The sequence below is a fragment of the Erinaceus europaeus genome, chromosome 6 (genome assembly GCF_950295315.1).
Source record: "Erinaceus europaeus chromosome 6, mEriEur2.1, whole genome shotgun sequence".
NCBI classification, from domain to species: Eukaryota; Metazoa; Chordata; class Mammalia; order Eulipotyphla; family Erinaceidae; genus Erinaceus; species Erinaceus europaeus.
Window position 1 is genome coordinate 66,102,043 of NC_080167.1, and position 72,089 is coordinate 66,174,131.

Here is a 72,089-nt window from a genome sequence, read left to right on the forward strand (position 1 = left end):
TCTCAATTTCTCCCTGTCCTATACAACAACAATGACAGCAATAACAATAATAATAACAGCAAAGATAAACAAGAGCAACAAAAGGGCAAAAAATGGCCTCCAGGAGCAGTGGATTTGCAGTGCAGGCACCGAACCCCAGTGATAACCCTGGCGGCAAAGCAAACAAAAAAATAAAGTACCTTATTCTGGGGACAGAACATCTCCAATTCGACCTTTCTTCAAAGCCAAAATAAATTTCAAGATATACTCAAGTATGCATTTGCTCAGATGACTGGATAAAAGAGTTATGGGGCAGGTACTAGGGGGCAGGAGTTGGCATACCTGGTTAAGAGCTCACATTACAGTGAGCAAGGACCCGGGTTTAAGCCTCCGTCCCCACCTGCAGGGGGAAGCTTCATGAGTGGTGAAGCAGAGATGCAGGTGTTTCTTTGTCTCTCTCTCTCTCTCCCTCCCTCTCTATCTCCCCCTCCCTTCTCAGTTTCTTCATGTCTTTATCCAGTAATAAATAAATAAAAATATTTTTTTAAAAAGATATATACTCCATGGAATACTACTCTGCAGTTTAAAAAGAAGATAGTGTGTCCTTCAGAACAAGATGGATGGAACTGGAGGTAAAAGACAACTACCAGATGGTTTCATTCGTATGTGGAATATAGAGAATTGAAACACACGAATTTGAAAAGAAAAAAATAAATAAATAAGGAGCCAACCAGTCTCTAAGACTTGAGAAAACTATAATGTTTATCCTGGGGGCTGCGGAACAGAGAAATTTGGTGGTGGGTGTGGTGTGAAACTATATTCCTGTTATCTTGTAATCTTATAAATCATTATTAAATTACTAATAAAAAATTATGTGCCATGACATCAAGAAATCTGCAGAGACTGTTTAAGTTAGTGGCTGAGAAGTTTATCGCATAAGACTCCCTCTTGTCTCTGCACCCCTCTCCTTCCCAACAGAGAGCTACTTTCTGGGTTTTTTTTTTTTTTACATAATTGAACCTTCATGTTTGTGAAGGACACAGATTTATATGCATAAGCTTAGCAGTCACATAGTGGAAAACTTGGGAATGCACTGCTGAGCTGATCTGGCTTCCATAAGCAGTGCTAAGGCCTGAGTGCACACATTACAGTGCACAAGGACCCATGTTCACACCCCCCAGTCCCCACCTGCGGGGGCAAGCTTCACAAGTGGTGAAGCAGTGCAGCAGATGTCTCTCTGTCTGTCTGTCTGTCTCTCTTTCTCTCCCAATTGCTCTCTGCTTCTATACAAAATAAATAAATAAATAAAATCTTAAAGAAGGGGAGTCAGGCAGTAGCACAGTGGGTTAAGCGCATGTAGCGCAAAGCGCAAGAACCAGCGTAAAGATCCCGGTTCGAGCCCCTGCATCCCCACCTGCAGGGAAGTTGCTTCACAAGCAGTGAAGCAGTTCTACAGGTGTCTATCTTTCTCTCTCCCTCTCTGTCTTCCCCTCTTCTCTCCATTTCTCTCTGTCCTATCCAACAATGAAGACAGACAACAATAATAACTACAACAATAAAACAAGGGTAACAAAAAGGGAATAAATAAATCAATAAATATTTTTTTAAAATCTTAAAGAAGAAATTTTACATGAGGGTGACTTCTCAAATTGGAGTGCACATCAGGCTTCCAACAAAAACATGCTTTGAGCATCTTTGTAAAAGCCACCTCCTCTACTGTATTAGGAAGTGGATTCTGTCCAGACCTCTAACATAGAGCACAGTGGGTTCAAGTCATTTGCCTGAAGCAGGGGGTGACATGTGCTAACCTATATGAGCTGTTTCTGTGGGTGGCATTTCTGAGCTGTGAAGTCAAGTACATTTCCCAGCCTTGCATGCCATCACAGCCATCACACGGGTGGAGACAATTTTCCCAATTATCTCCTCTTTATTTTGTCCTCTTTGGGCTCTAAAATCCTATTGGATCTGCTGTCAACTTTCCCTTTCTATATGCTCCATAAAGTGGGAAGATAGAATCTAGGATAACAAGATAAACCCAAAATAAGGGGCTGAGTGGTGGCACACTTGGTTGAGCACACATGTTAGAATGCTCAAGGACCCGGGTTCAAGCCCCCGGTCCCCACCTGCAGAGGGAAAGCTTTGTGAGTGGTGAAGCAGGGCTGCAGGTGTCTCCTGTCTCTCTCCCTCTCTACCTTCCCCTTCCTCGCAATTTCTGGCTGTCTCTATCCAATAAGTAAATAAATAATAAAAAATGAGAACTTCCCTTTAAAATGCCAGCTAGTCTAGCTAAAACTGTCACTTTTCATTCATGTTCACAAGTATGCTTTTTTTTTCTTTATTGGGGGGATTAATGGTTTACAGTTGACGGTAAAATACAGTAGTTTGTACATGTGTAAAATTTCTCAATTTTCCATATAATAATTCAACTCCCTCTAGGTCCTCCTCTGCCATCATGTTCCAGGACCTGAACCCCCAGCCCCCACCCCCAGAGTCTTTTACTTTAGTGCCATACACCAAACCCAGTCCACATTCTCCTTTGTGTTTTCTTGTTTTTTAACTTCTTTTTTTTAAAAATAATGATTGACAAGATTATGGAATAAGAGAGCCACAAATCACACAACTGCCACCACCAGCATGCCATATCCCATCCCCTCCACTGGAAGCTTCCCCATTCTCTATTCCTCTGGGAGTATGGACCAAAGATCTCTATGGGGTGCAGAAGGTGAGGGGTCTGGCTTCTGTAGTTGCTTCTCCCCTGGACATGGGCATTGTCAGATTGATCTATACCCCTAGCCTGTCTCTATTGACACACTGGTGAAGTCGTCTGCCAAGGGAAACCAAGCTGAAAAATACATGGTAGTATTTTTCAACTTCCATCTATGACTTCTTCCCATATTCATCTTTTCTCTTTCTGACTTATCCACTTCAAGCTCCATCCAAGATGATGTTAAAGAAATGAAATCACCATTTTTAATTAGTAATATTCTACTGTGTATATAGACCACAGCTTTCTCAGCCACTCATCTGTTGTCGGACACCTGGCTTGCTTCCAGGTTTTGGCTATTACAAATTGTGCTTCGACGAACATAGGTAGACACAAATCTTTTTGGATGGGTATTTTTCACAAATATGTTTTAATCTTTGGCTTTTAAGCTAGCATAAATAGTTCATTATGTTGACATTTAAGTTACTTTTTTTTAACTATTCCCCAGATCTTAGGAAGCCAGAGTGGATTTTCAGAAGTGTCAAATTATTTTCAGGATTGACTCCAAAGCTATTAAGTAAGAGAAAATGAAAAATGTCAGAAACATAGTGCCGCTAGATATTGAAATAGATTTCTAAATCCCCAAACTCAGAAAATTACAGATTCACCCATCCTGATGCATTTGACCTTAAGGCTCGAATTTTGAGCTAGGTCTGAAAGGGGTGCAGAAGTTGTCACTCCCAATTTGTTGGAGATATTTATATCTTGCAGGCTTCCAGTGGGAGCAGTTTTAAAGTATAGATGCCAGCAGTTAAACACATGCTAGACATCGGAACTTTAGGTCTTTCAAGATACCTCCAAAGAGTTACACAGATTTGAGGTGAATCGTGGAACTAGAAGATGAGGAGTGTTGGGGGAGACTTGGAGAGTGGACTGTGATGGGCTGTAGACCCTTAAGGGCTACAGTCAATGACCACCTTCAGAGGCAGGACCAACGATCCTTTAGGTGAGGAGACGGGCTGTGTGCTCTCTGGGCTCAGGTGAGGTTCCCGCCAAGTCTGGTCTGGGCTCTGGAGCTCAGAACTACAGCCAGGCAGCCAAATCTACTCCTAGCTCCAAACAGAACTTCCTCCCCTTTCTCCACCCATAACTGAGCCCTAACCTGACCTCTGGACCTGAGCTTTCTTGTCTAGACAGTGAGATGCCACAGTACTGTCCCAGAAGTAGGTATTTACAGGCTAAAATCAAGTAGCACCTGACAACTACTGTGCAAGGCACACTTTTCATATTCAATGAAATATTTCTCCACAATTGCAATTATTCTGGAAAGTGCCATGCTCCTTCCCTCAGTTAGTGCTTGGGAAGCTGCAGAACAGTAAAAGAAAATAAAAAAAGGGGGAGGGATTTAGAGTGTTAAAAACTAAAACACTGGGGCTGGGTGGTGGCAGACCTGGTTGAGAGTACATGGTACAATGCACAAGGACCCAGGTTCGAGTTCCCAGCCCTCACCTGCAGGGGGAAAGCTTTGCAAGTGGTGAAGCAGTGCTGCAGGTGTCTCTCTGTCTCTCTTCCTCTCTATCCCCCGCTTCCCTCTCAATTTCTGGCTGTCTCTATCCAATAAATAAATAAAGGTAATAATAATAATAATAATAAAACTAAAACAACGTTGACTCTGTCTCCTTAGGCCTGTCCAGAAGTTTCTTCCTTCCTGTTTTCTCTCCCACAAGCAGATTTGGAGTCTGGGTTGGAAGACTATCTCTTCCTGATCCAAGAGGTATGAAAGGTAATACCTAGACTTAGCAGATTGTGAGGGAGTATGAGAACAGAAGGCTTGCTGACAAAGGGTTGGTGGAGGCAAAGGTGGAAGTGAGCATGAACCTGTCGTCCTGTCACCTCCTTGCTGAAACGTGGCCTTGGTCAAGGGAGACAGACGCTCTGAGACCGTGAGACACATGGCAGATTCATAGTCTGGAGGTCATAGCGGCGCTGGGCCCTGGGATGAAAGGATGTGGCCCAGCTCAGCTTCTGACCAGGGATTCCTGCTCCCTGCAGAGAAAGAAGCTTCTAGTGCCCTAGTGCCTCCCAGTTAGAGGAAGCAGCATCTGTTTTTCCCTGGAGCCTGTTTGCCAGAGTTTTCATTGAAAGATTTCCCCGTGGAGTCTTAATGCACTTCATTTTTGCTCATTCATGAGATTTTTCCCCCCACCTCCCAGCTGCAACTGTTTTAAGCAGCCTGCCCAGGCGTTGGACTGGATTGAGGCTGAGCTGAGCCCGGCAGGCAGCAGTACAACAGCTGGCCAGTCAACTCACCCAGTAACTGCTTCCTGGTCAGGGGTACAAAAGCCTTCTCCACGACTGTCCCAAAGTAGACTGGTGATTAAACCCTTTCTTCATTCACCCCATTGCCCCCCCCCCCCACCCTCCAGTCATCATTGCAAGGACAACCATCCCTAAGGACTAAGGAAATATCATCCCTTTGCTTCAACAGGAAATCAGATGGTGGTGCTGGGAGTTGCCATGGCAACAGCCTAAGGTGGCAAAGCTACTGCATCTGACAGAAGCTGCCTGGACAGAAAGGCCTCCTCATAGTCACTCACATGCATGTGGTTCAAGGGGCGAGAGCTCCCAGGGAACCATCTATAGCTGCTGCTTCTCCATCTTCTCCTTCTCTTCCTCCTCCTCTTCCTCCTTCTCCTTCACCTTCTCCTCTTCCTCCTCCTCCTCCTGCTTCTCCATCTTCTCCTCCTCCTCCTCCTTCTCCTTCACCTTCTCCTCTTCCTCCTCCTCCTCCTCCTGCTTCTCCATCTTCTCCTTCTCCTCCTCCTCCTTCTCCTTCACCTTCTCCTCTTCCTCCTCCTCCTCCTTCTCTTCCTCCTCCTCCTCCTCCTTCTCCATCTCTTCCTCCTCCTCCTCCTCCTCCTTTTCCATCTTCTCCTTCTCCTCCTTCTCCTTCACCTTCTCCTCTTCCTCCTCCTCCTCCTCCTTCTCCTCCTCCTCCTTCTCCTTCACCTTCTCCTCTTCCTCCTCCTCCTCCTCCTCCTCCTCCTCCTCCTCCTCCTCCTCCTCCTCCTTTTTTAAAGCTAAGGAATTCACAGTTCCATTTTCAGCACCCGATGACCTTTCTCTCTCTTGGGCTATCTACCAGGGTTAGTTGTAGGAGTGGGTTTGTTTTATTTTATTAATATTATTATCTAATGGTGAGCAGTCATATGATATGACCCTCAATTCCATTCCATGATAAAATAATCTATTGTTATTTCCTCTCCCTGTAGTAACGATGCGATGCTCTTTACAGTTGTTCGTTCTAATTTTGCCCACGTAGAATGAGCTTGAATCGTGTGCTGCTGAATGTCCTCCTGGATCCAATTTGTTTTATTGAGAAAGAGAGAGAGGGGAGATCACAGCACTGCCTCATCATCCACAGAGCTTCCTTGATGCAGTTCATGGCTTTCCCATGGGGAACCAGAGTTCAAACAGTGAAGAGAAGAGGAGAGGAGAGGAGAGGAGAGGAGAGGAGAGGAGAGGAGAGGAGAGGAGAGGAGAGGAGAGGAGAGGAGAGGAGAGGAGAGGAGAGGGGAGGGGAGGGGAGGGAAGGGGGAGGGGAGAGGGGAGTGGAGGAGAGGGGGGAGGAGAATAGGCGAGGGGAGTGGAGGGGAGGGGAAGGGAGGGGGGAGAAAGGGAGAAGAGTGGGAGGAGGAGAGGGGAAGGGAAAGGAGAGGAGGGAAGGGAAGGGAAGGGAAGGGAAGGGAAGGGAAGGGAAGGGAAGGGAAGGGAAGGGAAGGGAAGGGAAGGGAAGGGAAGGGAAGGGGAGAGGAGGAGAAAGGAGGGGATAGAAGGGGGAGAAGGGGAGACAAGGGGGAGGAGGAGAGGTGAGGGGAAAGGAGAGGAGGGAAGTGGAGGGAGAGGAGAGGAGTAAGGCATTCAACTGGGTAAGTTGTTTGCTTATTTGTTTGTCTGTTTGTTTTGGTATCATCATGATTAGACTTGTCTTTGGCTGCAATGAAGAATCACTTGGCTGTGAAATCAACAGACTTTAAACTCAATGATTTATGTAGCAGGAACAGAGCAAGAGAGTCAGAACAGAGCAATCTTAGTTTTGACATTTCTGAATCACCCTCATGGAGGTAGTATTCACTCAGATGGGAACATGAATACTGAAGGAAAATGAACTGCTGGACTATGCTCCACCCAACACTTTTTCCTACAGACTGTTGGGGACATGAATACCACACCTGCGAAACATTTTCTTAACATCTTCTTGAACTGCAGTTTACATTCCATCCACACTCATACACAGCTGTTACATTTTGTGTTGACAGATAGACCTCTGTTTCTTTTTTCTCTTAGATAAATACAAAGTTGATCCTACAAGAAAAAGAAAAGAATATATGCGGATATACCCAGTTAATGTATGACCAGTTTCAGTAATTGTATGCAGTGCCTGGATATATGCATATATACCCAGTTAACATATAACTAGTTTCAGTAATTGTATGTTGTGCCTGGTGTGTCACCTTAAGACTAGGTAGGTCATGGCTAAATGCGTTGACTGAAAAGCATAATCAATAAAAACTTTGGTTTGTGATCTCAAGTCTCGTGGTCTTTTAAATCAGTCTTAAACACTGATACTTCACTGATTCCAGACAAATCCATGTGAAATCTTTTTCCCCAATGTCATAGTATTCAAGATGCAGACATTTACAGCCTCAAAATAGTGCCCTAGAGAGAAATCTACCAAGAATTAATAATCGGGTTTTGTTATACAGTCTGCCAACTGTGTAATTTTTTTTTAGACAGAAAGTATAGTGAACAATGTTTCCTATTTCAGAATTATAATAGTAAATAATTCTGTTCACTCCATAGGACATTTTGAGGAAATCTACCCTTGAAAAAGATCTGTCGTGGTTCTGGAAAAGGATGACAGAGGACCTAGTGGGGGTTATATTGTTATGTGGAAAACTGAGAAATGGTATGCATGTACAAACTATTGTATTTACTGTCAAATATGAAACATTAACTCCCCCAATAAAAGAAATTTTTAAAAAAATGTCATGTCTTTTGGGACAAGATGGATGGAACTGGAGGTGATTATGCTTAGCAAGGTAAGAGCTGAAAGACAATTGCCTACTGGATGGTTTCACTCATAGGTAGAATCTAGAGAACTGAAACATATAAACTTGCAAAAAAAACCACCAATAATAATAACAACAACAGAAGTAAACAAACTGTCTTTAAGACTTTGTGAGAACAATGGTGGTTATCATTGGGGGAGCAAAGAACTTTGGTGGCAGGTGAGGTGTGAAATTATACCCTGTAATCTTATAATCTTGTAACCAATCCACAAAACACTAATAAAAAGTTAAAATAACTAAATAAATTAAAATATCTCACCTTATGTGTATTCTAAATCATGTTTAAATTCTGTTTTAAAGCATTGGAAAATATAATATAACAGAAAGTGATAGATCCTGTTAACCATATTATTACTCTTTTCTTTCTTTTTTTTTTTCTGTTACCAGAGTTCTGACTTATGGTGATACAGGGGAATTGAACCTAGGACTTCAGAGCCTCAGACATGAAAGTCTCTTTACGTAACCATTTTGCTATCTACTCATACCCTATATTGTTACTTTCTTCCTGTGGGAAATTATAAAAATGCAAAAGAATACATGGAAAATCACACATGTTGTTCATATCACTGATTAAAATAGTTGAAGCGCAGGAGTCAGGTGGTAGAGTAGCGGGTTAAGCGCAGGTGACACAAAACACAAGGACAGGTGTAAGGATCCTGGTTCAAGGCCCCGGCTCCCCACCAGCAGGGGAGTCACTTCACAAGCAGTGAAGCAGGTCTGCAGGTGTCTATCTTTTTCTTCCCCTCTCTGTCTTCCCCGCCTCTCTCCATTTCTCTCTGTCCTATCCAGCAACAATAACATCAATAATAACTACAACAATAAAACAACAAGGGCAACAATAAGTAATAAATAAATATTTAAAAAAATAGTTGAAGAGCAAGTTAATAAATGACTTTCATATTATAGAAATATCCATACATATCTTAAAGGCTTTATTTTATTGTGATGAGTCCAGGAAATCATTTTAGATACAATTGGTTCTGGATAGAGAGAAAACATTCTCAAATGCAATGTAGAAAAGAAAATTATTGAGAAGTGTTGAAATTAATTGAGGAAATCATAAACATCTGATTTCTAAAACAAAATGTATTTACTGATAAAGTCTTATTGTAGATGGGTGGATATATGGATGTATAGACAGATAGATCATGGACAGATACACAGATGGATAGACATAACAGAGAGTCATGCACTCAGAAATATCAAATCCTTGACCACCAACTTCATAAGTGCATGGCCAAAGATACTCAAGTCATTACCTGCCTTGTACATCCCATCTTCCACTTTTCCATATCTAGAGGTAGGGGATTCCATGACTACACTCTTTGGATGTTAACTCCTACATATCATGTGACATCCCAATGACCTCACCTTCCTGCTACAAGTCAGATTAAATTCAACCTAACATTTTTCAGGAGATGAAAACACTTTCCCTACGTGTTAAGGGGACTCCATGATCGACCTGTTCAAATGTGGTTTAGTCTCCTTTCTGGTTTGCCTCTTCCTACCTGATTTCCAGCAAGTTCTTACAGTTCTACTCTTCTTTCACTTGAACTTAATTCCCAAGGCATAGATTTAAAATAGATTGCTAATGTATTCAGACTTGGCAATGAGGGGGACACAGAGAATATTATAGCAGTTGAGTCAAGTCAAAACTAAGCAATTCATTATTATTATTATTATTATTATTATTATTACATCTCATTAGCCAGTGCTTCCATCATGGGAAAAGAGACAATTGTGCAAAATGTCCAAATTAAAAAAAAACAAAGTCTTTGTCATAATAGTTAATTAAATGAATAAAATAAAAACACATGATGAAATATACCTTCAGAATATCAGGATCAATACTGAAAGAAAGAGCTGGCAGGCAAAAGCGCAAGTGTCTGGGATTCATCCGTGTGCATCAGTGGCTCTCTTCATCTACATCCAAACACTGGCTAAACCTTGCTGAGAAAAATTTTCAGCCTGGTACCTCTGGCCTAATCTCTGTCCCTGCACAGTCTCCTTCAGCCGTTCCCTCTCCTCTGGGTCCCAGGCTATCAACTGCCTAGCTACAAAAGCACTGTGTGTTTTTTTCATTCCTTATTTTTTTTAAAATTTTTTAAAAATATTTATTTTATTTATTTATTCCCTTTTGTTGCCCTTGTTGTTTTATTGTTGTAGTGATTATAGTTGTTGTCGTTGTTGGATAGGACAGAGAGAAATGGAGAGAGGAAGGGAAGACAGAGAGGAGGAGAGAAAGATAGACACTTGCAGATCTGCTTCACCGCCTGTGAAGCGACTCCCCTGCAGGTGGGGAGCCGGGGTTCGAACCAACCGGGATCCTTGTGCTTTGCGCCACCTGAGCTTAACCCGCTGCGCTACAGCCCGATTCCCCATTCCTTATTTTTTTTAAGTGCTCTTCACTGTTAGAAATATTCCATGGACCTTCTTCTGATCTCATCTAACCTGACTCCTGGAATCTCAACCATTCCCAGATGTAACCCACATTCTCCAATCTCACTGAACTAACTCAATCACGCTATACAAAATCGACCATCGTCTCCCATGCCTCTTCCCTTCCCACTTTGTGTCTGCTTGGGAAACCATCCCTTTCTCTCCCCAGAATCAAGACTGGACTCATGAGTCACTTCCTTCAGGAAATGGTCTCTGACCCAGGCTCTGCTTTTCATCAAAGCCTCCTGTCCATCCTAATGGCTCCTCTAACAGACTCACTAGAGGTGCATATGCCGTCTTATCCACATCAGCACGGCAATCAAAACCCTTTCAAGTATTTTATGATGACTATGTATCTGATTCCCAGTCTATTTTGTAAGCCTTTGTTTCCATCTCAGTATTAAGTTGTAGATGTACAGAGACTTTCTTGTGATGGTTAAACTGGTATGGATGATTATAATTAGTATGTCGAAGTATTTTTCTTTGAAGGAACATGTCTTCACAAACCATGTGAATATCTACCCCCTCTAACAAGTCTGAATTGGATTATATTTGAGTTCTGCTCTCCTTCATCCCATCGTATTACCTGATTGCACTTCATGGGGAGTGTATTCAAACTATTCAAAATAAATAGCTTCTATCTCTGGGTTAATTTCAGGGTGGCGGGCGGGGGTGGGAAATAAAAATGACATTAAAAATGAAACAGATCAAAGTAGCAGACGGTCAGGAACATAGAAGCAAAAGAAACAATGAAGGTTGATAAAATAATCAGTAAAGCTGTATAAGAAATAAGGAAAAGACTATAATAACAAGGAGACATCCAGAGAGTTTATAGGAGACCAAAAAAATTGAAATCAGAAACAGATTGTATAGTGGCAAAACTTAGGGAATAAAAAGTGGCGTTAATCAACGGGGTCGTCTTCTCTTTCTCAGGATAATACATAAAATATTTAGGAGAAACTTTGTGAAGGTCAGAAAGTAGGAGAAAAAAATGATACTACTCTGACTTATCTTTAGCCAAAATCTGAATGTTATTGACAACTTTTCCTCTGTTGGCACTTTTCTTATTATTTAAGGTTAGGGATACATCATCATTTTTTCAAACCATGTTGATTTTAAGTGTTTCGTGCAACATATGTTTTCCCCAAAAGGATCTAAATACCTCTAAATGTTTCTAAAGTTGAGCTCTGTATAACAGAACATAACATCAGTTATCACTTATTTTTAAATTTAATTTTTCATTAGTGACTTAGTAAAAGATTATAAAGTTATAAAAGAATTGTTCTACATCATCATATATGTTTGAGTTTTATTGATTAATAAAGCTCTAGGTACAAGGAGAAAATGGGGCACCAATCAGGTACTAAATTAATACATTTTTAGCAAATGCAATTCATTTATGACCATCCTTTGACAGTCACAGTAGTAATGACAACTTTTGTGGGGAAAGTAATGAAAAAAGAAGTCATGAAACCACACTTTTTTTTTTATCTTTCCATTAAAAAAAATAAATAAAACACTGGGAAGAGCCAAAATAGCTCAGTTGGGAGAGCACTAGACTGAAGAAAAAAATAGGACGGGAGTCGGGCAGTAGCACAGCAGGTTAAGTGCATGTGGCACAAAATGCAAGGACTGAGTAAGGATCCTGGTTCCAGCCCCTGGCTCCCCACCTGCAGGGGAGTCACTTCAGAGGCGGTGAAGCAGGTCTGCAGGTATCTGTCTTTCTCTCCCCCTCTCTGTCTTCCCCTCCTCTCTCCATTTCTCTCAGTCCTATCCAACAACTATTACATCAATAACAACAACAATAATAACCACAATGATAAAACAAGGGCATCAAAAGGGGAAAAAAAAAAAAAACAGCCTCCAGGAGCAGTGGATTTGTGATGCAGGCACCCAGACCCAGCAATAACCCTGGAGGCAAAAAAGAAAAAAGAAAAAAATTTGGATAATTAATCATACTTCAGCATTGGTAAAAAGAATATTCCTGTAAACATGCTAAGAAACATTTGCTGTCATTAGGAACTTTACAGAAATGGCTTCTCCCCTCCCCCCTCCCCAGCACTGTTCAGCTCTGGTCTATGGTGGTGTGGAAGATTGAACCTGGGACCTTGGACCCTTGGGAATGAGAATCTCTTTGCATAAACATTATGCTATCTACTCCCCTTTGTTTTTTGTTGCACTGTTCTTAAATAATTGGTTGGTGCCATTTGTTTCTAAAAGGTTAGCTTATTCTTCATAGAAGCAAAGGAAACAGTGGTGTTACAATCATCCTGGATTCCCACAATCAAGGCAGGTCAAGCTTTTGCCACTTCTTAAAATAAGTGTTGTGTTCTTCCACGAATGTGTAGTTAATTGCAAGTTTATTTATTTATACACATTTTGGTTCCATCTAATTTAGGTATACTTTCAATGGTTGTTCTGAATGCATGTAGCAGCTAGCTCAAAGTAAAGAGTAGATTTAAAGCAAGAATACATAAATATTTGAAACTGTAGCTGAAAAATACCAGTGGGATTTGTCTTTTCAGTTAATTCAATAAATGAGAGAAGCAAAGTAGAACAGCTCTGGCATTTTTCTCAAGATCAAGTACACAGAAGCAATCTGGAAATAGTGATGTTGGAAAGTGGTAAATTCAGTGGTAAAGTAAAAACATAAGAGTCTCTCCTAGCCTCAAACTCAAGCTCTGCCCAGGCTTCTGTCCCTGCCCAACAGAAATGGCAACCAATGGGAGTCTTTGAATTATACCGATGATTTGAATCTGTGGTTCCTGCAGAATAGAGGAAAAGGGAAGAGCTCTTGGGGCTTGGGGGAGATAGCATAATGGTTATGCAAAGAAACTCTCATGCCTGAGACTCCAAAGTCCTAGGTTCAATCCCCCCACACCACCTTAAGCCAGAGCTCTGGTTTAAAAAAAAAAAAAATCAGATCTGGGAATGAGCTCTAAAAATTGACACAGGCTGCAAGACATCAATTTCCAGGGTAACCAACCATGCCCATTTATCCCTGGAATAGCCACGTTTTAGGACACTTCCCCACATTCTTGAAAACTCATCAGTCTGGGACATTGGTCATCCTGCCTAAGCTTTCCTCTCCGCTCTGGCCTGGTTTCTCTGCCCATAACATGGAACAAATAGTAGCTGCCCTAAAGGGCTGTTATGAAGAGTAAGTGAACATTTGTAAAGCACTTAGAATAATGCTTGATAAGAGCTGTATAATTATTCTCTAAACAAAATAAATGGCGTTATACTTAAAAAAAAAAAAGAATGCATAAAGACAAAAACATTAAGCTTCTTCCAGTATCTTGAACAGAGGCAAATCCCACTCCTGAACCACAGTACAATTTCAAGTCCTTCGGAAACAGAATAATTCCTTGGTTGATATTTGGGGCCGTACTTTAGCTCTTGTATGTGGGCTTTTTTGAAGCACTCCTGTCCCAGGGTTGGGGGAGGGCCTAATATATTCTGCCTTTTTTTTTTTCTTTCCCTAGAGCCCTGCTGCTCAACTCTGGTTTATGGTGGTGTAGGGAATTGAACTTTGGAGCCTCAGGCATGAGAGTCTCCTTACATCACCATTATGCTATCTGCCCCTGCCCTCTTTCCATTCCTTGAAACAAAACCTCAGAAGTTTTTTGGCCAATGGCCTGAAGGAGATGATGTTTTTTATTCTGGGAGCTCTGGGTCTGAAGGACAGGAGGCATTTGGGGCTTGCTATGGTTTGTATGGCTTTCTTGGAAATTTTCGCACAGTTCTTATCCCAGCTAAGGAGGGGTCCCTCATTCACACCACACTCAGTCCCAATTCTACCTCAGTTTGTCATGCTCATCCCTGCCCCCATATCCTCTCTCTCTCTCTTTCTCTCTCTCTCTGTCTCTCTCTGAATCTCAATCATTTATTGAGAGAGAAAGATACAGAGAAAGTCCAGAGCACAGCTCAGCTCTGGCTTATGGTGATGTTGGGGACTGAACATGGAACCTCAGCACCTCAGACATGAAAGTACTTTGTAGAACCGTTATGCTATCTTCCTAGCTCCTGACCTAAGCATTTAAACAGCATTTTATAACAGAAAGCCTTCACAGGCTCATTGCAGCGACTTTGACTTCCTGTGTTATTAGTTTAGGGTAGGCAGTTTGGCACTGCTAGTCCTGCTCCTTCAGAGTAACTAGTTAAATGAATCTTACTCTACCAGTGACTCAAGTGACTTTCTGAAGGGTCACAAACGTCATTGGCCTGTGCTGCCAGAAAGCAGGGTTCATGCATACACACTGACCTTTAGCTGCCCAGTGATAGATTTTGCTCTTTGTTTTTATTTGATTTTGATGGATGCTAACTACTGCCAGCATATACAATGCCAAATTGCCCTTTCTGGAATTTATTTCATTTTTCTAAAACGTAACTGGTGTCCCGTGGCCTTCTAGCTTTCTGCTTGTGTGCCTTCTCCATAACCCCCAGTCTTGAGAGCCCTGATCACTAGCTCAGACATCTCCACATGCCACTGGTATGACGTGTGTTGAAAAATGTTAAAACATTGAAAATGTTAAAACAGTGCACACACTGTCTCCTTGCATTATCTTAGACTTTTTGAATGATTGAAGAAAAATTTACTCTTGGCTACATTTAAAAATACATTGCCCATTTGAAAAGTTATGAATAGCTGTTATTTGAGCAGAGACAACAACGGTAATTGAGTATTGACAAGCCAGCTTACATTCACTGCTTAATTATCTTGACGTGTTGCGATTAATCACTTGCCTGGCTGACATTCCCTCAAAATAGTATTGCCATGTAACTCCTGCACTTGGGCTAAGTGCTCTAATGGGAACCTCTTCAGAAATCTGTAATAATCTTCTTTCACTTTGGGAGACAATGTATTGGTGGCTTTTCAATAAAGGCTATTAATATTCAGTGGCATGGTGATTCCCTTCTCCCTGCTTTGGATGAATAGTAAAAGCCAAGTTGGGTGTAAGTATTGTGGTTGACTTTGAGCACCTGTGTTCCCTCCTGGTGAGCTCTATCAAGAAAAAGTATACTAAGGGAGACTCTGAACAAACAACTGTATCACCTTAGGCCTTTTCTGGAACACATACGGATAGATACATAGTTCCAGCCTAAAAGAAGAAAGCACCTTAGTTCATAGTTTGAAAGACGAATGTTTATGTGTCTCAGTCAGATGTCAGCTTGACCTTGCAACTGGAGGATGTTAAATGCTGCCCAAATGGGGCAGACTGTTTACTGAGCACACACTCCTAGTCCCTGTGTTCTGCTAGCTGCTTTTCCTCTGCTAACTCACTGAATCCTCACTGTAACACAGCCTGGAAAGTGAGGCCTCTTCTGGCAGATGAGGACATGGCGATTAGAGACCATTATCTGTCTTAAGTTACACAGTCTTTAGGAAGTAGAGTTTGGTTGTCCATTAAAACTGTCATCATCCTTAGGAGGACCTAGTGGGGATAGTATTGTTTTATGGAAAACTGGGAAGTGTTATGCATGTATAAACTATTGTATTTTACTATTGACTGGTAAACCATTAATCCCCCAATAAAGAAATTAAAACAAACAAATCTGCCATCCTCTGTAGTCTATATACTCCCCTTCCCCTTTTGTTTTCTTTTATTTTGTTTTCTTTTATTTTTTGTTTCTTTTTTTAACAGAGTACAGCTCAGCTCTGGCTTATGGTGGGATGGTAGATTGAACCTGATACTTTGGAGCCTCAGGCATGAGATTCTCTTTGCATACCTATTGTGCTATCTACCCTCACCCTCTATATTCTATTACACATTAGCCTAGTGTGGTATTTGCTCTCAAATTAGTTCTGATCAAAGCAAAAAGAACATGAATTTTTTTTTCCAGTACATAAGTCATGAACTTCCGGGTTCTTATTTCAGCCTAAATACTAAATTCTCTCTCTTGTTCCCTGTCCTTTCTAGAATTCTCGCTCTCTACACAGAGCTGCTTCCCCTTCTTAAACCTCCACAGATGCTTGCTCCTGCTCCTCCTGGAAGCTGGGCCCAAGGGATCTACCCTCAAAATCGAGTCTCACCAGGCACACTCTGCCCATCAGTACATTGAAGAGGGTTGAGCCTGAGCTCCTGAAACAGTGCTAAGGACCCACGAGACCTCAGCTAAAGCTGTAAGTAAAAGATATTTTTGTAATGATCAAAATAACTTCCCCAAGCCTCTTTGTCCTTACTGTAGGCAGCACAAGGTCACACCTGGGAGGCGACGACCAGGACTGAAAAGGTGTTTAGAAATGTATCTGGGGAGTCTGGCGGTAGCGCAGCGGGTTAAGTGCACGTGGTGCAAAGTGCAAGGACCCACATAAGGATCCTGGTTCGAGCCCCACCTGCAGGGGAGTCACTTCATAGGCGGTGAAGCAGGTCTGCAAGTGTCTATCTTTCTCTTCCTCTCTCTGTATTCCCCTCTTCTCTCCATTTCTGTCTTATTCAACAATGACAACATCAATAATAACAATAATAACTACAACAATTATAAAAAAGGAAAACAACAAGGGCAACAAAAGGGGAAAAATAAATAAACAATAAAAAAATAAAACAGAAATGTATCTGAGTGCAAGAGATGGCACCTTCACAGAAAGATGGAGGGCCTAGCCATTTCAGTGGAACAGTGACGTCAGATACCACTATCCTACAATTAGAACATGATATGAGACTTTCCATTGTCAAAGTAAATATGTAGAAACAGTACGTTTGATATAGCAGACCCTAATGAAAGTAGTGGACAGCAATCCTCACAGCCCAGAGCTGCACCCAGTTCTCCCCTCAGCCTCTCCTGCGAGACCTTTGCGCCTAGGCACACACTCTTTGTGCTTTGCCGGTTCTGGCTCTGTGCCTCCACACAGCCCCACTGCTGCCCCATTTCACACATGAGCTGGAAATGAGATACCATACGAGACTTGCCAGGGAGGCAGAGCTGCTGCAGAAGGTCCTGACAGTAAAGCGCAGGCTATGTTCTGCTTGCTGGAAGGACTAATCAGTCGAGTCACAGATGTTAAATACCAACAAGCCAACAGCAACAGCAGCAGTGCACTCACTCTCAGATCCTTCAAGGTCAGCATTTGTTTTCTTTGATGGGAGTAGCTCTCCCCGTACATGTGTTTGTAAGTCATTTAGACGTGAAGATGCTGCCTTGGGTTATTATTTTAGGAGTATTTTAGGACCCAAAGAGCAGACATTCTTTCTCCTCTCCCAACTTGGCCAGCAATGTGTCAATATTTAACAGTCAAAAATGGTTGGGCCAACACTGAAAAAATTTTCCTCTTCACTTACATTTTTGTGTTTTTATGGAGAACACAGCAGCAGCAGCAGGACTGGGGTGGGGGATTAGGGGGCTCAAGAGCACAGGAAGTCCACAGTGCAGCCATCCCAAAACTCAGCTTGCCCTCAGCCTGCCTTCACCACTCTCCATTTCCAAGGCTCAGCTCCTTTGTGGACGGGCGCTATCTAACACATTCTAATTTTCAGGTTTCAGTCCTCCCATTGCAGTGTGGCTTTGACAAAGGATTCAAGGATTCCCATTCCAGAGATCATAAGCTATAATTTCTCTACTAAAACATTTTAAAATAAATCATAGTCACCTCTGTGACTTCTGCAGCCACACCTTACGTTCTGTGATTCAGAACGTAAATGTATTCTCAGGTGTCCTGAAGGCTAGCTCTTCCTTGAAATATCTGTCTTGAAACAAGAGGGAGGACTGTATGAGCATCAGGCTGGTCATGTTGATTGAGCAAACAGTAAAGGTTATCCTAAAAAAATTGGTCTCTGCTAATAATTAGTGTTTAGCATGTGTATCACTTTGCGGTGAACCTTGGCTCGGCTGACAAGTAATCAGTCACTTTAGATGTGATGTGGATATTAAGAACAGATGGCTACAATGGTCATTACAATTTGCAACCTCTTGCTTATATTGGATTATAAACCCCACCCCACGCCCACAGTGGTCGCTTCAGAGTATGTTTTGAATTGTGTTCACAAATCTCTTGGTCAATGAGGTCGCAAAGAAGAGTTTGAGCTGTGTCGGCCTTTATTTATTTAATTGTTTTCCCTGAGTTTGAATGAACTGTCTTCAGTAGGAAGTCATCTTCTCAAGAAGTCAAGAGAATGTGATGGAAATTTCTGCCCACACCACTCAGCAGTACAGATCCAGCGTTTTTGGCAATTCCCCAGGCACCACATATCCCTGCTTCCTGGTCCCACCATTGCTGTGGCACTCAGAGATCGCCTCCATGTTCAAGACAGGAAAAAAGGTGGAAAATCATTCATCCAGAGATCACCTCCACTTTACACCAGCAGAGAGGGAGGACCAGCACTATTGCCAAACAGTGCTTTTTTCTGTGACCTGAATCAAGTCTCTCAAACACCCGAGCTAAAATGTTTAGGTGACTAGGAGATGGCTCACCCAGTAGACAATGCTGTGGTGCCTTGGACATGTCCCCTGTACAAGCACGGAAGAAGAGCTGGAGAAGGAGATGCAGTTGGCACTGGGAGCTGGAGCTGTGCTGAACTGAGCTGAGCAGAGGACACTTGAGAGCTGAACCATCCAGCGGAGAAACAGTGACTGGAGGTGGGCAGGGTGGACATTTCTGAGTGTTCTCACTGTCTCTAATTAATTCACTGAATTCATTAATATGTTTCCCTAATAGATAATAGCCTCAAATTAGTGATCGATAGAGTAAAATAAGCAAAAAGTCCGTATTAATTTAGGAGACAGGAGGATTTCCTATAACCATGCCAGGGGTTGACCCTGCAATTTCTGAGACCTTGGGGATGCAAGTCTGGTGTGTTGCTGAGTAACATTAAAGAGACAAAATACAAGATAGTAGAATATGACTATACCGCAAAAATGCAAAGTGTCTGAATACATCAAAGTGTGTGTCTTTTCATAGCAGCAATAGTTCACAAAAGACTGCTTTCATTTGTAGGTTTAACCTAATCACTTGTTTAAAAAGAGAAATTAAAGGGCTGGATGGCAGAGTGTTGGCTTTGAAAAGCAAGGACCAGTGAAAGGATCCTCGTGCTAGCCTCCCATAAACTAGGCGGAGAATGTTTTCTCATCTAATGCATCATACTGCCTGATTATCTCCCTACTTGGTACAATAGTCAGGACTCAGAATTATGGGAATTGGAATTTTCTGAATAGGAAGAAATGAATCCATCATTTCCGTGAACATAGAGGTGAGAACCTCTTTTTCTCACAGAGATAGACATGTGCACATGCAGAATCACACTTGAGGTCTACCTACAGCCAGATTTGGAATGAAAGTTGAAAGTTCTGGGCAGATTCTCACATCCCTGGAAGACAGACAAGGTTCAATTCAAGTGTAACTTGTTCATGATAATGAGTTACGGGGAATTCAAGCTTGATTTCTGCATAGGCAGATATGCTGCTCCAAGATTTCAAAATAAAGTAGAAGTCTTCTGTCTCCTGAGGGAAATTTTTTTCTGATATAAAAGGTCAAAATCAGTATCATTTTCACTTTAGAGCAAGTAGTAATCAATAGTTTAAACAGCCAGATTATCAGAAAGATGAATTATATCTCTGTGTCTGAGGAGAAAGGGTTGCTAGGCTTTTTTATTTATTTATTTCCCATGTTAAAAATCTGTTTCCTTGCCATAGTTTAAGGGTTTGTCCCTGGGATTAGCTCTGTATGAGTTCCTGTTTCACACGGCATTATAAAATACCCTTAATCCTTTGGGAAAGCAGGTATAGTTCACTCAGTCTCTTCCTAAAGCACAATTTAAAAGTCTCTTAGGGAGTCAGGCAGTAGCACAGTGGGTTAAGTGCATGTGGCGCAAAGCACAAGGACCGGTGTAAGGATCCCGGTTCGAGCCCCCAGCTCCCCACCTGCAGGGGAGTCGCTTCACAGACAGTGAAGCAGGTCTGCAGGTGTCTATCTTTCTCTAACCCTCTCTGCCTTCCCCTCCTCTCTCCATTTCTCTCTGTCCTATCCTACAACGAACAACATCATCATCATCAACAACAACAATAAAAAAGTCTCTTAAAATAAACAAAGATATTTTTTAAAGGAAAATGTTGACTATTCTGCATTCTACTATTCCACCAAGTACACAAAATAATAGAAACACAACATGAAGAGTAAACCTGGGTCAAGCCCTATACCACCATAAACCAGAGCTGTGCTCTGATAAAAAGAAATTTAAAAAATGGGAAAAATAACTAAATAAAAAAGATATCAAGAGCATGAAAAATGAGTGACATTAAAGAGACAAAATACAAGATAGTAGACTATGACTATATTGCAAAAATGCAAAGTGTCTGAATACATTAAAGTGTGTGTCGATTCATAGCAGCAATAGTTCACAAAAGACTGCTTTCATTTGATTTGTAGGTTTAACCTAATCACTTGTTTAGAAAGAGAAATTAAGGGGCTGGATGGCAGAGTGCTGGCTTTGAAGCGTAAGAACCAGAGTAAGGATCCCCGTCCAGCCTCTGATTCCCCACCTGCAGGGCAATCGCTTTACAGATGGTGAAGCAGGTCTGTAGGTGTCTATCTTTCTCTCCCCCTCTCTGTCTTCTCCCTCCTCTCTCCATTTCTGTTTGTCCTATCCAACAACAACAATAACTGCAACAATAACATCAATAACAACAACTATGGAAAAAAGATGGCCTCCGGGAGCAGTGGACTTGTAGTGCAGGCACCAAAGCCCAGCGGTAACCCAGAAGGCAACAAAAAGAGAAATTAAAAGAAAAAAGTCAGTCGTGAGTGGGAAGCTAACATGATAGTTATGCAAAAAGACTCCAATGATTAAAGTTCGGAAGTCCCTGGTTTCAGTCTTCTGCACCACTTTCAGCCAGAGCTGAGCAGTGCTCTGTTATCTATCTACCTTTCTTTCTTTATCTCTATTTTCTTTCTCATTGCAGGAAAGCAAATAAAATAAAAAATATTTTTTAAAAAAGACTAAATCAAGAGTAGGGCACCAAAGTAAAAACCCTGTGGTGAGGGGGAGGGTGGACATGCGGCTTCCTGGGCCTGTGGGTTGTGGGTGTGGGTGGAATGGAACACAGGTTTTGGTGGTGGGAATGGTGTTTATGTACACTCCTGTTAAAGTGTAGTCATATAAATCACTATTTAATTAATATGAGAGGGGAAAATTGATTGTATGTCTCGAACTTTTCAAAACACAGACTGAGTCTTTTTAATATATAGGCTGAGTCTTTGATATGCGGACTCTCTCAAAAGCCTAGACCAAGTAGATCAGAAGCAACTGGTGGCACCGCTATATACAAGATGCTGGGTATTATACAGCAAACCCTAACAAAGGGACTTTTCAAAGTTAACCCAATTACCAAATAATGTGATGATAACAATAACTATCCATTGTCTTCTTGAACCCTAAGATAGCAGGAACCTCACATTTCCACTATAGAGCCTATATTTCCCCCAGTCCTGGAACCTTAGGGTAGGGCCCACTTTCCCGCATGCTTCTCCCAATTCTTATCAAATAATATTGCGTCTGCCGATCGCAACCTAATCAATGCAATGAGTGCCACCTCAACATGCTTCGCCTCAGACTGTGTCCAGAGACTTCAGGTGTGGAATGACACAGCTTCATCACTCGGGTGAGACCTTTCCTTTCATAGTATTCTCTAATTCCATCCCAGGTGGTTTACTTCCTAACAAAGTCCCAAAACCTAGATATAGACCAAGTTCCGTGAGATAGAGCATATATTCACAGGTATCCATAAACTAGGGCAAATATATACCTGAAAGCAGAAGTACACAATAGTCTGCAGTGAGTACCCCCCAACACTTCATCTCCACTATTCCAACCTTTGAGTCCATGATTGTACAACAATTTTTTTGGCTCTCTTTTCAGCCACCAGGTTCCAGGTGCCATCAGGATGCCGGCCAGGCTTCCCTGGATTGAAGACCCCACCAATGCGTCCTGGAGCTCTGCTTCCCCAGAGACACACCCTACTAGGGAAAGAGAGAGGCAGACTGGGAGTATGGATTGACCAGTCAATGCCCATGTTCAGTGGGGAAGCAATTACAGAAGCCAGACCTTCCACCTTCTGCAACCCACAATGACCCTGGGTCCATACTCCCAGAGGGATAGAGAATAGGAAAGCTATCAAGGGAGGGGATGGGATACGGAGATTGGGTGGCAGGAATTGTGTGGAGTTGTACCCCTCCTACCCTATGGTTTTGTTAATGTCTCCTTTCATAAATAAATAAATAAATAAAATACTAAACCTGGTAAATATAAAAAGCCTACCAAATCTCATAACTTGATGTAATGAGCAGTAAGTAGGTGGCTATTATCTGATTGAACCTGGTTGTCTCCCATTCAGGCATGGCTCACACAAACCATTTGACAAATGATTGGTTTTTTTTTTTTTTTTTTTTTTACTGTTTATTTGCTCAGTTTCCTGCTGTTGGCCAAAGGAGAGCAAAATGTGGCAGACAACTATCTGACTTCATCTAGAATTTTCAAAACCTTCTGGCTCAAAATATGTAATTGATTGACATAGAGACCTGCAATCATTTTCCTTTACAAACTAGAGACTAGGGACATCTAAGCAAATACCAGCACAGTTACTTGTTTCTTTTAAGAATCATTATGTTGGGGGTCGGGCGGTAGCAGCGGTTTAAGTACACATGGCGCAAAGCTCAAGGACTGACATTAAGGATCCCGGTTCAAGCCCCCGGCTCCCCACCTGCAAGGGGGTTGCTTCACAAGTGGTGAAGCGGATCTGCAGGTGTTTACCTTTCCCTCCCCCTCTCGGTCTCCCCTCCTCTTTCCATTTCTTTCTGTCCTATCCAACAGCAACAACAACATCAATGGCAACAATAACAGTAACAACAACAACAAGGGCAACAAAATGGGAAAAAATAGCCTCCAGGAGCAGTAGATTCATATTACAGGCACCAAGCACCAGCAATAACCCTGAAGGCAAACAAAAAAAATAATAATCATCATCATGTTTTATTTGTGAGAGGAATTCCAAAAACTGCCTGTTAAATATGACTGTGTGTAAGTAGCACTTAACCTTCTTGGCTGTAATCTGGACTCTGGCTGAGATTCTCAGCTGAAGTTTCAATAGAAGCGACCAGAGTAATTATAATTAGTTAAAAATGAGTTGAGTAATTCTTAGCTGATTGCTTCCTACAAGCATAACTAATCTAATGTTTCACTTCCCATGCAATAATGGTTAAAATGCTAATTGTTAGGACCTTATTAAAACCTAATTGTTATTTGTCTCAGCTGAGCTCATTACAGATTAGCCATATCACTCCCTGCTATTGAACAGAGAATATTTATTGAGTGGGATGGAGCAGGGTCTGCAGTGCACACCCTCCCTCCTCTCCTGCCTTTTCTACTTCCCTCTATTTCTGCAGACTCAGACTTCAGAGGGGATAAAGGTGATGGGGAGGAGGAAGAGTGAAGATGTGCTCTCTCCTACATGTAAACATTGACAGACATGAGTAGTCATGCCTTGTTCTTGCGGGTCAGAGAAGGGGATATGATGACAATCAGTTGGTCTTTTATCTAATAGACCCTTTACCTCAAGCTGCAAACTTAGCAGAGTCTCTGCACATTTCTTCAAAGGGAGCCTCAAAGGGACGTAGGGGAACATTGAAGCTGCTTTGGAAGCTGGCCTGAATCTTTCTTGGTTTTCTAGAAGAAAGAAGAAAATATCAATTCTGTTGTATTGAGGAGGATTTGGACCAAGTTTGTTCTCCATGTGTTTAAAGGTTTGTCATACAAAATCCCAACAATGAATTGAGGAGAAAGTATGATGTTCAGGAATTTTAAACTTTATTCAGGAAGATTGAGAACAACCACATATTAGTACAACGTGGGCAGAGAGAGAGAGAGAGAGAGAGAGACTGAGAACGCTTACATGATGGCAGGCTCGCCTAGACAGAGAGAGAGCCAGCCACACCCACAGGTCTAGTTTATAAACATCCAAGCCCACCTACACCTGTTACCACTCCCATTTCCCATGTTCTGCTGTGGTGCAGCAGTGTTTGTGTTCCCCCAGGTTCTTCCTGTCATTTCTGACCTCAGCACCAAAATGCACCTGAGGACTGCATTTTGTCCTGATTCCCCCCACTGCAAGGCCTGCAAAGACACCTAAAGCTTCTGGATCTCCTCCAGACATGTCTCCTCCACATTGACTGAGCACTTCTCAAGACAGGGCAGCTTTCAGGAGAATGAGATGGCTCCAATATTGTCTCCATTCACCCTCCCAACTCCATCTCGTTATTCCTATCATATCCTCACCACCCTCATCTATCTTCCTTTCCAACACTCACGCCCTACAGATATTTGTAGACATTTATTATGTCTTTCCCTGTCGTCACTCAGGAGAGTTATTCATCCTGCATTCGCTTAACGCGTCTTCATAAATCAATGCAAACAGCCCCTTCATCATTTTCATCGCTTCCCTCTGAACGCCCGTCAGGTTTTTCCCTGTCTTGCACACACAATTAGGAATCCAATCACCAAATAAATACTCAAGTACATGGACAGGAAAAATCCCTGAAAAACTGTTCTCTTTTTTTCCCCCCTCATTTAAGGGGGGAGGATCTTACATTTGCATTTTAAATTTCATGAACTTGAAAAGGTTCTACCTGCTTGCCTGCTTTGTAAGGGACTTAATTCACAGGGCTGATTGGTCAGGCAGGGCCTGTTTTGCCCCAGTTGAGAAAGGAAGAAATTCCAACACAAGCCAGAGTTTGGGTACCAGAACAGGTATTTCTGCTGGAGACAATTTGCGTCAGACCTACTCTCACTGCAATCTATCACACAATCTACATGTGTCTGTTTGTAGTCAGGTCAATCATGGAAAAGACTGAGGTGGGTATAAGAGAACATGAAGATTATGAAATGATAGGCTTTTATATCACATGTTTAGAGTCAGTGATGTTAATGGGGGAAAAAAAAGCTTAAAGTTAGATAAAAAGTCAGAATTGTTCTCATTCCAAGAATCAGCCAGAGTTTTGAGAAACTCCTTTCTCCTCATTTCTTGACACAAATTATTTCTTGTGAGAAGGTTCCTGTGGACCAGGAGGTGGCGCAGTGGATAAAGCATCAGACTCCCAAGCACGAGGTCCCGAGTTCAATTCCTGGCATCCTATGTACCAGAGTGATATCTGGTTCTTGCTCTCTCTCCTTTCTTATTAAAAAGTAAATAAAATCTTAAAAAAAAGAAGGGGGGTTCTTACATGCACAATACCACTGAGCAGCCTCACTGTCTTTATTCTTTTTAGTTAGAAAGGAGAGATACCACAGCACTGCTTCACCATCCCTAGAGCTCTCTCAGCGCCAGTCACGGTGCTCCCATATGGTTCCAGGTCCTCTCCTGTTCAGTGATTGCAGGGGAATAAGAGGAAGCAGGCCAGAAGGTGTAGGGGGTCCCCTTAAAGTTTCTCTAGTAGGGTTCTAGATGATTATCTACAGGAAAAAAAAACACAGGCGTCCTCATCAGTTTCAGGGAGAGGAGCATTTATCAAAGCAGGAATAGAAAAGAGAGAGGAAGATACAGGTAGAGACATGGATAGCCGCCCAAGAGTGAGAAAGGAGCCTTTCTCAGTCCTCCAGTTTATATACTGGGTCCTCAGGATGTTGAATGAAGCCACCCCTGAGGGAATGAACTTTAGTCTTTGTCTCCAGGTGTCCACATCTGCATCTATCTGCATATGATGGCCTCATCAGTCAAGCAGAGGGAAATGGTGATGCCTGGTGCAAACCTCTTGGCATCTGCTCCCTATTCCAGGCTCCCTGCAGGGTGTGGGTGGGTGGGAGGAAGGGTTGCCAAATTTCTAGCACCCTCCAGGAGCCTCTCCCTAGGGACCCCCAACACAATCATTTCCTTTGCATTCTTTTTTTTTGGGGGGGAGAGGGGTGCTTTTCTTTATCTTTATTGCTTGGTACTGAGAATTCTGGGAAATGTAGGGTTTTTCTATATCAGGTTACACACCTTGAATCTCTAAGATCATGCAGCAAAGCAACAGCCTAGTAGTGACTCATAACAGCATCACTATCTGCAAGAGCCAAGCAGTACTCTGACCTCTCTTGCTCTCTCACTAAACCAAACAGATCGTTTGAAAATAAAATAGTTTTTGGTAAGGTTTCAGTCAAAATATAGTGAACAGCAGAGTTTACTACCAAATCAGAGAGTCAATTAAAAACACACTTTTCCTGTCCAACCCCAAATTCTAAATTGCTTCTTTTTTTTATTGTTTATTTCCATTTTTATCTATGACATTTGCCAAAAAAGCAAAATCCCTCTGGCTCATGAATGTGCACGTTGAAATATTTACAGTTTATTACAAGGCTGACATGTGGGCCATGGGCTTTCAAGTTGTATTAATAATGAATAATCTCTCCTGCATTACAGAGGGGTTTTTTTTTCCTGCTAACTTTGCCAGAGTGCTTTGGTGGGAAGAAGAAAGGGAAAAGAATTGCAGGGTATGTAAAACATGTATATAAATAAGCATAAGCATTTGTCAGCAATTTTATTATATCAGGAAAGTTCTCCCTCTGAAGGCAACTGACTCCACAGTGAAAGAGAGCCCCTCTGGAAGCCTGCATCCCACCTTCACAAGATGCACCGAATTTGCTTGTGCTGTTTGGAGAATGGTTCAATATGCAATGGAGCAATTTGCAATTTGCAACTTGCAAAAAGCAGACTTGAATGCTTACAAATGGTCCTAAAATAGAAAAGCCATTCATTCATTGGGCTTACGGATATGAGGGCTTGGTCCAGCCCACTGAGTTTATCCAGGTAGGCTTTCTACAAAGAAGAGCGTGTGAGAATGGCATATGGAATGCTTAGTGGCTGGCAAAGGTGTTTTTTTTTTCCTTTTCTATAGTAAATGTGAGCTGAATATATAAGCAACACCTTTATGCTTGCTGTGTCTTAGGTACCCTGAGGAACAGCTAAGAGGAGAAGTATAATGCATCAAGCTGTAGCTGTGTCTAATATTCCAAAAAAGCACGACAAGGGAGTGTTGGCAGGCCCGGACTTTGTGCTTGCCTTGGGGATTTCATTGTGTCTTTCTAAGGATCCTCTCCATCTTCTGAGATGTTTGAAAGTGCTGGTAGGAATACAAAGCCCAGGGGAGGAAGTGGATGGCCTCCAGTCAAGTGCTGCAACGTTCATTCTTTGGACCGCTAATCCAGTGTTCTCTTTGTTAAGGGCAGTAAAAATCATCCATTGTCTGTCCATTAAGTACCCAAGGCCAGTCAGTGAGAGAAGCTGCAATGGACCAGGAAGTCTAATGGGCCACTTCAATCCCAAGCTGACCATATGGCCGCAGCACAAAGGAGACAGCAGAAGCTCAAGCAGGACTGAGAAATGGCTTAGAAGGCACTTGTAGGTGTGCTGCTGTATCAGGAATGCACTTTGTGGGAAGGAAAAGGCCATCTTCTCCACAAAAGATCTTTCAAAACCTGTTTTAGCCAAATGGTGCCTGATTCCACATTTCTGTCCACACTTGGCCATTGTCCTTCATTTCCAAAGAGCTTCCATCTTCTTTCTCTTTGAGTTTTCAAAAAAAAAAAGTGACCATTTTCAGATCAGTGTTCATTCTCCCAGGATATTTCATCAGTTGGATAATTGGATTCCCTAGAACTGTGTGTGTGTGTGTGTGTGTGTGTGTGTGTGTGTGTGTGTGTGTGTGTGAATTATCTCTAGCCTTTGGACTGAAGAAGGTTTGAAATTTAAAAAAAAAAAAGGAAATACAGTTCATTTGCTGTCACCTATAGGCCTGGTCATGTTCTACAGGGTCACTTGTTACTTGCTATCTTCTTGTGAAATGAAAAACATTTTCTCTTAGAGTTTTCTCTCACCCAGCTATGTTGATGTAGGCAGGAATTGTAATCCAGAGGGTGTTTCTTAAACATGTTGCACATGTAGAAATAGAGAAAATGGAGAGTTATCTGATTTGCCTATTGGATTAGAGCCAAAGAAAAATGTTCAAAACATGATAAAGTATTAATAGAGATGATGATGGAAACAAATAGATATTATCAAAAATTGTGTCTCTCCTGGCTCACTTAAGGATCGCCTTTTTGGCCATTCTCAGGCCACCCCACCACCCAGGGTCCTTGACAGGGAATCTTTGAATTCCCCCACAGATAATATGGGCCTAAGCCTCTGATAGCTTCCTTTCCCTACCATCACTGGTCACATCCATTGGGAATGACACCATAAACCCTTTGGTGGGCTTTTTCAGAACCATAACCTCACTATAAACTAGCAATGGGAGGAACTGCACCACTCTCTGAAGGGAGGCTAGGTCATCCTACTCTGCCACTTGAAGAAGATTAGTTCTAAAGTGAGTGCAGCCCAGAATGTTCCCAGATGTAACCATGGACAGTGAACTAAGTGTGACAGGGAACTCAGAGGTTGTACAGATTCCTGTAGTAAATATGAATAGCTATGGCCCCTGAGTTAGATCATTGTGGTAAATGGTTAACTGCATGTATATATCTTCTTCAAGTTCTTCTGCAAGCAACTCTCTGCCCCAACCCTGCTTCCTAGTTCTACTCTCAACTCTGACCCCATCTTCCCAGACAATATTTCTAGTCCACCCCCATGTTATAAATCAACTTCAAGCAAAGATTATTAAGACATAGCCTCCTAGGAACATTCCTAAAATAAATTTCCTTCTCCTCTAAGGCACCTACTTTTATCTGCTCTATTCCTACTTTATGGTTCCTGCTTATTAAACATTTTGTCCTGCTTTCCACCAGACACTACTATGATGCCATCCTGACTTTGCTGGGCAAACAACCTCACCAATGCTTCCTGGAAAAATGGCCTGGGGATATGGATCAACCTCCCAATGTCCATGTCCAGCAGAGAGGCAACTACAGAAGTCAAAACTCCCGTCTTTTGCACCCCAAAAAAAATTTTGGTCCATATTCCCAGAGGGTTAAACAATAGGGAAGTTTCCAGTTGAGGAGATGGGACACAGAACTCTGGTGGTGGGAAGTGTATGGACTTATACACCTATTACCTTACAATCTTGTAAATCAATATACAATCACTAATAAAAACATTTTTTAAAAATTGTGTCTCTCCTAAGCCTCTTCAAAGATTTTTGAAGAAACATCAATATTTGTGGTGTGCACAGCACAGATAGCTGATGTGGATCTATGAAACTTTAAAGATGGCCACTATGAATTCAGCTGGGTTTTTTTTTTTTGTTTGTTTGTTTTGTTTTAGATTGCCCCACGTATATGAGATAACCCAGTGTTTGTCTTTCTGTGTCTGGATTAGTTCACTAGCAGAATGCCTTCTGGTTCACTCATGCTGTTCAATCACAGGCTGTCCTTTAAGACTGAAGAACTGTGTAACAGGGAGGTAGAGAGGTAGATGGACAGATTGACAGATGACAGTGTATAGGTAGGTAGGTAGGTAGATCAGGAAAAAAGTTATGTGTAATAGAGGTTGCTGGGGACTGGTGGGGACTGGGGAGAGGAGGCAGATGGTGATCAAAGAGCACACACTTTCAGTTTCAAGTTTAATGCGCTCTGGAGGTGGAGACATAGAACCTGATGAGTGCATTTAATACCATTACTGCCTCCTTGACATTGGCGGAGAAGTTAGTGCCTAAGTGTTCCCACCACAGAAAGAAAATGATCACTATAAGGTGAGAGATACGTCGATCAGTCATATGGCAGCAGCGATCATTTCACAGTGTTTATGTGTATTAGAATGGCAGTAGCGCACGCCAGAAAGGATTCACAGCGTGCATGTATTGAGATAAAATGCCAGAGTGGCTTTGACAGAGTAAGGAGTGAGACAGGGCAGCACTGAAGACTTGATTAGGACAGTTATGACATAAAGCAGAGGACTTGCCCATGGGAGCCACATGATATCACTTGTTACAAAGAAGAGAGCACTAAGCAAGGGAGGTGATGACTACAGAAATTCTAGAAGCACAAAGCAGGAACTCCCAGAAACAGAGCCATAATCACCTGCATTGTAGAAAGTATATTACCCACTGGAATACTACTCAGCTCTCGGGGGGGTGGGGGGGAAGAAGCTTGCCATTTGCAAACACACAAATCATGTTTAATGAGAAAGAAACATACAAAGAAAGACAAACACCTTGTGATTCCTGTCTTGTGCAGCAGACAGAGTAACCAAAGAGATGAAGTATGGGAAAATAAGGATGAGCTTTTGAGGGGCTGGGTGGTAGTGCACCTGATTGAGTGCACAGAGACGGAGTTTCAGGCAGCAAGTCCCCACATGCAAACAGGGCTGGGGGAGGAAGGAAGAGAACTTCATGAGCAGTCAAGCAGGGCTGCGTTGTCTCTCTCCCTCTCTATGCCCCTCTTGATTATCTGTCTTTATCCTAAATAAATGAATGAATAAGTAAATAAGAATGAACTTTCAAATGGTAAGACCAATTCGAGTTTAGCACAAGAGAGAAGGCCAGGGGTGGGCTGGGGAGGTTTTAATCTGGACAAAGAAAATGCACCTATGTTGAATTTCCATGATGCCCACCTGAAACCTTTAATGTTATAATGCAGTACAATCAACAAATAAATTAAAGCAGTCATATTGTCTATCCTCTTTTTAAAATTTTCTTTAAGCTTTTAAATTAATTTCCCGTTTTTTTTTTATTGTTTTCGTATTATTGTTGTTATTGATGTTGTTGTTGTTGGATAGAACAGAGAGAAATGGAGAGAGGAGGGGAAGACAGAGAGTGGGAGAGAAAGATGGACACCGGCAGACCTGCTTCACTGCTTGTGAAGTGACTTCCCTGAAGGTGGGGATCCAGGGGCTCCAACTGGGATCCTTACGCAGGTCCTTGCGCTTCTTGCCACCCACGTGCGCTTAACCCACTTCACTACCCCCAATTCCCTCCTCTTATTTTTTACATCAGGAAATGAGTGTTTTGGATTGGTGATGCTAGCATCAGTTTGTACAAACTCTTGATGTCTGTAAAAGAATCTGTGTCTCTTACTGCTCAGACCAAAGCAGTAAGACCCCATGTCCCAGCCCCTCACTCTCACACCGTCTTTATCTCCGCAGACACAGGGGCTGAAAGGACTTTCTCTTGTTCCTTTATTAACCTCAGGGGACTGGGTTGAACACTGTCCAAATGGAGAACATCTCCTGCATGTCTGAAAAATAATGGTGTCACACTCTTCTTGGTGGCTATCGAACTCATTATAGATTACTTGTACAATATGATGAAGGACTTTAAAAAATATTGCAGTAATGATAATTGGGTCAAGGATATATCAAGGAGTTAATCAGAAGGGTGTATTAATTAACATTTCTCCAGTGGAGTCCTTGAAACCGATTAATAACTGTGTACAAAGGGAATGCCAAGTTTAAAAATCAATGACCCAGTCAGGAGCATTGTGTCATCTGGCTTTAACTTTATTAGAGAAATCTCAGATTATTAATCATCAGTTCAATGGCCCTGACTGTAAGTGAACCGGAAAACATTACTAATGTATAGAAAATAGCTAGAAACTCCCTCAGAAACTTTCTGTTAATCTATTTATGTTAGAGCATAAGTCTTCCAGTTCAAATTGAAATAGCTGTAGTGTTTAATTTTAGTCTGAAGTAGGAAAAACAATTAGGCCACTAAAAGAATTAATTGCTTACAAATGTTCATATTTAAACACAACACGAGTTTTAAATGACAGCACTGGATAGCACTTTGAAGTCTAGGCAAAGGAAGGTTTCTGAAAGCTTCAGTTATGCATAAATTTACTTGACTTTTTTTTTTTTACTAATTATAAAAGAGTAAAGTGATGGCTTCAAATATTTCACAGGGAGAGTAAATGTAATTATTGGTCTTTAATTATTTATTTTTGTAAATGAGTCCATTACAAAGAGACTGATTATAATCAATACCTATTTTCAACAACATATCCCTTATTAACACACAGATATGCTAGTTCACAATAGACCTGTAATGAGAGGGGCATTTTTTTTTGAGCAGTCTACTACCAAAAATTATTATTATTCTCACAGTCACAGAATGATTAACAATTTTTTTCCATCCAAACCTCAGAAAGTGTCTACAATGTTTTGTTCATAGAAATACAAGTGACCGATGAGATGTCCAGACACATAGAATTTGTGAAGGCCCCTGGTGTGAATATTCCCACTGAGGTTGATTTCAAGGTAGGGATTGTTTGATGGTCACTTCTAACAATTCGTAAGCACCTAGCTCTAGACTCTGGTGTGACAAAACAAGGCAGTTCCAGGATTCTAGGCAAAGAACTCAGATCAGTTGTGAAGCAGTCCGCAGTACTGGAGACTGATGACAAGTTAATGCAGTGGTCTTAGAAGAGAAGGAAGATCTCTAGATTGGACAGACATTTTTGAGATACATGGATACAACTCGACAATTGAATATTAAAGGAAAACATGGGTCACTTGGCAATGTCCAATTTTTAACATGGAAGACTGTGATGCTGAAAAGAGGGCAGAAAGTTTGGAAAGAGTGGTTTATTTCAACATCTGAAACTCACTAAGAACATATGAAGTCTAAATTTGGGTGAAAAGCCACAAAATGCTTTCAGGTAGAACAGTATGGAGGTATTTGTAATTGGCCCATCTCCATATCTGGAAACTGTAATTCACTTCTTTTATTTATTTATTATTTATTTTCCCTTTTGTTGCCCTTATTGTTTCATTGTTGTAGTTATTATTGTTGTTATTGATGTCGTCATTGTTGGATAGGACAGAGAGGAATGGAGAGAGGAGGGGAAGAGAGAAAGGGGGAGAGAAAGGCAGACACTTGCAGACCTGCTTCACTGCCTGTGAAGCGACTCCCATGCAGGTGGGGAGCCAGGGGCTTGAACTGGGATCCTTACAGCTGGGCCTTGTGCTTTGTGCCATGTGCACTAAACCCGCTGCGTTACCACCCGACTCCCCAGTAATTCACTTCTAAGAAAGCATATTCAATGAGGTAAGCATGTCCTCCTGTAGGCAAGTTCACCCTCCCATTGGTGATTTTTTTTTCTATTAATCTTAAATAAGAGAAGTTCAGGGTGGTTTATCGAATGACAATTTTGTTTATAACCCATTATAATTTCATAGCTTTGTATTTATCTAATTTAGAAAGAAATCAAGAGATCAACAGTTTTGCTCAATATTTATTTAAAAACAAAATGTATCAATTCTTTCTTTTAAAAAATTTTATATTTTCAAAAAAATTTTATTTATAAAAAGGAAACACTGACATAAAACCATAGGATAAGAGGTGTACAATTCCACACAATTCCACCACCAGAACTCTATATCCCATCCCCTCCCCTGATACCTTTCCTATTATTTATCCCTCTGGGAGTATGGACCCAGGGTCATGATGAGGGACAAAAGGTGGAAGGTCTGGCTTCTATACTTGCTTCTCCACTAAACAGGCAGGTTGATCCATATTGCCAGCCTATCTCTCTCCCTAGTGGGGCAGGGCTCTAGGGAAGCAGGGCTCCAAGACACCTTGGTGGGGTCATCTGGCCAGGGAAGTTCAGTTGCCATCATGGTAGCATCTGGAACCTGGTGGCTGAAAAAAGAGTTCACATATAAAGCTGAACAAACTGTTGATTAATCATGAACCTAAAGGCTGGAATATTGCAGATGAAGATTTGGGGTCCCCGTTTTGAAGATAGCTAGTAGGCCTATTTTAGTTCTATTCCAATGTCATGGCTGAAAAACGGGCTAGAAATCTGGATCAGAGAAGAGAGTAGATCCCAAGTATGGGAAAGGTGTATAAATATTGTTGACTGTAAACACTATCATTTTTACTGGGGGATTAATGCTTTACAGTCAACAGTAAATACAATAGTTTGTACATGCATAACATTTCTCAGCTTTCCACATAACAATACAACCCCCACTAGGTCCTCTGCCATCCTTTTCCAGGACCTGTACTCCCCCCACCCCTACCCCACCCACACCAGAGTCTTTCACTTTGATGCAAAACATTAAGCAGAACCTGGACTGGAGTTGGTGTATTCTTCCCATTTGTGTTCTATGAGAATCAGTGGCACCATCTTCTGCTCATACCCCAGAGAAGACTTAAAAGTAGTCTAGACTTTTCATTTCCTTAGTCACATCCCATCAGAGTGATCCTTCACTTCCTCAGTTCCATTTGCAAAATAGTCAAGAGTTTCTGCTCTCCTCGTCGAGAGTGCTCTTTTAAGAATCACTCATTCCAGCCATGACAATTAATTGAGAGATCCAGGAGAACATCTCTGCCAGGATTATCTTAGTTTAGAAATTCTTATGTCCTTGCAAGGACAGCTGTGTGATTGGAACATCACAAGAGTGGGACTGGGAAAACAAAGCAGAGATGTGGGGAATGACAAACTCAAGTGGAGAAGAGAAGATGGGAGTGAAAGAGTGGGTAGGTCAGAAAAGGAAAGGTAAGTATGTAGTGGATGTGACCAATGATTACAAAAAAAAAAAAAATCAAAATGGCTGGCGAAATAGCTCACTTGGCTTGTGCACTGCTTTGCCATGTGGGATGTGGGCCACCCAGGTTAGAGCTCAGCTCTGTAGTACTGAAGAAAGCTTTGGTGCTGTGGTCTCTTACACACACACACACACACACACACACACACACACACACTCTCTCTCTCTCTCTCTCTCTCTCTCTAACACATTCTCTTTCACCTCTCTCTCTCTCTCTCTCTCTCTCTCTCTCTCTCTCTCTCCCATCTCTATAAAAAAAAATCGCATGAAAGTTTTATCAATCCTTGTGTCTAAAGGAGAAAGGCTAGTTGGAGAGGCAAAAGAAAAAAAGATTTTGATTCCATGCCAAGGAATGATCCATCAGAGCCTATAAAAAAGCAGCTGGAAAGTCTTGGTAGGGGTGGTGTCACAGGCTGGGTAATCATCCAGGAGAGTTATTTTGAAAGGAATTCCAGCACTCACAGAGTATAGAGCTGGAAGACCTTCAAAGACTCATTCAGATGGACAGCTCTAGTATTCTCTGAAACCGATTTTCTCTGCAAATGTGTCGGTCTTCCTGCCGAATATGTCCGTGATTTTCCCAAGCCCTTGAAGGAAAGACTGAGCCAGTGATACCATGTAAGAAACATTAATATTCTCTTTGGCACTAGAGCTATACTGAATAAAACTGCCTTGGTGCTAGCAGAGAGAATATGTGCTTCCCAGCTCAGTACGTGCGGAGAACTTATTAGTTCTAAATTTAGACATGAGCTTTGGTGCTGGAGGGGCTCCAGGTTTGACTAATACATCTGAAGATGTCCTTGTTGGAAAAAAAAATGATGGAGAATTCTATTTTTCTACTGAGTGTGTGTGGGTGGAGAGGGAATAGCACATGGTTTTTTTTGTATCAGCTAATCCCATCTGTTCATGATTACTGAGTAGGTGAGCCAAACTAATGATGCTGAGGAAACAGTAGATAGACAACCAGTGCTTTTAGTTTGAGGAAGAGTTCTTTCTCAGCAGAGGCGAGTCAGTGAGCAGATTCTCAGAGCGGCTATGGAACTGTTAGTTGCAGCAAGCTCCCTAGGAAAGAGGCGGCAGCGGCCAATGACAAGATGACATTTCACTTCACCACTACTAAGTTCAAGGGTACACAGGAGACTGAGCTCTCAGAGAACTTTCAAGGGACTCAGTCAGGATAGAGACACATTTCAATAAAGAACAAATATGTCCTTAACACAGCTCACAAAGTTTTCTTGAGCATCAATTCTTCCAGCACTCTTGAAAAGGTCAAACTTTCATTAGCTCGAAATGAAAGTCCAGTGTAGAATTGTGCTTTTTCCCTAAATTCTCCCTCTATAAATACCAAAATAAATTATAAAATAATTTGATGAATATTTACCTTTGTTAGTAATAAATAATATTAAATATCTATATCTATATGAACTGTGAGGGTTGAGATTGTAATCTACTTGCAAGTAAAATGTTAACTTGCTGATTTCCATCTTTCTTTCCATTTTTCTCTCTCTCTTTCTTTCTTTCTCCTTCCTTCCTTCCTCACTTCTTTCCTTCCTCTATTAGTTTTTAGGGAGGTTTTCACTGGTCCAAGCCAAGTTTTTCAAGTAGAGAGACAGAGACACGAAGAGAACAAAAGATAACACAGCACAGAAGTTTCCTCCAAAGTCCCTTACCAAGTGGACTATCGTGCTGGCCATTACATTTCAATTTCATTGTAATGTATTCCTATGCATATGTGTTTCCAAATTCTCTACAGTGATCTCTAACAAACAAACCCATCCAAAAGCGGATAGAGAATATGAACAGAACATTCATCAAGGGAGAAATCTAAAGGACCAGCAGACATATAAAAAGTGTTCAAAGTCACTGATGACTAAACAAGTGCAAATAAAGACAACAGTGAGATACCACTTCACACCTATGAAAATGTCATACATCAGAAAGGTCAGTAACAACAAATGTTGGAGAAATGCTGGGGGGAAAGGAGTCCTTTTACACTGCTGGTGGAACTGTAAATTGGTCCAACCCTTTGGTCTGTAGAGAAGAATCTGGAGAACCCTCAAAAGTTTAGAAACGGGACTACCCTATGACCTGGCAATTCCTCGAAGATGTTAGATGAGATAAGCCAGAAAGAGAAGGATGAATATGGGATGATCTCACTCATGGGCAGAACTTTAGAAACAAGAACAGAAGGGGAAGCATAAAGTAAAACTTGTGGACTGGTTTGTTGTACAGCACCAAAGCAAAGGACTCTGGGGAAGAAAGATAGGGACAAGGATGGAGAGAGAGGAAAATTTCAGGTTCTAGTGCATGATGGTGGAAAAGGACCTAAGTTGGGGGTGAGAGTGTTTTGCAGACACCTGTCATGGGAAGATGGGAAATTGTGCTCATATGCCAACAACTAAAAGCCATTGGACAGAGGACCTAGCAGGGGTTGTATTGTTATGTGGAAAACTGAGAAATGTTATACAGGTGCTAACTATTGTATTTACGGTCACTGTAAAGCATTAATCCCCCAATAAAGGGGAAAAAATGTTAAAAAGAAATATGATGGACCTGATTAATCAGTCAGCATAAATTATACTTTTTGTCTCTTTGCTTTCGGATAATAGGACCTAGTTTATTGTATATAACTTACTAGTTTTATGGACTAGTGACTAGTAATCGTATCTTACTACAGCCTGAGTTATTTCATCTGTTAACGTAAAGCAATTGTTTGGGAGGAACCATTGATATGCAACTTTTTAAATTTAAAAAAATATTTATTTATTTACTCCCTTTTGTTGCCCTTGTTGTTTTATTGTTCTAGTTATTATTGTTGTTGTTGGATAAGACAGAGAGCTCCTGGAATCTGAAGGGAAGATTCTTGTAGCAAATGGTCAAAGACTACTGGTCAGCCTGTTTTCATCCTCCACTCATCCTGGATGACTTTCTATTCTTTTTTTTTGTATGTATTTATTTATTTTCCCTTTTGTTGCCTTTGTGCTTGTAATTATTGTTGTTGTTATTGATGTCGTCGTTGTTGGATAGGCCAGAAAGAAATGGAGAGAGGAGGGGAAACATAGAGGAGGAGAGAAAGATAGACACCTGCACACCTGCTTCACCGCCTGTGAAACAACTCCCCTGCAGGTGGGGAGCTAGGGGCTCGAACCAGGATCCTTCTGCTAGTCCTTGCTCTTTGCATCATCTGCGCTTAACACACAGCACTACTGCCCGACTCCCCCTAACTTCCTTTTCAATTCATGTTATGACCAGAAAGAAATAGTCATCCAAACAAAAAGAGAGATGACAAATAAGAGAAGAGAATGATTTCCCCTCTCTTGCAATTTGTCTTTGCTGTGTCTAGGCAACAAACATGGTATCCTTTGTCCTACAGCATGCACACCCTGGTTCATGTCAGAATGAGCTGTCACCAAAGGTGTGTGTGTGTGTGTGTGTGTGTGTGTGTGTGTGTGTGTGTGTGTGTGTGTGTAACCATGTTTTCCTCTAGCTTTCTTAGCTTCTTCAAAATTGATGATTTTTGGAAGGGGCCAATTGGCAACTAGAAAAATTCACATTTTGTCCCAGTGGTGATTTCTTAAAATAAGGACCTAATTTCTTTACTCTTCTCACTGAAATCCCCCATATATTATCCTGGCATAACAAATTCACCTTCTTAACATGGAGTGTGGGGATGTAAAATTCTGGATCACCAGACCTTTGGCCCATCATGGCATCTAATTACTCATGTTTTCCTGATACGCCAAAGACTGATATATCTTAACACCATTCCAAGAGTTCTCTTTTTTTCACAATATTCTCACCTTTCTTTGAAAAAAAAATCCCTATTCATTTTTGAAGAACAAAGAGAGTTTTTGTTTTAGGTTTTTCATTCTATAAAATGCCACCTCTTAAAGTAGGTTACCCTCCTGTTTCTTGATGGGGTCAGAATATAGAAAGAACATCACATGTCACTTTCTTTCTAACTTTCATAGATTCTACTAAACTTCACTAGGAATTTAGTCTGCTAGTGTGTAAACAGGAAGTAGGTTCATCATTCCTGTGTGTAAGCATTAGACCCAACATTGATGCTGCTGAAGTGTGAATCAATTTATCCACATGTATTAAAATCAATAAAACAAATAAACAAACAAACAAACAAAAAAGGCCAATGATGGGTGACTGAAAGTAACTTATTTAAATGAAATAAGTATGTTTCAAAACTCAAAGTAACACCATTATGTACTCAGTTCCCCCATATGCATTTTCATTCCAAATAAGCCCACTTCTCTAGAAATCTCTGCTGACACTGATCTCAGCCACTGTCGTCTCTCACCCGCGCTCTTTCAGTTAGTCGCCAAATGACGAATCTGCTAAGAGTCAATCCATTTCCAACACATTTTTCATCCAGCAGACAATATGAGTTTTCAAAAAGAAAAATGGAACTGTTCAATTCCCCCTGCTTTATGTTTTTCCTTGGCCTTCAACGACATGAGAATAGAATCTTTCGAGTATGGACTACAGACCAGACAGGCAGCTTTCTAGTAGGCTTTTTCAAAACTCTTAGCAATTCTCTGTTTGTTCCTCCTACCTGGCATGCTCTTTCTCCAGATACACACTTGACTTCCCATCACAGGTCAAGGCTCAGCTCCATTGCTGACCCTTTTGAGAGGCTACTCAAGAAACTCTGCAGTGACACAAGCTTTTCCTCTGGGAGCTCTACAGTCATTTCACAGTCCATCGAGTCCCTCTGTTGTCACATGCTACCTCCTGTCATTGGTTTAGTCTCAAGCCTCAGTTTGTCCTTAAACTCTTGAGTAGATCATCCATCAAAGCATAGAGTTCATCTGACTATAATTTGATACCTATCATCTGCACACATAGAATCTTAAAGTCTCATAAACCTGGTCTCTGTGAAATAAATAAGGGATACTTAGTTGGTTACTGTTTTTCCACTATCATATACAAACACACACACACACATACATATGTCAGTTGTTTTTATTCAGTTGTGAAGTTTTCCTTTCTTTTTTAAAAATGCATTTATAAAATAAAAAATATTGACAAGACCATAGAATAAGAGGGGTATAATTCCACACAATTCCCACCACCAGAGTTCTATATCCCATCCCATTTCTTGAAAGCTTCCCTATTCTTTTTCCCTCTGAAAGCATGGACTCAGGATCATTATGGCATGCAGAAGATGGAAGGTCTGGCTTCTGTAATTGCTTTTCCACTGGACATGGGCATTGGCAGGTCGATCCATACTCCGATTCTGTATCTCTCTTTTCCTAATGAAGCCGGGCTCTGGAGAGGTAGGGTTCCAGAACACATTGGGTGAGGTCATCTACCCAGGGAAGTCAGCTTGGCTTCATGGTAGCATCTGCAACTTGGTGGCACACCTGGCATCTCTGGACACAATCCAAGGTGAAACATGTAGAGGAGGTACTGGTTGCATTGATATATATCAGTTTTTATCTTTCATGTTACCCGCTCTGTTTTCTAGAATAGCAGAATTAATTCAATATTTGGGGTGCAATTAAGCTAAGCTGTACAAGGCTGGAGAGCACTAAAATACTAGGTGTGCAGCCCAATAGCTAGTACAAAGAAAACTATCAAGATATATACACAAACATCTGACACATTAAATTTACCAAACACTGTTTTTCAATGTAATATAGAATCATGGGGGCTGGGTGGTGGTGCACCTGGTTGAGCACATGTTACAATGTGCAAGGATTTGGGTTCAAGGAATTCAAGCCCCCAGCCCCTACCTGCAGAGGGAAAGCTTTACAAGCAGTGAAGCAGGTCTGCAGGTGCCTTTCTGTCTCTCCCCCTCCCCATCACTCCCTTTCCTCTCAATTTCTGGCTGTCTCTATCTAATAAATAAATAAAGATAATAAAAAATAAAAACTATTTCATTGAAGAACATTCACTTCAAATCCTATTTGTCCAGAAGTACCACCTTTGGTCTTTTAGAAACCTTTTTTTTTTTCAATTTTCTGATGTTCTTTATTTTAAATTAAGATCTGTTTACCGCTGCTCTGAACTTGCTATGCCATGACGTAATTCTACCTGGTAGATATCACATTCAAAGTAGAAGCATGTCTGTAGCAGTCTTATTCCTTGCATCATATAAGACCAGACATTGTCAGGTGCTCAACTGGCCTTTGTACATAGATTGAGATGGCCTAGGAAACCCATGACTATCAATTGTTGTTTCTTCAAAAAAATGATTTCTTGACTGGGACAGAGAAACAAGGAAATGCAGCCCGTTGGAACTAGGTTCTGCTTGCATTCATGATTTTATAGCAACACAGAGCTCTGGGGCTTTGCTGGAAAAGACAATTCTAGTACCTTCAGCAATTCAATAGCATTTTAACATTTATCACTGGGGAGTCAGTTTTTCTTTAACATACAAAATTCTTTATTGATGCACTTTGGACATCGAAAGGGCTGTTCATTTATCTTCAATAAGCCTGTGATTTATTGAGAAGACTAAAATACTTATTAATCATTTGAGCTCAGGATATGAAATAATTTTTCAAGTTGTCCAGATGAGGCTGTCCAGTGAAATGTGATCATCAATTGTAGGAGACGGTAGGAACTTGGCCTTGAATGGCAGTCTGACTGTGGACACAGCTTTAATTTCATCTTTGCCAGTACATCAGGGACTTGACAGTGAGTTATGAATAGCCACTCTTTCAGTCAGACAAGCTCACAGGTTTTTTTGACACCCTGACCATATTCTAGTGGATTTATACGAAACAAATATGATTGTTTTAATAAAAATAAAAATCTCCCTTCTTCTCTACTACCTGAGAACGGTGTGTGCAAAATGAGCCCTGTGACACATAAAATAGTAATTGTAGTTACTGTGCTTCTCTGGCTTTTGAGCATCCTGCACTGCATACTAAAAATCAATTTTCATCAGTGAAGAAGAAAATCTTTGTAGCAGAGTAATATCATTCTACTAATAATTCCCATAGGCCAAAGGCAAACTCCATTGTCAGTCGGCTACCCAAAGTGACAGTTAAAATGGCAAGAATACATTTAAACACACAATTTTGTGTGATTGCTATAGAACACAGAGAAAGCCCATTAAATGCATTGCCCAACACTTATGAGAACAAAGGAAAACATAATAAAATGGAAGAATTGATTTCAAAGGAGGAATTTAAGGTGAGTATCTTTTAATGCCTGCCCATTCTAACAGAAATCGATGGCTGAACATACTTTCAGGAAAAGTAAAACAGATCAATTGGTGGTGAATAAAAGAAAGGGGATTTACTAGACTGTGACAAAAAAATGTCTTACGTGACCTTTGAAGCAAGGCTCTGTTTGATGCCCTACCAAAGTCTATTTAGATCTCAGAAAAAGTATTTTTGGAATCAGCTGGTGGTGCACCCTGTAAATAGTACATTATTATACAAGCCCCTGGTCCCCACTTGTGAGGAGACAAAGGGAGAAATCTTCACGGGCAGTGAAGCAGATGTTGCTCCTTCTCTCTCTCTCTCTCTCTCTCTCTCTTTCTCTGACTCACCCTACATCAAAAAAAAGAAAGAAAGAAAGAAAGAAAGAAAGAAAGAAAGAAAGAAAGAAAGAAAGAAAAGAAAAGGAATAAAGGCTGCCAGGAACTATAGAGTTGTCTTGTAGGCACTTGAGTTCCAGAAATTAACACCCCCCCCCAAAAAAAAAGTAATATAAAATGTACATTTAGTGCTGTTTTAAGGATAAAGTCAAGATGAGGTTTATGCAGAATCCAATAGTGTCTTAAATATAGAAAATTTTCAAGACAGAGAGGCTACTATTATAATAATCTTAAAAATCAGTTGTTTTATGTATCACTTAATAAGAGGCTATTCAAGTAACCGCATGTGAAAACCATTTTCAAGGTGCTGACTGTAAGCTGTAGTCTCTGTAGCTGGAGTCTCTGGAGTAGCTGTAGGCTACTGTGTCCGCACAGAGGATGTGGAAGTGTCTGGTTTCATGAAGGAGGAAGGAGTGGGAAGGGGCATGAGAGGGTGGGGACCATGAGTACTGCTGCTGCTGCCCACCCAACAAAGCACAGCACGGTCCCCCAAAGAGTCTTCCAGACCAGGCTGTCAGCAGTGCCTTAAGAACACCATCCCGCCATCCCAGATCCTCTGTAGGAAGCCCTTGCTTTCTGCAGTGCTGTGACAAGGACAGAAATAATGACACATAGTCTACCATTCCCCTCCTTCTCTGTCCCTGGTGGATACTGGAGGCAAGCTGATCATATGAGCCTGGGATAAAGGACAGGGAGAGGGCCCAATGGTAGTGCACCTAGTTGAGCACACATGTCACAGTGTGCAAGGACCCAGGTTCGGGCCCAGGTCCCCACTTACAGGAAGAAAGCTTTGCAAGTGGTGAAGTAGTACTGTAGGTAGTCTCTCTTTCTCCTTCCCTCTATATTTATTCCATACTCAATTTCTGGCTGTCTCTATCCAATACACAAATATAATAATAATAATAATAATACAGGGAGAAATAGCATTCACGGAAGAAAAAATATTGAATAAATGAGTTGATTTGCAGAGAAAATGTGATGCTTGGTTCCTCTTGCAAAATTACTATGCCCTCAAAATCAACTTAATCTTAAAAGGAAAATTCATACACAATAAGGGTTCACACAACTCAGGTACCCCAATATTGGAATTAAAACACAGAAATCTGATTTGGAGAACACACAAGTAAGAATCCCCATGGGACCACAAAGGTAGTGTTTAATCCCCCAATAAAGAAGTTTAAAAACAAAAACAAAAAGGTCGTGTTTAAAGAACTGTGCAGACATCCAACCTAGGCTGCTTGCCCACTGACTGTGCCCAGCGACCATGGCCTGGGTCTCTCAGGTCTGCAGGCCAGAGTGACAAGGTCAAGGGCCCTGCAGACCTGGCATCTGCTGAGAGTCTACCTCATGGGTCCTTGAATGGTGGAGAGAGAGAGTCTCTTGTGTCTCATCTTTTAGGGCATAACGAGACTGCTAACAGAGCCTCCCCCCACCAAGTTTCTCTGAGCTCCTCTTCCCAAGAAGTCCCTCTTGAGCATTCAGGTTATTTCCAGGAGAGGAAAGGTGGATCCAGGTCCCTCCACACTGAGCTCACCTCCCCCTTACCAAAGAAAGTCCCTCTTTGAAAGGACTCATTTTCAGATACCAATGGAAAATCATTGTGTCTCCTCTTTTCCCCTCTGTCTGACCCCTCAAGCCCTCTCTCTTGTCTTCAAACTCCCTAAAGACAAAGTTTGACCTCTAGACTTGCAGGGGCCATTTTAACCCCCCCCCCTTTGCAGGACAAGAAGGACCTACTGCCCTCAGCAGAAGTCCCAGGCAGCTTATGCAGACACCTGGAGAAAGAGCTTCAGGTGTCCAGGTGCTGAGTCTGAAGAGTGGCTCTGACCAGCCTCATTCAGCTCCTGTTATCAGAGGTCTGCCATGAGGACTTGTGCTAGCTTCAACATCCACCCTTGCTGTTGTATGCTTTACATTAGGTTGTTCTAGCTCTCCCCCTGCCAAGAAAATTGGATCAGTCCTGCTAGTTTCGCGGGCCCGCTTGGCCCCGCCCCGAGGAACCCCGAGAGGGTTCCAGAGTTCCAGAGTTCGAGAGTAAGAGAGTGCTTGGCGCCGTCGCGGGGCAAAGAGGCAGCAGAGTTCTGTTTGGTGATTAGTTTGGGTTAGTTTATGAATCGTTGTTCCTGAATAAAGAAATACAGCTTCCCTGCCCAGCCGTATGTCTCTGGTCGTCTCTGTTACCCGCCCGTGAAGCTAGCCCAGCCAGCTAGAGCCTCCGAATTTTAACACCTTGCCTTTCTCCTGTTGGTTTGTCGCTGTCTTCCTAAGGCTACTTTTTTTTTTTTTAAGAAAGGAGACATTAACAAAACCATAGGATAGGAGGGGTACAACTCCACACAATTCCCACCACCCAATCTCAATATCCCATCCCCTCCCCAATAGCTTTCCCATTCTCTATCCCTCTGGGAGCATGGACCCAGGGTCGTTGTGGGCTGAGGCTACTTTTTAATCAGTAACATAGGTGACTTTCTCTCTCAATGGGCCCACCTCTCCATACGTCAGAATAATTACAGTGTGGGTCCCTGGGACACACGGATGCAGGGTCAACCCAATCCTGATAGAGGGCACACACGCCCTCCAAACTCCACTGTGTCTTGACAGAATCAAATAAAGCACAAATAGACTTTGGTGAACCAGGCCTTGAAGAGTATTTTCAGGGGACCAAGCAATGGCACACGTGGTTAAGCACACACATTACAGGGCGCAAGGATCCATGTTCAAGTCCCTTGTCCCCACTTACAGGGAGCAAGCCTCACAAGTGATAAAGCAGGGCTGCAGGTATCTCTCTGCCTCTCTTCCCCTCTCTCTCTCTCTCTCTCTCCTCAAGCCATCTCTATCTCTCTCTGTCTCTATCCAATAATAAATAAATAAATAAATATTTTCAAAATGGAGACATTAGAGATGGATTTTAAAGATAATTTTAAGTTGTGGACACATATTTTTGTATCTGGTCCTTTTTCTAGAAAAAACTAATTGGGAATCAAGTGAGCACAGAAGCAGCCTTGTTCCAACTCTCCTCTGATAGGTGAGTTAGAAGCTCAAGTGTGGCCAGGCTGCAGGGGGGGGGATACACAGCAGTGATGACAAGAAACAAAAAACAAAAAGAAAGAAAGAGAGAGAGAAGGAAAGAAAGGAATATGGCTAGTTCTCCAATTTCCCTCTTCCCTCTTCTTGGTGGGGTGGTCAAAATGTCAATCAGGTATGATTACAATTTTAATTAAATTTTTTTGTTGTTTTTGCCTCCAGGGTTATTGCAGGGGCTCAGTGCCTGCACCATGAATCCACTGCTCCTGGAGACCATTTTTCTCTTTTGTTACCCTGATTGTTTTACCATTTTTGTGGTCATTATTATCGTTGTCATTGATGTCATCGTTGTTGGATAGGACAGAGAGAAATGGAGAGAGGAGGGGAAGACAGAGATGGGGGAGAGAAAGATAGACACCTGCAGACCTGCTTCACCGCCTGTGAAGCGACTCCCCTGCAGGTGGGGAGCCGGTGGCTCGAACTGGGATCCTTCCGCCGGTCCTTGCGCTTTGCACCACGTGCACGTAACCCACTGCGCTACCAACCGACCCCCTTAATTAAATATTTTTAAAACCCGGTTTAAAAGTGTTGTTCCGCTAGCCAGCGAACCCGTAGAGTTCTCCAAGAAGTTAATAACGCTCAGTTAACATAGGAATTTCACTCCCTGAAATGTGATTAAAAGGAGGCTCTCTTGCTCTGTAGCAAATTCATTACGTGAATTAGTGGTCAATAAAAACAGTGAGAGCTCCCATTCCAGGCAGGTGGAAGGAAAAGAGCATTTGTTGGGACAACCACACGTTCGTGGTTTTCAGGCATGATCTCATTTTTCTTTCCCTTTACCAAAATTTCAGGTAAGCCCACGCTCTGCTTTATAAAGGAAGAAACGGATGTCCAGAGATAAAGCCCTGTGTCTAAGATCTCCCACCCCAGTCAAGAAAACAGAGGAACCAAGCTCAGCTCTAAGTCTCTGACCTACACAGGGCACTCAGTGGCTCTTTCCAGAATGTACAACCTGATCTGTTTTCCAGATTGGAACCTGGAGGGATTCTGTGGAACAATAAGATCCTTAAACACCCCTAAATAAATTTTTGAGATCACTATGCGATTTTGTTCAAAGAGATATAACTATTCTAGAATGACTGGGAAATATGACATCAGGGGTTGATAATGTGTGTGTACCAGGGTTTGGGCCAAAACACTTGAATTTCCAGAGAAAGAAGTCTTGGAAAGGACATTTCTGTTTCCTTGGCTGTGAGGTTTTGTCCATTCACTGCCTTTTGGCTTCACACTCTGACATCACTCTGAACAGAAATGGAAGGATGCCTGGCCAAATTTAGAACATGCTTGGTGATTTCATGTACTGGAAATAAATTTCAATCTTTAGAAGTCAATTTGAAAACTATAAAATAAAAGAACATGACTTCCTTTTTCTAAGAAAAACACCTCCCAATGGCTTCTTGGACATTTTCTTTTAGAACCAGACTTGGATGAGCTCAGAATAAACCGATGAGAAACATGTGCACTGGGCAGTTCCTGGGTCCGAGGCAGTGAATGGAACACTCAGATTCTCTTGCGACAAACATGCCACTCTGAGCCCTGGACTTCCCGTTAAATGGAGTTCATGTCAAGGACTTAATGCCTCTATGGCGCCTGCATGTTACTTGTATTCACCAGTTCTGGTGCCTGACACACACGTTATTGATTCTTTAGAAACCAAATCCAAATATTATTTAGGATAAAACATCCCCTTGCAATAGCTCTTCCAACCCAAGCCACCTCAGACGGGGAGAAAAACAAATTAACTCAAAGTCGAGGGAGGAAAGTATCACATTTTTCATATAGGCATTTCTGTTGAAGGTTATCTGAAAGGTGAGATGTGCCCAGATAGTTTTATATTAGAAATGGTTATCAGGGGTTTATGTGTGCCTTACAAAAAAGCTGAGGCTGATTTTCGCTTGATAAGTAGGATATAACATGATAGAAATACAGTAAGAACCTATATCACCGTTGCATTTCAAAATAAACACTTTATCGAAACATCTGCCAGGGACTTTTCACTCTGATTTATTTCCTTGCTGTTGGGAAGCCATGGTAATTGTTTCCATTTGTATTTGAAAACATGCTTCATTCTCAGGGAGTCTCCATGTGTGTCCATGGGGTGGCAGGAGTTCTCAAGCTCCTAATTGTATGCGTGTATATGATTTTATTTGTGATCAGTAGACCTGGAGAAATGAGAGAAGTTTGACAATTCATAATCTACCACCCCCAATTCTCACCTCTTGGAATTTTTTTTAATTATATATAAAAAGGAAACACTGGCAAAACCATAGGATAAGAGGGGGACAACTCTACACAACTCCCACCTCCAGAACTCCAATAAAATATCATCCATAATCCATCCCCTCCCCTAATAGCTTTCCTATTCTTTATCCCTCTGGGAACAGGGACCCAGTCACTATGTGGTGCAGAAGGTAGGAGGTCGGGCTTCTATAATTGCTTTTCCACTGAACATGGGCATTGGCAGGTGGATCCATACTGCTAACTCTCTTTCCCTAGTGGGGTGGGACTCCGGGGAAGCAGGGCTCCAGGACATATTGGTGGGGTCATCTGCCCAGTGAAGTCAGGTTGGCATCATGGTAGCTTCTAAAACCTGGCAGCTAAAAAGAGAATTAATATATAGAACCAAACAAATTGTTGACTAATCATGAACCTAAAGCCTGGAATAGTGCAGATGAAGATTTGGGGTCTCCATTTTGAAGATGGCTACTAGGCCTATTTCAGTTATATTCCAAAGGACTCACCTCGTGGATTTTAAGATTAGCATCCTCAGATGTGAAACACCTTCGATAAACCCCAGCTTTGAGTCATCACCTTAAATGTACCCTCAGGGATGCATTGGATCGACCTTCTCGTGGTGCATCCCGTGAGTGCCCATTCATTGGGGAAACTGACGATCCTTCCTAGCCAACTGAATCCACATGGATCCCAGACACTTTCAAAGCAAGCAACAAGCAGCTCCTGACAGCTTTCAACCTGACGCTGTTGACTGGCTACAGAAGAAGGGTAAACGCTAGAAGAAGAAGAAGATGTACCCTCAGAAGGAAGGCAGCTGACCTGCATTTCACTGATCTTCAGAGATTGGCCTGGTGACAAAGTAGGGGTAGAGAGTCTGGGCAAAACACAGGGAAACCTGGAGTATTCTATGATTTACAATCAGTGGAAACTTTCATGACAGCAGAAACTTCCCTTCTACTTCTCAAGTCACTGCATGGTAAAAAACAAATTTTTTATTTTTTAATATTTATTTATTCCCTTTTGTTGCCCTTGTTGTAATTATTGGTGTTGTTATTGATGTCATTGTTTTTTGGATAGGACAGAGATAAATGGAGAGAGGAGGGGAAGACAGAGGGGGAGAGAAAAGGAAACACCTGCAAACCTGCTTCACCACCTGTGAAGCGACCCCCCTTCAGATGGGGAGCTGGGGGCTCGAACCGGGATCCTTAAGCCGGTCCTTGCACTTAACCCTGTGCTACTGCCTAACTCCACATAATTTTTTTATAAAATAAAAAATATAAACAAGACCATAGGATAAGAGAGGTAAAAATCCACACAATTCCCACCCCCAGAGCTCCATATCCCATCCCCTCCCCAATTGCTTTCCTATTCTTTAACCCTCTGGGAGCATGGACCCAGGGACATTATGGGGAGCAGAAGGTGGAAGGTCTGGCTTCTGTAATTGCTTCTCTGCTGAACATGGGCATTGGCAGATCAATCCATACCCCCAGCCTGTTTCTATCTTTCCCTAGTGGGGCAGGGCTCTGGGGAGATGGGGCTCCAGGATGTACTGGGGAAGTCCTCTGTCTGAGGAAGTCAGGTTGGCATTATAGTAGTATCTGCAACTTGGTGGCTGAGAAAGCGTTAAGATATAAAGCAGAATAAATTGTTTAATAGTCAGGAACATAAATGCAAGAATATAGCAGATGAGTTTTGGGAATCTCCATTTTGCAAAAAGCTAGTAGGTCTATTTTAGATATATTCCAATGGGCCCATCGTGACTTTACTAGATTTTGCCTGAACCTGACAGCTAAGATGCAGGTGGAGCAAAGGTATTATCAGGGGAGATGGTGTTAAGAATTGGAAAGAGGACTAGAATGCTGGATCAAGGCAAAGAATAGCTGTCAAATATGGGAAAGGTATATAAGTATCATTTTATGGTTTGGGGTTTTTTTTTAGGCTTTTCTACTTGCTTGCTGTTTCGGATCACTGCAAACTATTGTGCAATGTTGCTTTAAGGTGTATCTTTTCCCCTAACTCATGTGCACACGTATTCTGTCCCATGAGCCCTGGTCTATATCAGGTTCTGTGGCTTTGTTGGGAGGTGCGCCACCCGATAGGTCCTGTGGGCTAGGAATGGTCTCACCAGAGTGCTGGAGCTGAAGGTTGACATTCTACACCTGGTGTCTCTGGACACAATCTCAGGCGAAATGTATCAAGGTGGTCCTGGTTGGACTGGTTTGGTTGAGCTCAGCAGACACAGGATCAAATGGTCTGGCCATGTCCTCTAGGACTGGGTGAAACAAGGTTTTTATAGAGAATGGGGAAGGTTCCTGCTGGCTTGGGGTTTAAGAAGGCCGCAGATTGTGGGACCAGGCGCTGGCACATCTGGTTGAGCACACACATTACAGTATGCAAGGACCCAGGTTCCAGCTCCCGGACCCTGTCTGCAGGCGGAAAGCTTTGTGAGTGGTGAAGCAGAGCTGCAGGTGTCTCTCTCTCCCTTTCTGTCTCCCTCTTCCCTCTTGATTTCTGGCTGTCTCTATCCAATAAGGAAATCAAGAAAATTTAAAAATGTTTTAAAAAGAAGACAGTAGATAGTTATTATTATAACCAAGTTATTGGGGAATTTGCTTTACTTTAAAAATCCCATGGTTAGGGTTTGCTGTATCATATAAGACTTCACATGATTTATGTCATTTAATGCTATTTACATACAGCTGTATCTTATATAGTGACACAAGCAGTTGCTTCTAGTCTCCCTGGTCTAAGACTATAGGTGATTCAATATTTCAATTAAACAGTCATTATTAGAAATGTATTAAAAAATTAAGCCCACTGTTAAAATTCAATCAGTTTACTGATTTGAAACCTTAAGTGCTTAGATTGAAGGAATATATAGGGGGCCTATATAATAAAAAGTTTGAGAGTTTCTATCTAATTTTCCCCCTCACATATTGATTAAATAGTGATTTATAAGATTATAAGTTGAGAGGAGTGTATATTAACACTTCTCCTACCACCAAAAGTCTGTGTCCCTACCCCCACCACCCTATAGTGAAGCTGAAAACCTACCCTCTCCTCCCACCCAGAGAGTTTTACTTTGGTGAAATACTCCAAATTCAGTCAAATTCTACAGTGTTTTTCCCTGTCTGTTCTTCTTTCTCAATTTCTGTTTATGAGTGGGATCATCTTATACTCGTCTGTCTCTTTCATTTATTTATTTATTTATTTATTTATTTATTTATTTATTTTTAGAGGAGGTGGAGATAGAAAGGGGGAGAGAAAGACAGACACCTGCAGACCTGCTCCACCTCCTGTGAATCGACTCCCCTGCAGGTGGGGAGCTGGGGGGCTCTAACTGGAATCCTTACGCCGGTCCTTGCACTTTGCGTCATGTGCGCTTAACCTGCTACACTACCACCCGACTGCTGTCTTTCTCTTTCTGATTTACCTCATTTAACATGATTCCTTCTAGCTCCATCCAAGATGGGACAGAGAAGGTAGGTTCATTATTCTTAACAGCTGAGTCATATTCCATTGAATATATATACCACAACTTTCTCAGCCATTCATCTGTTGTTGGGCACCTGGGTTGCTTCCAGGTTTTGGCTATTATGAATTGTGATGCTATGAACATAGGTGTACACATCTTTTTGGATGGATGTGATAGAGTCCTTAGGATATATCCCCAGGAGAGGAATTACTGGGTTATATGGAAGGTCCATGTCAAGCCTTGTGAGAGTTCTGCAGACTGCAGGAGACCATCTTCCTTTTATTATTTTTTTAATTTATTTATTTATAAAGTGGAAATACTGACAAGTCCATAGGACAAGAAGGATACAATTCCCATCACCAGAGCTCCATCTCCCATCCCCTCCCCTGATATCTTTCCTATTCTTTAACCCTCTGGGAGTATGGACCAAGGGTCATTATGGGGTGCAGAAAGTGGAAGGTCTGGCTTCTATAATTGCTTCCCCGCTGAACATGGGCATTGGCAGGTTGGTCCATACTCCCAGCCTGAGGAGACCATCTTTCTAATTGGTGTTGTGAGCTTCTTCATTCAGTCACACCTGTGTTTTCATTCCCATTTGAACAAGACCTTCCCTCAAGAAGGAGCAAGATATTTGAGAGCCTCTATCTTATGTGACGTTTACAGAGGAAACAAGTAAGTTGCTCTGGATTGTGTTGGTCTGACTTGAAGGCTGTTTCTGACCCTTACGCCAGAGCTACACTCCAGCTCACACAGCGTCTGAGATTCCCCCTCTGGTGGGATCTCCCTGACAGCTACTTGCCAGCAAATAAAGTCAAAGCAGAGAGGGAGCGTAATTAAAAATTAACTGCACCCAACTGGCTCTGACTGCTCTCGTTTTCACACGCTTGTTTGATGAGGTGCTTTTCAAGTCTTTTTAACTGCAAAATAAAATAAGGATCCTAGTGGTCACAAGCTCTGTAAAAAGGGGGGCGGGAAGAGGGGTTATCTAGCCTGACCAGTCTCAAATCTTCCTTCCTGGTCATTAGCTTCTCAACTTAACGACAGATTCTTGACTTCTCCAGGGATGCTAGACAAGTATAAACAAACAAACAAATAGTTTTCTCCCATCTCCCGATGCAGAATTCAATTGCTCGGGTTTTCCTAGGATGTCTGAGTTACTGTGAAGACTTTCTGGTATCTCAGGTCAATCAAACACAAAACTAGCTTTCAAATATGTGCTTGAAAACTTGAATGAGACAAAGGTGAGAAGTGATTTTCATTACCGGAGCCAATTTATAAAAATAATCATGGAGATGATTTTATTTTGGGGTCATACCTTCTTGGTTCTTGCTTCCTTCCCATTTAAGACTTTCAAATTCTAGCAGCCAGAAGATCTACCTGTAATACCCAGCCTATGAGGAAACTCCGTTGTATGTTATTTATATGCTGTTACCTATTACATAAGGCATCACCTATCATTACGAATGTTTACACTTATCCTGAAAACAAGAAATCTAGGTAGTCAATGAAATCATTTGATTAAACATATTTGAAGGGGGGAAGCCATCTTTAACTGCATGGAATCTGTTTCCCTATGGGGATCTAATTTTTTTTTTTAACCAGATCACTGCTCAGCTCTGGCTTATGCTGGTGTAGGGGATTGAACCTGGGACTTTGGAGTCTCAGGCAGGAGAGTTATTTTGCATAAACCATTATGCTAGCTACCCCCGCCCACGATCTAATTTTCATACATAATCTCACCCCTGGACAACTTGCTCACTCTTTGACTTGATTTCATTGACTGCAAAATGGGACAATGGTAGTAGATATCTCACAGGATGATTAAAAAGGTGAAATGACATAATTTATATAAAGTCATAATTCATGTGATATCCTTTCCAAAGAATCCCTCAATAAAAATGATCTATTGGGCTCATATATTTATGGAGATGCACTTATGCACACATATGCATATACATGTCAAACAGCAATGATAGAGATGGAGTGGCCATTTATCATGAATTTTTTTGGAATATTTTACTTCTAGGAAAATCGTACTGGAATTATAAAACTCTCCTGAACACTTTTCAATATAAGATTTACAGTTTTAAAATGACAAGCATGAGAGGAACAAATTGTTTTATATATACATGTAATTTATTCTCTGAACAGTGTCAAGTGGAGCCACCAAACACACTGGTGTTTATGGAAGCAAAATGCTATTATTTGATTAAGAATTCTACATTCCCTGTACCTTTAGTATGAATGACTTCTGCTTCCTGGGGTTTTGTCAAGCGTTAGGAGGGATGTTTAAACTATCATTTCTGATGGTTCCTGAGGTCACACAATTACCAACTCTTAGCTCTCAGCCACATTTTCCCTTATTTTTGGAATTTTCGAAGAAGAGTTTCCTAGGGCCCCAGATCAAATTGATGGGGTTTACAATCAACAATATTTATACAACTTTCCATATTAGGGAGCTACTCTCTTCTCTGATCCAGCTTTCTGGTCCTTTTTCCAGCCATGACATCATCTCCCTAGACAATAACTTGGGTCCACCTGCATATCAGATGGCTGAGGAAAAAACTAGTATAGTCATGGGCTCTTTGGAATATAACTAAAATAGGCCTACTAGCTATCTTCAAAACAGAGACCCCAAATCTTCATCTGCAATATTCCAGCCTTTAGGTTCATGATTAGTCAACAATTTGTTTGGCTTTATATGTTAACTCTTTTTTCAGCCACCAGGTTCCAGATGTTACCGTGATGCCAACTTCCCTGGGCAGATGACCTCACCAATGTGTCCTGGAGCCCCACTTCTCCAGATCCCTGCCCCACTAGGGAAAGAGAGAAACAGGTTGGGAGTATGGATTGACCTGTCAATGCCTATGTTCAGCGGGGAAGCAATTACTGAAGCCAGACCTTCCACCTTCTGCATCCCATCATGACCCTGGGTCCATGCTCCCACAGGGTTAAAGAATGGGAAAGCTATCAGGGGAGGGGATGGGATATGGAATTCTGGTGGTGGGAGTTGTATGGAGTTGTCCCTCTCTTACCCTATGGTTTTGTCAGTGTTTCCTTTTTATAAGTAAAATTTTTTTAAAAATTGAATAGTAATTTAATAATGATTAACAAGATTGTAAGAGAACAGGAGTACAATTCCATATAATTCCCACCCCCATACTTTGTGTCCTTTCCCCTCCACTGGAAGCTTCTCTATTCGTAATCCCTCTGGGAGTATGAACCAAAATTCTTTATGGGGTACAGAAGGTGGAAGGTCTAGCTTCTATAATTATGGTTCTTCGCTGGACATGGGTATTAACAAGTTGATCCATATCCCCAGCCTTTTTCTATCTTTCCCTAGTGTAGTAGAGCTCTGGGGAAGTGGGGTTCCAGGACACATTGGTGAGGTCATCTGCTCAGGGAAGTCAGGATGACATCATGGCAGCATCTGCAACCTGGTGGCTGAAAGATGGTAAAATATAAAGTCGGACAAATTGCTTAATAAACAAGAACCCAAAGGTAGAAATAGAGCAGATGAAATTGGGGTCTTCCGATGGGAAGAAGCTAGGAAGTCTATTTTAGGTATGTTCCCAGGGGCCCATGACTTTAGCAAATTTTGCCTGAGCTTGATAGTTAACATGCAGGTGGCCTAAAAGTATTGTCTGGGGAGATGGTTAGGATATGGCTAGAAAGCTGGATTAGGGTAGAGTAGCTCTCAGATATGAGGGAAATATATAAATACCATGAACTGTTTACCCCATTGATCTGACCTAGAGCCCAAAAGGCCATTCTTCTTAATGCTCATGGCTCCTTAAAAAAATTAAGGATGAGATGGGTGAAGCTTTAGGGAAAACCCCTCTTTTGCATGTTATGACTAGGTGGCAACATTAAGCCCAACTTTCTTTCTTTCTTTTTTTTTTTGCACTGAAAGAAGGTTTTATTTAGTATTATTACTGGATAGAGACAGAGGGGTGAAATAGAGTGGGAGGGAGACATCTGTAGACCTGCTTCACCACTTGTGAAGCTTTCTCCCTACAATTGGGAACCAGGGGCTTGAACCTGGGTCCTTGTGCACTGTATTGTGCATGCTCAACTAGGTGCACCATCACTTAGCCCCCGGAAAAAAAGTTTATTTTCCTTTCTTTAATTAATTAATTTATTATTGACTTAATAATGATTGACAAGATCATAGCATAAGAGGGGTATAATTCCACACAGTTCTCACCACCACAGTTCCATATCTCATCCCTTCTATTGGAAGCTCTCCTATTCTTTATCCCTCTGGGAGTATGAACCAAAGATCTTTATGAGGTGCAGAAGGTGGGAGGTCTGAATTCTGCAATTACCTTTCCACTAGACGTGGGCACTGGCAGGTCGATCCATACTCCCAGCCTGTTTCTATCTTTCCCTAGTGGGGCAAGTGAGCCCAACTTTCTACCCTCAGCCTGCCTGGATGTGGGGGTCACAGGGCTATTATTACTTCTGGATACAACTGACATACCTATGACTATGGAGTGATTTTCACTGCATAATTCCTCCCACACTGGTGCTCAATCTGTACATTTTCCAAATACAGCTGCCAAAGAAGGAAGTCTGCTGAAAATGAGCTTGAAATGGGCAAGAGGAACGTGAGTTTAAAAGTTTAATGAGAACCAAAATAAATGAATGGGTTTGGAATGTCTTTGACTTCTTTTAGGTCAAACACAATCAATCAGTCAAGTGGCAGCTGAGGAGGGGGACTTCCTGTCTTGTGGATCTTTTAGGCCACACAAACATTGACTGGAAAGTTGCTGAGAGTTATAGACTACTAAGATTAAAAGAAAACATGGGTGTTAGTGTAAAACTGATTACACCCACTGATTAAATAGATGCAAATGCCACAACTTGGAGATACTCGGTAGTTTTCCTAACTATCATCCCATACATATTTTTAGTAAAATCCAGACAAAATATAGACTAAGATTTTTTTCTTTATTGGGGGGATTAATTGTTTACAGTCAACAGTAAAAGACAGTTGTTTGTACATGTGTAATATTTTCAGTTTCCACATAACTATTCAACCCTCTAGGTCCTCCTCTGCCATCATGCTCCAGGACCTGAACCCTCCCCCCAGCCCCAGAGTCTTTTACTCTGGTGAAATGTACCAACTCCAGTCCAAGTTCTGCTTTGTGTTCTCTTATTTTTCAATTTCTTTTTTATGATTAGTGATTTAATCATGACCAACAAGATTGTGGGATAAGAAGGGTACAATTCCATAAAGTTCCCACCACCAGCATGTCATAGCCCATCCCCTCCATTGGAAGGTTCCCTATTCTTTATCCCTCTGGAAGTATGGACCAACAATCTCTAAGGGGTACAGAAGGTAGAAGGTCTAGCTTCTTTAATTGCTTCTTCACTGGAAATGGGCATTAACAGGTGTATGCACACCTTTCCCTAGTGGGGTAGGGATTTGAAGAGGTGGGTTCCAGGACACACTGGTGAGGTATCTGCCCAGGGAAGTCAAGTTGGTGTCACAGTAATATTTTTTAACTTCTATCTATGAGTGAGTTCATCCCATATTCATCCTTCAAGACTGAGTTTTTGATGCAGTAGGCCACATGAAAACCAGAAGGCTCCCTGCCATCCTGTGTTCATCTAAGCCTAATCTTTATAATGCTTAGATTCCAAAGAGTCTGATGAAATTAAGCTAAAAAGTGGAAGAAAAGGCTTATCTGTGGTAAAGTATTAACTAATAAATGAGGCAGGAATGGTGGGTTTGTCAAATCCCCATTTAGCAAGCAGGTTTGTAATAATGGATCCAGAATAAGTTATAACTGGATGCAAAAGCCATTGGATAAGCATTTGCCAGGGAACAGCATGTTTGAACATTTCAAGCTATATCCACAGAGGTTGCTGTCTCATGACAAAGAGAAGGGGAAATTTTCAGATGCCACTACAGTGCAACTGTTATGCCTAGCTTTCCACAGATGAGCCAGTTATACAGCAATATGAGGACTTGAGCAGCGCACCATGGGGCATCTCTCAAAAAGCAGACCCCAAATCTAGTCATAAGGAAGCAACAGAAACCTAGACATCAAGGCAAAAAATTTACAATTAGAGTGTATTCCTCAAAAAAAAAGTAAATGCCAGAGAGAGAGAGAGAGAGAAAAGTAAATGCCAGAGAGAAAGAGAGAGAGAGAGAAGAGGTAGTCCCTTCCAAAAAAGGTATGGTAGCTCAATGAAATGACTGAGGCTAGGCTTCATGTTGACTTGAAGGAAAGTGTTCTTATACTCTCAGAGAACATTTTGCGGCTTATTCACATTCAACAGTTTGAATGGATAGTTTAGATATTCAGCAGTTTTGAATGGATAGTTGAACTGGATAGTTTAGACTGGCATTCCACTGTGATGTTTTTCCTCAGGTGACTCTGTACTGTAGCTATGCCAGGTGATGGCTTTGCTCTTGGGAGACAGAGGGTCATCTTCAGGTAAAAGGATCCATTGATGGTGACTTTTGAAACTGACTTCAATGATTTGGCCGAGCTAAGAATGAGAATAACACTGTAAAGGAGAAAGATGCATAGCTATTTATTGCATAAGGTCGATGGCAAGTCTGTAAGATTAAAAGCTCTTTAACAAAAAGAGTAGACGTGCTACTGTAATTCTAGTGAGAACTTGACTACGAAATATCTACTTGCATTGCTTCACATACTTAGAGCACGTAGAGTTGCTCTATTCCTGAAAGGCCATTACTCACTTGTCTCTTCCTTGGAAAGGAGGAATTCCTAGAAATCCTAGGAATACCCAGGGGATTCCAACAACCTGGGGAGTTGGGATATGATGCTCTTGTCATACAACTTATCTAGTTGGGGATGGCCATTTACTGACCTTCCTGAGCACAAAGGGACCTGCAGACCCCTATGCCACATCATTCTTCCTGGGCCTCTAGCAGATAGGCTCTGGATCATGTGTACGTCTCCCTGGCTCTTAGGGGACACTCAGGATCCCCATCAGAGTTCCGGCCTACCAGCCTCCACAAACCTGTGACTTAAATAGACTTAAATAGCTTCAAATAATTTCTCTCTGTGTCTATCTCTCTCTCTTCCTCTCTCCTTCTCTCTCTCTCTCTCTCTCTCTACACACACACACACACACACACGCCCTACTGCTTTTGCTTCATGCCTGGTGTGGCAAGTGAAATTATATAAAGCAAGGTCAATACTGTGTCCCATGATTATGTTTTCAAATGTCTAAAAAGCTAGGAAAAGAAAAAAGATGAAGAGAACTGGGAAGTGGAAAACAGAAAGGAAGTAAGAAAAAGTTCAGGCATTTATATAAAGCCTTTTAACTATATGGGGTCTTGCCAATAAACTGTTCAAATTAGCCACATCCTCCCCAAGACCATCTGTTTTTTTTTTTTTTTTCAGTTCATGGGAAAACACATGTCCTAGTTTTCATGTCTTCAGAGAGAGCAGCAACCTCCATCTCAAATAAAGAAAACAACTAACTAAGTCCCTTTTCCTGAGTTCTCACTTTGTATCAGGTCCATTGCAACCTACTGGTGTCAAAAAATTAAAAGCTCAGGGCCATGTGATGGAGCACCTGAATAAGGGCTCACAGTACAGTGCACAAGGACCCAGGGTCAAGCCCCCAGTCCCCACCTGCAGGGAGAAAGCTTCACAAATGGCGAAGCCTGGCTGCAGGTAATTCTCTGTCTCTCTCCCTTTCTATCTCCCCCACTCCTCTCAATTTCCCTCTGCCTAGATCCAATAATAAATAAATAAATAGAAACTTGAAAAAAATTAAAAGCTTAATGCAGTAGGAGGTGGAGGTCTGAGTGAGAATTAGACAGGAGAGAAACACACCAAGCAATGAAATGAAATGAAATGAAAAATGAAAATGAAATGCTATGACTCCGACTAGGGAGGTTACAGTGGGCTTTAAGAGGAAGACAGACACTGTCTAAGCAAAGGAACTGTAAGGTTCCTGTAGGAATAAGGAGACCACTTCTGTGGCAGACATAGAGCTGAGGCAGCCGGGAATGGGAAGAGTGACAGTGAAGGAATGTGTCTGGAGATACCTCAAGAGACCTTCAGTATGGTAAGAGAAAAAGAGGTGTCCTTACCAGCTTTGAAAGAAAGCATTCAAATGCATGTTTTGAGTCCCTGTTGGTTTAAGACGACCCGAACTGCCCCTGTGGCTACAGACAGACTATGACCCACATAGTCAACGACTGCCACCTCTCCAGATTCAAAGGAGGTCTCGAAACTTTACATCAGGCTCAACCTGACGCTGTTGACTGGCTACGGAAGAAGGGCAAACGCTAGAAGAAGAAGGACTCTTGGTAATGGTTGATGAGTCTGTGCTTGTAGGATAAACTTTCTTTTCTTTCAGAACTTGAAGTTCACATTCCTTTCTACTATGAGCTACCAGTGTCTTGAGGTAGGAGGGAGAATCCATTTTAATTTATCCTCCAGTGTATGTGGAGGTAGAAAGCTGTGAATGTTTTGGTTTCCATTTCTCTCACAGAGACCTAATGTTTCTTTCTCTGAGCCACTGGGGCCTTCCCTAGTAGGTTCAAATTTCATTAAAATAGGCCTATGTTTCTTTTTTTTTTTTCTTCCTGGTATTGGCTACAATTTCTTTCTTTCTTTTTTTAAGGTTTTATTATCTTTATTTATTTATTGGACTGAGATAGCCAGAAATTTGAGAGGAAATTAGTCATATTATATGAAGGTTGATAGTCTTATTTTATTATGTATATATATTTTAAGCTAGTTCTTTCTTTTTGTTTTGTTCTAATTCAGAAAGACCACCACCAGTTCTAATGTGTGATCTTAAATTCCCAGGATGTTTTGCCTTGCCTGCGTCACCCTGTATTTGTTGGGGGCTACAGTACAGTGGTGGGGTGAGGTGGACAGTGATGTGCCTTAGTCTCCTGGGCTGATGAAGATGTTCTGATCCTCCTGAATGTCCTGCTGCCCGGATTCCCCTTTTCCATTTTCCACTTCTACTTCCAGCCCTGGTCTCTGACTTCAGCATTTGTAACAAAGGCACAAAAGAGGTCACGGACTTCCCACAAGCACTTGCTCTGTCCATGGAAGTTGTACACCATGCTTCCTGGGAAACTAGGACTTTCAGTTCTTACTCCTCCCAATTTGACTTTCTAGCTTCAGCCCACTCTACCACCACCACCACTACCATGTCCATTTGCTCCAGGCTGCTTCTTGGCATCTACAGATAAATTCAGATATTTTATGCATGCCATAACGGCTCATGTGCTCACGTCATGCTTTCACCTTAGCCAGAAGCTAGACCTGGCATCGGAAGCACACTCTTTGCTTTATTTTTTCAACTTTTTTTTTTTAGCATTCTTTATCAAATGCATCGCACTAAAAGCAAACTCTAAAAGTCAACAAACAGCTGGACCATAGCATCATTGGAAAGGGGAAGATCAAGGAGGGGAAGTGGGTTCTTCCTGAATTCAGTCATTAGCCAGAAAAATAGACAAAATTCGAATTAATCAGTACCTAAAAGATAAATGGTTTAGGGCCAGGTGGCAGCACACATTACAGAGCTCAAGAATCCAGGCTCAAGCTCTGGTATGCATAGGCAGCAGGGAAGCCTCATGAGCAGTGAAGAAGGGGCTGCAAGTCTCTCTCTCTCTCTCTCTCTCTCTCTCTCCATTCTTATATTCTCTCTGCCCTATCAAAGAAAAAAAAGAGAGAGAAAGAAAGGAAGGAAGGAAGGAAGGTAGGAAGGAAGGAAGGAAGGAAGACGGAGTCAGGTGGCACATGGCGCAAAGCACAAGGACCAGCATAAGGATCCTGGTTCAGGGCCCCGGCTCTCCACCTACAGGGGAGTCACTTCACAAGCAGTGAAGCAGGTCTGCAGGTGTCTGTCTTTTCCTCTACCTTTGTCTTTCCTTCCTCTCTCCATTTCTTTCTGTCCTAGCCAACAACGAAATCAATAACAACAACAATAATAACCACAACAATAAAACAACAAGGGCAACAAAAGGGAATAAATAAATACATAAAAGAAAGAGAGAGAGAGAGACAGAAAGAAAGAAAGAAAGAAAGAAAGAAAGAAAGAAAGAAAGAGGAGTCTTGAACATCAGAGAGAGGTCTGAGCAGGTTAAAATGACAACTGATGCTTTCTTGTGTAGATTGAAACTATGTCCCCACAGCTGAGTTGCATCCTGTGAGCAGGAAAATGGTGGACAGTCTACTGATGTGAGTGTGGGCAGAGGCAGAAGGCAATCTTACCTGTTAGCCCAGACAATTTAATGAAGAAATCGTCCCTGGAGCAAACATCAGTGACACTTCTCATGTGTCTCCAGGATGGAGATTCTTTTTTCAAGGGCTGTTTTCCACTTAGGTATTGCATATTAATAGTATTTGCATTTTGAAAATAATGTACAGGAGCCCAGCGGTAGCACACTGGGTTAAGCGCACATAGTGCAAAGTGCCAAGGACTGGTGCAATAATTGGTGAAGCAGAGCTGCAGGTGTCTTTCTCTCTCTCTCTCTCTTCCCTTCCTCTTTCGGTTTCTCTCTGTCCTACCCAACAACAGCAGCAACAACAACAATAACAATGGGTAAAAAAAAAAAAATGTCTGCCAGGAGCCCTGGGTTCCTAGGGCAGGCACTGAGCCCCAGCAATAAGCCTGGAGGCAAAAAGAAAAGAGAAAACAAAAGAAAAGGAGAGGTGAGGGGAGGGGAGGGGAGGGGAGGGAGGGGAGCAGAGGGGAGGAGAGGGGAGGGGAGGGGAGGAAAGGGGAGGAGAGGGGAGGAGAGGGGAGGAGAGTGGAGGAGAGGGGAGGAGAGGGGAGGGGAGGGGAGCAGAGGGGAGGAGAGGGGAGGAGAGAGGAGGAGAGGGGAGGGGAGGAGAGGAGAGGAGAGGGGAGGAGAGCTGAGGGGAGGGGAGGGGAGGAGAGGGGAGGAGAGGAGAGGAGAGGAGAGGAGAGGAGAGGAGAGGAGAGGAGAGGAGAGGAGAGGAGAGGAGAGGAGAGGAATATGCTAGTCCCTTGCTTTTGATTTCTTACTTTGGACTGTATTTAATCCTAGTATTTGAATTTCAGACACTACTTTAATGCTTGATCATTTAAGTATTTCTTTTTATCATGGCAAATTTTAAAAGCCTATTTACTATAATTAGAAATAAAGTCATTTTAGTACAATAAAGCTTTTTCTACACTAAACAAAGGTATACTTAGCCAAATTGTTGCTAGGACTCGAATCACTATTTGTTTTCTAACAAAATAATGGCCATTTAATGTTATGTTATGTCATGTTATGTTATGTTATTCAGAGATTATTACAGATTTTGCTAAAAGCTATCCAAGTGTTCAAGCACAGAACTTGCATGTCTGAGGCCCTAGATTTGACTCCTCCTCTTAACCCCCTCAACACATATGCCAGAACTGGCCTCTCTATCTTATAAAAACAAAGAAGTGAACTCTTTTGAAATAAACAAAAGCTATCTAGCATGTTTGTGCTGGCAGTAAATGTGTCATTTCCGGTTTCAACAGTTCCCTCAATATGCAACCCCCACATTCTCAATGGTTGGCCTAGATGCCTGCAATTTAATCTTTAGATTGCTTCACTAATCAGCTGTTGATTGCCTTATGGGTACTGTCTGATCACGTATTTGGCTCCTCATTAAGTTGAGATATTCTTGGTGCTATTTTTTTTTAATGAGCCATTCCTTATGTCCACTGTTACTTTTGTTTTTAATTTGATTTTCATTTCTGATATATTTTTAATTTCTAGGTCCAATATATATATTTTTTCTGTCTACAGAATTATTGCTGAGGCTCGGTGCCAACACTACAAATCCACTGTTCCCGGAAGCCATTTTTCCTTTTTTTTTCCAGAGAGAAATTGAGGGAGGGAGGGAGGGAGGGAGGGAGAGAGGGAGAGGTAGAAAGAGAAAGAGAAAGACAGCTGCAGACCTGCTTCACTACTTGTGAAGCGACACCCCCCCCTTGCAGGGGGTGTAGGGACTTGAACCCACCTTTGCATATAGTTCTATGTGCACTTAACCAGGTGTCCCACAGCCAGGCCCCCCAATATAATCTTTTGGAAATCAATTGGGCATTCAATTTATTGGGAAAGATCCAATATTTTAATCACTGGGATAAATCTAACTAGTTTACTGACATTTTTTTTTTTTTTAAGTTTATATTCGCAAACAAATTCCATTTGGCTTCACTATTTTTAGACTCTGCACTCATCTCAGTGTCCTGCCCCGCAGGGACCGGACATGTCGTCCACACGAGGACACAGGTCCCATCAGGCCTTGACCCACTTGCTTATGTTATACTGGCATATCATGTGGGCCATCAAAATGAAATCTCAAGAAAATTCTAGGGGCAGGTAGTACCCAGAGTACCAAGCACAAGGACCCATCTAAGAACCCAGGATCAAGCCCCCGGCTCCCCACCTGCAGGGAGTCACTTCACAGGCAGTGAAGCTGGTCTGCAGGGGTCTATCTTTCTCTCTCCCTCTCTATATCCTCTCCTCAATTTCTCTCTGTCTTATCCAATAAAATAGGGGGGATGGCCTCCAGGAACAATGGATTTATAGTGCCAGCACTGAGCCCCAGTAATAACCCTGGAGGCAAAAAAAGTCCTCGAGAATTATTAAAAACTAAGTGTATTCTGGAATGTGAATGACCCCATAGTACATATTCAACAGAGAATGGTCAGTGCTACTTGGTGCCAGAAAATAAGGCAGGTCCTAGAGTGAGGAGATTCCTGAGCAGAGAACTTCCACCATCAGAACTAGTGACACAGGAGTTGGAGAGAGACCTCAGCCCAAGCACAGACTCTAAGCTAGACTGCCATCTAAGTTTGCCAAGGAGTGACTGCTTTGACTTTTTTAGTGCATTTCTTTGATCAGATTACTAATTTCTGTCTTCCCCCTTCTTGTAACAAAGGAAAGATTACAGAGCAGCAGATACTGTAGAAAAATACAGCCATGGGTATTGGAAACTCTAGGATGTGTTTTCAGTAAGATAATTTGAGTATGGCCTTGTCCTAATAGCCTTGGCCATTGTGACAATATTTGTATAGATTATTCTCTGTCATTTCTGACAATTTTATCTCTTTTTGTTTAACCAGAATTCTACAAGATATTTGCTTCCTTGTCTTTAAGTATCCTTAATTTGTCTGCAATGAACATGCATTACTTTTACAGTTATACGATCATAAATTTAACTTTCAAAAATAAACTGGATTAAAATGCAAATCAAAACTACAATGAGACCATTTCATACCCATTAGGATGGCTAACTCTTCTTTCTTTTACAGTCCTCCCCAGCACAGTTCCTACATATAGACAAAAGTCTTATCACTGACTACCACCAGTTGAAATACTACCCATATTTTTAAGATAACTCTCCCTGGTCAGCAAAGTGGCTCAGTGGAACAGTCATGGATATGTATGTCATGCAAACAGGGCAGGTTTGATCCCCGTCTCTCCCATGTTGGCGGAAGCCTTGATACTGTGGTGTTTTTTTCCCTCTCATTCTCTCTGTCGGCCATAGTGATGAAGCCCTGACAACAACAAGAACAAAAAATAATGATAATACCTACCAGGACACAAAAGGAAAATATTTTCATTAACAGAAGTCAGCGAAATGTGGAACTGGCATTTTATTTCTGCCTCTGAGAAGCGCCAGTTTCTATAAGGAAATAGAGACACGGAAGGCCTAACTCCGAGCCGAAATATGAGCTGGGAGAGTGTTAAGACTGAAGGTCTCAGGTTCCATCCCGAGTTTCCGCAGCCTGTTTACTGGGAGTCGGGCGGTAGCGCAGCGGGTGAAGCGCTCGTGGCGAGAAGTTCAAGGACCAAAGTAAGGATCCCGGTTTGAGTCCCGGCTCCCCACCTGCAGGGGAGTCACTTCACAGGCGGTGAAGGGTCTGCAGGTGTCTGTCTTTCTCTCCTCCTGTCTTCCCCTCCTCTCTCCATTTCTGTGTCCTATCCAACAACAATGACAGCAATAACAACAAAGACGATAAATAACAAGGGCAGCAAACGGGGAAAATTAAAAATAAATAAATAAATAAATAACATTTTAAAAAAGAAGGCCTAACTCCATTGCCTCATGAACGCGTATTTCATCTCTCTCTCTCTCCCCTTCCCCAACCCCCCACTCCTCTGCCTCCAGGGTTATTGCTAGGACTCGGTGCCGGCGCTATGAATCCATTACTCCTGATAGCTATTTTTTCTATTTTTTTTTTTATTGGATAGGGCAGAGAGAAATTGAGAGGGGAGGGGAGGCTAGAGAGGGAGAGAGAAAGACACCTGCTGACCGGCTTCACAGCTTGTGAGTCGTCTCCCCTGGATGTAGGCAGCTGGGGGCTCATACCTGAATCCTTGCACAGGTCCTTGCACATAGTACTATGTGTGCTTAACCAGGTGTGCCATTGCCCCCACCCCGCCTATTTTCTCTAACTGACCCTCATGAGGTTGAGATGCTGGTTGTCACCACCTCTCCTGTAGCTGACCAACCTGACAAGCCAGTCCTCATCTGGGATATGATTAACCCATAATCAGCTGTGTCAGGCTGGATCCACTTACCTATCATCAACTTTTTCATCACAAGCATGAAAATAACATTTAGGGAGTTGGCCTGTAGCGCACGTGGCACCAAGCGCCAAGACCCTATAAGGATCCCCACCTGCAGGGGGGGTCCGCTTCACAGATGGTGAAGCAGGTCTGAAGGTGTCTTTCTCTCCCCCTCTCTGTCCTATCCAACAGCAACAACAACAACAATAATAACTACAACAATAAAAAGGGCAACAAAAGGGAAAATAAGTAAATATTAAAAAATTAAGAAAAAGAAAATCACATTTAATAAACACCACACAAAGAAAACATATTTGATTCAGAGGCCACTGGTATGGTCAGGAGATAGACTCACATAAGGACTCTCTGCTGGCTTCTCAATCACATCTGCCTCTCCCACCACCAATACCTTTATTTATACAATGTCTTAATTTATTACGGCAATTTATTTGTCGGCCTGTTTTATTCGTAGGCTGAGCCTAATTTTAACACTGTCAGGAATAATTCAGAGAAGACCGGGTAAGTCTACTTAGAAGAGAGAACCTGCGTTAATCTTTCCTGACATTAATAGAATTAGACCTTATTAATTCTGACATGATTGATTCCATATTGTGCAAATGCTAAACACAGGCATCATGTTCTCATTGAAACAAGTGTTTTACAGGCTTCATATACTGCGATTGCAAACAGGAATTGAAAGTGAGCCCTGAAAACCATTTGACTTTACTTAAATCTTGTCCAACTTGCAAAGATGATTACTGCCAAATGGGCAATGCTGATGTTGACAGAGGGTCTCCCCAGGACTGACACAGAGCGGAGCAGGAGGAGGCCAGCCATGCTGGTACAGAGGGCAAAGGTCACACGACCAGTGGGGCTTCAGTGGAACAGATACTCTTGTGAGTCACAGTGGTGACAAGACAGTTAGTATTTTAGGGGAAGGACTTCACACTTCTGCACTCCTTTAAAAACGTGGTGCAGGGGGGTCGCTTCACAAACGGTGAAGCAGGTCTCCAGGTGTCTATCTTTCTCTCTCCCTCTCTGTCTCCCCTCCTCTCTCCATTGCTCTCTGTCCTATCCAACAACAATGACATCAATAACAACTACAATAATAACTACAACAATAAAATAAACAAGGGCAACAAAAGGGAATAAATAAATATTTTTTAAAAAACAATAAAAAGGTAGCCCTTTCCTTTAATTTCTTTTGTTTATGACAGAGAAACCAGAGCACACTCCACCCACCAAGCAATCACTCCATAGTGCTTTTCTCTTTTTATATCAGAACTGAAATTCAGGTGGATTGCTGTATGGACTGGACTTGTTTTGTTTGCTAGACTTTGCCATTTCAGTCTACTTTGTCTGCTTAGGTAGAAAAATGGAGAGACAGAGACAGAGAGAGAGGGAGCAAGTCCACAATACTGGAGCTTCCTCCAGTGCCAAAATATCTCCCATGTGGTCTCAGGTTAGAGCCCAAGCTGCCGGGGTGTCCACACACCGATGGCGCTGCCTACTGAGCTATCTCGCTAGCCCCTGGGACACCACTGCTGGGGTTGTTGCACCCTGCATGTGCTTGAAGGAGTAAGAACAAATTTGCAGAGAGGACAGAAAACACACCTACCTTATGAGTAGCCTCCATGTGCCTGAGAACCAATGTCATATCTTTCAGAATATATATTGCTGATGAGAAAGGAGTGCCACTTTCTATTGTTAGTCTAAATTTCTGATTGCTCAGGTGAGCTTCATGAGGAAATAAAGAGGACACAGTGGGGAGATGCCCATTCCCCGCATTCTTAGGCCCCAGGCAAGAGAGTCTGATCTTTCCCTCTCTTTCCGCTGCCTTGGGCTGACATCATCAGCCAATCAATCTGGTGATTTAGGACTCACATTTGGCTGACTGTCCCTGGGAGGATGTTTAAGATGTGAGGATGTCAGAACCCCATCTTTAAAAGCCATGTGCAGCTCCATCGCCGCTGCAGATCTGTGGGGAGCGTTTGAACTACTTTGTAAGCATTCTAAGATGAAAAGGAAATATTAATATCGGCTCCCTTCAAATGTAAGTGATTTGATCTATGATGCAAAGAATTTTCTAAAGAGTGGGAAAGGATACTTGTTCTTGGTTCTTTTGAAGCAAGAGCAGAGAGAGCATTTCTCTTAAGCTTCAATTATTTATATGCCCACAACATATGGGGAGAATTATTAGAGTAAGATTCATATTTCTAGGATGGTTTATTTTGTATCTGTCAATTAGGGTGTGAATTACACAGCTTAATATAGCTCCTGAACAAATGAAAGAAAGTGCAAGAGTCTGTAACATCTGTACCTAACATCTATAAGCCACTGTTAACTTGAGTTAAAACACCTTACCCCAGTTCTGAAAGCATAAGCCAGATTTGAGCCTTGTTCTGTAAATTGTGTAAAACTATTTGTTTAAAAAAATACTTATGGAAGTTAGTCCATCTCATAGAGCTCATGCCTTACTACGTGTGCAGCTTTGGGCTGGAACCATGGCACAACATAGGAATGCCATGGATGGTACTGGGTGTGTGTGTGGGGGGGTGGGGATTCTCCATGGATGGTGGAGTCAAGCTGTGAGGTGTGCGTGTGCGTGTGTGTGTGTCTTTCTCTTCCTCTCTCCTCTCCCTCTCTCCTCTAAAATTAAAGAATGAAAAGTTTGCCTAGGAGACCACTTAGTGGTGGGATTGTGCATAATTCTTTTTAAAAGGGCATATTTGAGAATGTATGTTAAAATTGTCATTCCATATGTAAGTAACAACTTCATTTTTCTTATTTTGGTGAGTAATGAGTCTATGATGATATAGAAGCAGTAACAGGGGCCAGGCAGTGGTGCTCCTGGTTAAGTGCTCACATTACAGTGCTCAAGGCCCCAGGTTCAGGCCTCTGATGGCCGCCTGCCAAGGGAAAGCTTCACAAGCAGTGAAGCAGCTGCAGGTGTCTGTGTCTCTTTCCCTCATTATCTCGCCCCTCTCAATTTCTCTCTGTCTCTATCCAATAATAAAGTAAATAAAAATAAAAAAGAAACATAAAAAAGAAGCAATAACAATGACCAGAACACGTCATACCTCAAAAGCATGCTACCCAAATGGCAGGTTATGAAAGTGAGCAATTTAGATCACTAGAAAATTGGAGGCTGGGCAGTGCCATACCTGATTTTTTCTCCTACCTCAATCTCTCTCTCTCTGTCTCTCTCTCTCTCTGTCTCTCTCTCTCTCTCTCTCTCTCTCTCTCTCTGTGTGTGTATGTGTGTGTGTCCTACTAAATAAAGAAAATTAAAAAATTTTAAAAAGGTAAGGGGGGAGTGGCTGCCAGGAGAAGTAGATTTAGCAGTGATAACTCTGGTGACAATAAAAAAATAATAATAATGGGAAAAGAAGAAAGAAAATCAACAGTGTGGACCCAGAAGACATCTTGGGCTCAGAAGGCCAAGAATCATGTCCCAAGCCATACGCCTGACATCTGATATGCTGGTGACCTAAGCTATTGTCTGGGGGGAGGTTGTCATAGTTGGCAAAAGGAAACTTATCATGAAATCAGAGTGATGATCAAAGATAAATGAGGAGAAATCAGGAAATTGTTCAATTCTCTGGCTGGAACCAATGTCATTTGATGAGAGGTCAAACATCTTCCTCTCTGGGTCCCAAAAAACACTGGTAGAAAACTGTGTATGAAAAGCACTAACAGTCATGATAGTGTGCCTCCCATAGTACGATGTAAAAGAATGCAAGGAACAGAAGTATGGCATCTCTAATGGTCAATAATAAAATCCGGTTATGGAAATTATTTGAGTGCCTTAGAACTCGATCAATTTATCTACCCTTCTATGTAGATTGGGGGGAGGGGTGAATTAATTTCACTTCCAATTAGAAGTTGCAAAAGACATTGTAGGCCTTTAGATTGATTGGGTGTGAAGAAATGGAAATTATTTTCTGAATTAAAGGAATCTCTGAAACATACCTCTAACGACCACTAATAAATCCTGCCCCATAAATAAGGCACGGCCACATTCATCTGGAATGAGAGTCTTGGAAGGGTTTTAAGAACGCTGCTTCTAAACAGTCACAGCTGTCTCGCATTTAACTGTTTTCCATTTTCTTCAGCTTATCCAAACTTAAGTCCTGATGTGTAAACTCCATGAAGGGCTTGCTCTGAGTTACTGTCAACAAAGCAGGTGCCAGCGAGGCTATAAATGTCCTTTCTGAGTGTTTTGTCCACAGCCTAAGGATAGAATAGAAGCTGCCCACTCAAGAGACCTGAGGCATTTACTTTCCCATCAGATTCTCCCACAGACTCTGTCCCTTACTCATTCTGAACGCTTCTTCCTCTAGCTAGCGGCCAAGGATTCCCGGTCACCTGTGAAAATGTATCTGACACTGTCAGCCATGAGTCATTGCGACTGGGTTTACTTGACATAGGCCTTGTGCAAAAATAAAAGAAACTCTTGAAAATGCTAATAGGATGTGGTTGAACCTCAGGTGTTGTTATCAGCCAGAGAGACAGCAGGTGTCTTAGATCTACAGAGATGCTCTGCCGAAAGAAGCCTAATTGGCTAAACACAGAAAACAACTTGTAACAGCAAAACATCAGAATCAAGTTTCGAAAACAAAAACTTGAGTCAACACTAGTAGTTCAGGTTATTGGCTTCATATCCTAAAGGGGTAAGAATGATACCTTGACCTAGAGTTTATTCCTTAAGTATTTTGACTAGACATTTCTCAGAACTAACCTTGAAAATCACACCCCCTTCATGCTTAGAACACATAGACATATCTATATGCATATGTATGACACGGTAGTAATGTAAGGCCTTGTTTGTGTTTGGACATGACTATCAATCAAGTGTCAGTAGCCTTGATTTCACACGCCTTGAGTGACACCCCCAGAACACAACACCAGGGGAAACAGTCCCTTAAATAAAACCTGTGACTAGGATGTGATAACACTCTCAGATCATGCACCCCCACATGCCTGATTTAGACCCATGTGATGCAAAACATGATTTTTTGTAAAGCTCACTGGAAATAGAGATGAAATGAATTAAAATATAAGTATCAGGAAGACAAAGAAAGCTGTTACTTGTTTCTACCCAAAAAGGCCAAGAATTTGCAAATGGGTGTGGCTGGTGTTTACATTTGCCCTCCTGCAAACAAGATAGTTCTGGTGCTGCAATCTTCCAAAACACAAAACTATCCCAGGGCACACTGGAACGTCTCAATACCTAGAGTCTTGTCCTTTTGTTATAACACTTTACTTCCTTGGAATATAGTGGAATGGTTTTGCTTTTTAGCTTTGTCTATCTACTTGAACTCCAAAAATCCCCAAAAAAACCAGACAATGTTTTGTTTATGTTTCTTTTTTTTTTTAAGTCCATGAACTGTCTCAGCAAATGGACATCAGTTTGTTCTCAATAAACATACTCATTTTGCCAAAAGACTTGGACTCAGTGGACATGTATAACAGGGCTCCAGTACTCCGGACTTTATGAGGTTATAAACCTCATATAACCATTTGACAGTCTAGGACAAAGTGTGATTCCCAGGCTGGCAGTGACTACGTCACTCAGAAAAGCAAATTTCCTGGACCTTATATCATAATACTACTCATCAGAAACTCTATAGGTGCGTTTTTACTCAGTTCCCAGCATGTTTCTGACACATGTTGCCTTTTGAGGGCCACTGCTCTAATAATGGATGTCCTCATCATCTAATAAAGACCCCAAATAATAATTGTCTTCTACAGTTAATGATCTGAAAAGCCTTTCTTCAGGGAACAACTGTTTGCTCCATTTCTCTTTATGGCAGATTTCTACTTACTTAATTCTTTGATTGGTTTACTCTCTACTTAACTAAAATATTATTTTAATTAAACTAATATTAGTTTACAACGTAAGTTTTAGGTATGGACCATCTAATCAATGTCTGTTTATACAATAGTAAGTTGAGCAGCGGGTTAAGCGCAGGTGGCGCAAAGCACAAGAACCGGCATAAGGATCCCGGTTAGAACCCCGGCTCCCCACCTGCAGGGGAGTCGCTTCACAGGCGGTGAAGCAGGTCTGCAGGTGTCTATCTTTCTCTCCTCCTCTCTGTCTTCCCCTCCTCTCTCCATTTTCTCTCTGTCCTATCCAACAACGACAACAACAATAATAACTACAACAATAAAACAACAAGGGCAACAAAAGGGAATAAATAAATAAAATAAATATTTTTAAAAAATAGTAAGTTGAGTATCATCACAGACTGAAAAGTTGCCTCGACTCCCTCTCACACCGAATGCTGAACAAAGCTTCTCAAACTTTGCCGCGCAGAATTTCACAAAGAGTCTTCTAACAAAACAAAACAAACAAAAAAAAAAATCACTCTACCCTCAAATTTTAAACTCACAGGATCTGGGATGATCACCCACAATCTGATGCACTCTTTGCAGACAAAGGACCAAAATGAAGCCTTGTCACCCTACAACACTGCAGCAAAAAATTGCCATTACAA